The sequence below is a fragment of the Dryas octopetala genome, chromosome 7 (assembly GCF_963921425.1).
Source record: "Dryas octopetala chromosome 7, drDryOcto1.1, whole genome shotgun sequence".
Taxonomy (NCBI): domain Eukaryota; kingdom Viridiplantae; phylum Streptophyta; class Magnoliopsida; order Rosales; family Rosaceae; genus Dryas; species Dryas octopetala.
Genome location: NC_141372.1, coordinates 8,522,818 through 8,587,583, shown reverse-complemented (window position 1 = coordinate 8,587,583; position 64,766 = coordinate 8,522,818). Strand labels below are relative to the sequence as shown.

At 35.7% G+C, this 64,766-nt stretch overlaps 8 protein-coding genes across 11 annotated transcripts; 4 read left to right on the top strand and 4 right to left on the bottom strand.

The window, feature by feature from the left end:
- The first annotated feature begins 3,260 nt into the window (after positions 1-3,260).
- LOC147279342 (flavonol synthase/flavanone 3-hydroxylase-like) lies at positions 3,261-5,024 on the top strand. Its single transcript, XM_086252326.1, has 2 exons — positions 3,261-3,771; positions 4,228-5,024. Exons 1-2 carry the CDS (start codon positions 3,317-3,319, stop codon positions 4,766-4,768), a joined length of 996 nt encoding a protein of 331 aa, XP_086108452.1. The 5' UTR covers positions 3,261-3,316; the 3' UTR covers positions 4,769-5,024.
- Positions 5,025-12,654: 7,630 nt separating this feature from the next.
- Positions 12,655-19,496, bottom strand: LOC147279340 (uncharacterized). Of its 2 annotated transcripts, none has more exons than XM_086252347.1 (5): positions 18,935-19,496; positions 14,716-14,841; positions 13,839-13,990; positions 13,499-13,553; positions 12,655-13,003 (listed from the first exon to the last, which is right to left on the bottom strand). In XM_086252347.1, exons 1-5 carry the CDS (start codon positions 19,454-19,456, stop codon positions 12,848-12,850), a joined length of 1,011 nt encoding a protein of 336 aa, XP_086108473.1. In that variant the 5' UTR covers positions 19,457-19,496; the 3' UTR covers positions 12,655-12,847. The 2 variants fall into 2 exon arrangements, with proteins under 2 accessions (XP_086108473.1, XP_086108471.1); XM_086252345.1 differs by having other exon boundaries at positions 12,658-13,003; positions 13,499-13,641.
- On the bottom strand, positions 15,249-18,679 carry LOC147279341 (S-locus lectin protein kinase family protein). Its single transcript, XM_086252344.1, has one exon. It carries the CDS (start codon positions 18,241-18,243, stop codon positions 15,643-15,645), a length of 2,601 nt encoding a protein of 866 aa, XP_086108470.1. The 5' UTR covers positions 18,244-18,679; the 3' UTR covers positions 15,249-15,642.
- Positions 19,497-30,401: 10,905 nt separating the features above from the next.
- LOC147279339 (small ribosomal subunit protein uS7) lies at positions 30,402-31,714 on the bottom strand. The gene is made up of 4 exons (XM_086250603.1): positions 31,524-31,714; positions 31,113-31,384; positions 30,798-31,001; positions 30,402-30,690 (listed from the first exon to the last, which is right to left on the bottom strand). Exons 1-4 carry the CDS (start codon positions 31,620-31,622, stop codon positions 30,636-30,638), a joined length of 630 nt encoding a protein of 209 aa, XP_086106729.1. The 5' UTR covers positions 31,623-31,714; the 3' UTR covers positions 30,402-30,635.
- Positions 31,715-35,635: 3,921 nt separating this feature from the next.
- On the top strand, positions 35,636-41,635 carry LOC147279338 (Ribonuclease II/R family protein). Of its 2 annotated transcripts, XM_086251933.1 has the most exons (7): positions 35,636-36,180; positions 36,469-36,878; positions 37,007-37,060; positions 37,186-37,254; positions 37,500-39,731; positions 40,367-40,438; positions 40,539-41,635. In XM_086251933.1, the coding sequence occupies exons 1-7, from the start codon at positions 36,066-36,068 to the stop codon at positions 40,962-40,964; spliced, it is 3,378 nt and encodes a 1,125-aa protein (XP_086108059.1). In that variant the 5' UTR covers positions 35,636-36,065; the 3' UTR covers positions 40,965-41,635. The 2 variants fall into 2 exon arrangements, with proteins under 2 accessions (XP_086108059.1, XP_086108060.1); XM_086251934.1 differs by lacking the exons at positions 40,367-40,438; positions 40,539-41,635 and adding an exon at positions 40,133-40,359.
- A 372-nt stretch (positions 41,636-42,007) lies between these two features.
- Positions 42,008-44,184, top strand: LOC147279337 (uncharacterized). Its single transcript, XM_086250187.1, has 6 exons — positions 42,008-42,234; positions 42,332-42,470; positions 42,610-42,711; positions 42,888-43,299; positions 43,396-43,489; positions 43,699-44,184. The coding sequence occupies exons 1-6, from the start codon at positions 42,121-42,123 to the stop codon at positions 44,146-44,148; spliced, it is 1,311 nt and encodes a 436-aa protein (XP_086106313.1). The 5' UTR covers positions 42,008-42,120; the 3' UTR covers positions 44,149-44,184.
- A 1-nt stretch (position 44,185) lies between these two features.
- LOC147279336 (uncharacterized) lies at positions 44,186-46,393 on the bottom strand. 2 transcript variants are annotated; one of them, XM_086252412.1, is made up of 3 exons: positions 46,256-46,300; positions 45,884-45,993; positions 44,186-44,778 (listed from the first exon to the last, which is right to left on the bottom strand). In XM_086252412.1, exons 2-3 carry the CDS (start codon positions 45,931-45,933, stop codon positions 44,514-44,516), a joined length of 315 nt encoding a protein of 104 aa, XP_086108538.1. In that variant the 5' UTR covers positions 45,934-45,993; positions 46,256-46,300; the 3' UTR covers positions 44,186-44,513. The 2 variants fall into 2 exon arrangements, with proteins under 2 accessions (XP_086108538.1, XP_086108537.1); XM_086252411.1 differs by having other exon boundaries at positions 44,187-44,778; positions 45,884-45,983; positions 46,256-46,393.
- Positions 46,394-46,439: 46 nt separating this feature from the next.
- LOC147279335 (histone-lysine N-methyltransferase) lies at positions 46,440-48,557 on the top strand. The gene is made up of 3 exons (XM_086250188.1): positions 46,440-46,624; positions 47,074-47,142; positions 48,036-48,557. Exons 1-3 carry the CDS (start codon positions 46,466-46,468, stop codon positions 48,228-48,230), a joined length of 423 nt encoding a protein of 140 aa, XP_086106314.1. The 5' UTR covers positions 46,440-46,465; the 3' UTR covers positions 48,231-48,557.
- The last annotated feature ends 16,209 nt before the right edge of the window (positions 48,558-64,766 follow it).

Sequence of the window (64,766 nt, the reverse complement as noted above, 5' to 3'; positions counted from 1 at the left end):
TTTGTTAAAAGTGATTGAGAAATATTGTTTTTGTGCTTATTTGGGCCTAAAAAAAACAAGCCCACAACAAAGCAAATTATTTCAGGCTTAGCCGCATCCAACATCACTTGCCCACTAGCCCGAACTCGACTAAACCCGAATTTTGTGCAGCCTGTATGGGTTGGGCTTTTCCCACTCCGACATGTGCAGCTCGGCTAGCGGGTTTAGGGTTTAGGGTTTAGGGTGGGGTGGGCCCAACCCGACCCACCCCAACCGATGCCCAGCCCTAATTGTGACCCAGCTATGTGGGACCTACACAGGTAGGATGTCCTACTTTTATGAAAAGGTACACAAAACGATTAGTTAAAATATTCCAAATCACAATACTTTAGAGTTTTGACAAAAAAAAGAAAAACTATTGGGAATGAGAATCATTCTCATTCTCATTCCTGTATTTATTTAACCATTGGGAATGAGAATGAGATCTCATTCTTTTGTTTACCAAACTTGGAGGGGAAATGGAATGCATGTGGGACCCACCAAAATAAGGAATCTCATTCCTGATTTTGGGTGAATGAGATTCCTTAGGGGGGTCTGGAATGAAGGAGGGGAATCATAATGAAATTTTCATGTCCAAAATGCCCCCACATTTTTTATGAAAAACAAAAAATACCCTTTATTTTATCATTTAAATCAATATTTAAATGAATATTAAATAGTTGATAGAAATAAATTGTAAAAAATATTAAAATTGTAAATATAAATAGTTAGTAAATGGATTAATAAATAAAAATATTAAATTGTGAATATTAATAAATAAAAATATTAAAATTGTAAAAAATATAATGGATTAATAAATAGTACTAAAATGAATGTTTATCATTTCAAAAATTGTGATTAATAAATAGCATCTAAGAAATATAATGGATGTTGTATAAGAGCATTTTAATAATCAAACTCATTTTGATTCTGATTCCTACTAGTTAGTAAACACGTTTATGGAAATCAACTTTATTTCCATTTTCATTCATGACAGTTAGTAAACACATTAATGAGAATAAATGATTCTGATTCCTTCTCATTTTGATTCATGTTCATTCTGATTCCTGCTTATTCTGATTTTTACTCATTTCGATTCCAGTTTAGTAAACATGCCCTAAAATTATACATTGGTAATAGTGCTAAAGAGACCTCATTCTAGTGGATTTAGATTCTATGCTAATCCCTTATGTTTTAATTTTATACTAATCAATCAAAACTACATATATTATTTTATTGTGTAAGTTCATAATTAGAACCATTCATTTTTTAGATTACCCGTCAAATATCATCTCTATAAAAAATCAACCAAATTAAAAATTATTTAATCACGTAACTGTTTCAAATAAATATACTGGTAACAGTTAGAACTGTCTGTTTATTCAAAAAAAAAAAAATTTGATTCGGTGGCTCCTCTCTGTTCTATTAGTCCCCCACCCCTCCGCCTCCTCTTTGGTGGTTCTCTTCTTCCCACCATCCGGAAAACCCATAATCCTTTCAGAACCTCCTTTATCTAATCTCATTCATATTCCATTATTCCTTCATTATTCAAAAGTAATAAAGAGAAGATTTTTGAACAATATTACAGATCTACTCCTCTGCAATATTACAGATCTAATGTAAGCTTGTTAAGGTGTCTTTTTCTTTTTAACAATTTTTTTTTCTTGAATGATTTCTAAGAAAGATGACCCTTCAGATTCTACCAATTGCTCTATAGTCATCACAGATTAACAAACAGATCTATACTCTTTTTCTGAACTCCAAGAATTTTTTCGAGCTTTATATTTTCTCTTTCTACGACTTTCTTCATGTTCTCTTTTTGTAGCAGTAATGGAGTATTTACAGGACTTTTCTCTAAATTGCTCAAGTTTCTTAATCTGTATTGAAATCGGATTCTATCTCAAAAACTAAAAAATTATCAACCGTATAATCCCTGTGCTCAACGTTTTAGCTAATTCCCCGGAAAATATATAGTGCTTAGAACCATCAGATTTTGGTGGTCAGGTCACTAAAGCAGGGAAGATGAATGGAGGCGATTGCAGAGGAGGAGGGATGGAGAAAGAAGGTGAGGGACAAAATCAAACAAAAAATTCACTTTTTCTGAGCTTATGAGAGTTAACGGTGTTAGTGTGCTCTGTTAGTTGTGGACAGGTGTCATAAAAATAGATAGGAAGGGACAGGAAAAACGGGGACAACAGATCTGAACTCGGAGCGCAACTCCCTAGCCTCCTTCAAGGCCCAGTCCATCCCAGCTTTTTTAATTCATTTGGATCATGCTATACATGTCACATCACCCTATGCCTGCACATATACGCATGTATTGTTAATTTGTCACACCGACACACCATTTTCTTGATAGAGGTTATAATCAAGCTAGGTTAATTAGTCTTACTTATGATTAGTTGTCTGTTAACCTAGTCAATTAGATGAGCTATCTGGTTGTTAGCTTAGTTAGCTTAGTTATAACAGTAAGACTATCTTAATTTGTAATTGTGTTAGTGCATATAAGTTCTGCACATGACTTAATTTGTACGAACATAGTGTACGTTTATAGTCAACATTATCTTCCACCTCACAACTTTGTTATCATTCTTTTCGTGGTTGGGGATGAACAAGTAACACAAACACGTGGCCAAAAAAAAAAAAAACAAGTAACACAAACACACAAGATCGACAAAGTTCTAGAGTCCACCTACCTCCCTTCAGTTGGTTTTCCAACCCCTCAATAATGCGTGAGAGAATCCCAATACCTTTTGTCGATCTTTCAACCTTGCAACGAAAAGAAACTTGCAGCTACCTCCAAAAAGTAAGATCTTTGAAATGTTTTTTTATTTGGAGGGAATTGAATGATATACTTAGCCTAATTCTAATTTTGTCATTGAATTCTACAAATACTTAATTTGGTCCGTCAAATGAAATTATTAAATGATGGGTGTACCTTTTATATCCAAAAAGTAACACTTGCTAGAACTTTTGTAATTTTGTTGCCTAATTAGGTTATGTTTAAATACTTGCATGAGTATTAGAAGCTAAATTAATGATGTAACAGTTCTCACATGTAGTTACCCCTGTCCACAATTTAGAATGATGCACGTGATCACCCCATCTCTTGTGGAATGTTAGATGGGTACAAAAGCAGTAAAGCATAGGTGCACGTTTTTTATGGGTAAACATACCTGCTCTTCCGAATGTTGGTGACAACTATTTAAGCCTTATATATACACCCAATATTAGGCATATGATGAAGGTACCCACATCAAGCCTTGAACAATACTCCAAAAAAGGAATAAAAAACAAAATGGAGGTGGAGAGAGTTCAGGCCTTGGCGTTTGGTGGGCTGGACGAGCTCCCAGCTAAGTTCGTCCGTCCAGCCCACGAGCAGCCCGAGAACAGCAAGGCCTTGGAGGGAGTTGCGGTGCCCGTGATCTCCCTGTCTCAGCCTCACGACGTGGTTGTGAGGGAAGTAGCGGAGGCAGCCACTGAGTGGGGCTTCTTTCTCATCACTGACCATGGTATCCCAGAGGCTTTGATTCAGCAGCTACAGAAGGTGGGCAAGGAGTTCTTTGAGCTCCCACAGGAGGAGAAAGAGGCCTATGCAAATGACCCAGCTAGTGGGAGGTTTGATGGGTATGGTACTAAGATGACCAAGAACCATGATGAGAAGGTTGAGTGGATTGACTATTTTTTTCATCTCACTGCCCCTCCATCTAAGGTCAACTATGATATCTGGCCAAAGAATCCTCCATCTTACAGGTACCTAGCTAATAATAACAATATTCCACATGCATATGTACATTTATGATAGAGCTAGAGGTGCATGGTATATATATATTGTGTTTGATGAAGTTTTCTCTGTTTGATTGCTTCATTCTGATATATGCCATATTTGCAGCCTGCAATGTCTGCATTTTCTTGGTGTTAATTAAGGTAGGACTGTGTGGGAGGCTTAAGAAAGTCAAAAGTATTTGGCACTTGGGATATTTTGAATGCCCTTAATTCGTTGGGATGTTGGGTTATGTTCTTAATTGTTCACGCAGAATATTCATTCATCCAAGTTTATTTCGTCAACAGTTTCACATGGTTTAGTATCAGAGTGAACAATTTATGTATTTCTCCACATTTCATTCTAAGATTTGGTTTGAACGTACTGCTGCACCATGCATCCCTTTAATTTGAAGAGTCTCAAAGATTTGTGTGACATGCACGCAGGGAAGTGAACGAGAAATACAACGAGGAAATGTTAAGAGTAACAGACAAGCTGTTGGAGTTGCTCTCAGAAGGTCTAGGCCTGGAAAGGAAGGTACTGAAATCCCATGTGGGAGGTGAGGAAGTAGAATTGGAAATGAAAATAAACATGTATCCACCATGCCCTCAGCCCCAACTGGCCCTTGGAGTTGAACCTCACACTGACATGTCCGCCATCACTTTACTAGTCTCCAACGATGTTCCGGGCCTTCAGCTGTGGAAAGATGGCAACTGGGTCGCCGTCAATTACCTCCCAAACGCACTCTTTGTTCACATTGGTGACCAAATGGAGGTCTTGAGCAATGGCAAGTACAAGAGTGTTCTCCACAGAAGCTTGGTGAACAAGGAACGCACACGCATGTCGTGGGCTGTGTTCATCGCGCCTCCACATGAGGCAGTGATTGGGCCTCTGCCGGAGCTCCTGGACCAGAAAAACCCCGCCAAGTATTCGACCAAGACATATGCTGAGTACCGCTACCGGAAATTCAATAAGCTCCCACAGTAGGAGTTTCTTTCATTTTTGTTGGGTATTAATTATTTATTATCCTTCAAATTAAGTAATTTCTTCAAAGAATATTCATGGCGCATTCTTTGAATCTCTGAACGTGGTACTTGCATCTGAAGAGGGTCTCCACAAATTAAGTCATATGTATTCTTAGTGTATTAATGTTCCATGGATGATCACATTTGAATTGTTACAAAATTTGATTACCATCACACTTGCAGAAGATGTTTAATTAACATGAGCCGCAATTCAACAACTTTGCAAAAGGAAAGAATCGAGTCCAAGCAATTTTATAATAACCACATAGAAAACAAAAATTTGCAGAAGAATTAACATGCCCATGTATACTAGCTAAAAAAATGACAGAAAAAGAGAGGATAACCGATAACCCACATGGGTGGCCCAGTGCTAGGGTGAGCCGTAAACTCAGATGTCCAAAGTTTGAATACTTAAAACGTGTAGTTTGTAGGTGATGGTCACCGAGAAGGGGAATTGGCTGTAAGTGATTGTAATTATCACTCACGAGTCACAATTAGTCCTTAGGCCATCCACAGTGGTGAGAGTGAGAGTGAGAGTAAGACATAGCCTGAAAAGTGATTTTTTGGCCTGAAAAGTGATTTTTTGTCCTGAGAGTGAGAGTGATATGTGCTGAAGCTACAGTGGTGCTGAGAGTAAGAGCTGAGAGTAATGTAATTGTATATAATTAAATTAAGCCTAAGTTAGATTAAGTTATAGTTAAGTTATAATTTATAGTTTAAATATTTATAAAAATTATACCATTAGTTTTATTTTAAAGAGATCTTTAATATAAGGTCAATATTGACTATATTTGAAATTATAATTTTATTACCTAAAATATAAATTCTATATTTTGTCTCCACCAATACCTTTATTTCATTTCACCAACATAAAACAAGAAAATTTAAGACAAACATAAATAAACATAAACAAATAAAACAAAAAACAATCACAAACAAACACAAACAAACACAAAACGACAGCCACAAACACAAACACAAACACAAACACAAACACAAACACAAACAAACACACAATGGTATTGGAGACATCTTCAACATTTCGGCGTTCATCGCCGGCGTCGGCCTCGTGCTTGGCCACGACTTCCTTCTCGCGTCCAAAGGTGCTGGACCAAATCATTCTTCAGTTGCCGGTGGAGTGTTGTTGACCGTATCAACCTAACCCGAGAAAGCCGTTGCTCTAAAAGAATTGGCTGATAACTTTGGCCTCCATCATATGGTTCAGTGTCATACCGTGCCACAGCCCGGGAGATTCTTTCCTGAACGTGGTCAATGTCATCGTCCGATTCATCGTCCTCGTTCTCTGGACGCTCGTCCTCAATGATCATGTTGTGCAAAATTATGCATGTCTTCATAATATAGCCCAGATCATTGACATTCCATCCTCTGGCGGGCTTTTTTAGAATCTCCCATCTAGCCCTCAGAATCCCGAACGCCCTCTCGACATCTTTCCGGTAGGACTCTTGATATCTTGCAAATAGCTGACTTGCCTCTCCTACCGGATTCGTTATTGTTTGTATAAGCGTGGCCCATTTGGGATAGATCCGATCCACTAGATAATACCCCATTGTGTACTCATTGCCATTAACCTTATACTTGATCTGATGGTTTCGCATCTGCTCCTCATCATCAAAAAGGTGTGAGCCATCCAATACGTTGATGTCATTGTTGCTCCCTGGAAAACCAAAATTGGCATGCCAAATCCACGTGTCGTACCCGGCAACGGCCTCTAATATCACAGTTGGGGTGTGATAATGGCCTTGATATGCCCCTTGTTGTCCTACTGGGCAATTTTTCCATTCCCAATGCATGCAATCCAGACTCCCTAGCATACCTGGGAATCCTCTTTTTTTAGCCTTACGCAATAGGCGTTGGAGATCAGCCACTGTTGGTGTGCGGAGGTATTCCGCTCCGTACACCTCCGGAATAACTCTTATGAACTTCTTGAATGACTCCAGCACTGTGGTTTGGGCAATTTGGAAGCCCTCGTCTGGGGCATCAGCCGAGTACCCAGCGGAGAGCATTCTCATGACCGAAGTCAGCTTTTGCTCTGGCGTACAGCCCCATCTTCCAGTAGCGTCTTGTCTTTGTTGGAAGTAGACATCTTTGTTGCACACATCTTGCATCATCTTTAAGAATAGTGATTTCTTCATCCGATAGCGTCGTCGGAACATCTCTTCAGTATATCTTGCTCCAGGGTCGAAATAGTTGCTCATAATAAGACCATGGCCTAGTTGTCGGTCTCGAGGGATATATCGTCGTGGTTGGGATGTGCCTCCATGTATTGGCCTTCTTTCACTTCGTTGTGTATGTCGTCGGTAAGCAGCCATGGCACACGCCGTGATATTTGCGAGCTGGTCATCGTACATGTCTAGTTGTGCCTGAAACATCTCTTCATCTGAATCATAATTGTGGGGGGTAGACATCCTGAAGCAAAGTGTAAACGAATTTTCTGCAATTACTAAGCAGGGTGAATTGGTGAAGGCACGACATGGTGAAATTTATAGACTAGGTGTGATAATGTAAACGAATCAAAATCTTATCATCTTGGAAAATTAAACGAATCAGAATCTTATCATCTTGGAAAGTTAAACGAATCAAAATCTTATCATCAGTCATAACAGGCTATCTTATCATCTTGGAAAGTTAAACGAATCAGAATCTTATCATCTTGGAAAGTTAAACGAATCAAAATCTTATCATCAGTCATAACAGGCTATCTTATCATCTTGGAAAAGTAAAGGAATCCGTGACATATTTAATAATAGGGTATTTTATTTTAATTCATAATAAAATGCATACATAAAGTACACGACAGAAATAGTTGGAAAAACAATGACACGTCAGTCATATTGTGAAAAGTCAGTGTTGGGGAAGTACCCTCCCGAGCTTGACGTGCCCTGATTGGCCTCGTTAGCAGCACTTGCCCTCCACCTCGCCAAAACCTCACGCTGTTGTGCCTCCCAAAACGCTCGTTGTTCTCCGTGCATGTTGGTGAGGTCCTTGCCCATGACCTCATAATCTTGCTGCTTTTGTTTGAAATCGGTGTGCTCTTTGATCAATCGGTCGCGTGAAGCAGCTATGTCCTTCTGCCCGTGGCAAAGAAACCTGATACTATCGGCAAGGTCATCATCATTAGTATCAACTTGTTTGGCCCTCTTGGAGTTGTTTCTACCAGGTGGCCTCGGGCGACTACCGCTAAGTGGTTGAAAGGCCGGGGCATCCTCATCCGCGCTCAATTGAACCGCTTCAGCTTCGGTATCGGCATCAGTGGGGGTGTCGGTTTGTGCATGTTGCCACTTCACAAAGTGTTGCATCTTAGCAAAACAATGGTGCCAAGCAAAAGGACGGTTTTTCGGGTTTGTTGCTTGGTATCGTGCGTTGGCAAAGGTCACCTAGTAATATGAAAACAAATTAATGAATTATAAATGGTACTCAAATATTTGAATTTAATTATCACAAATATTTGAGTTTAACTAGCAAAAATAAAGTATACACAATCTCAAATATAGTACACACATATTGATCAAACATAAATATGTTAATTTAATTAACAAAAATATTTGAGTTTAACTAGCACAAATAAAGTATACACAATCTCAAATATAGTACACACATATTGATCAAACATAAATATGTGAATTTAATTAACAAAAATATTTGAGTTTAACTAGCACAAATAAAGTATACACAATTTAAAATAAAGTACACACATATTAATCAAACATAAATATGTGAATTTAATTAACAAAAATATTTGAGTTTAACTAGCACAAATAAAGTATACACAATCTCAAATATAGTACACACATATTGATCAAACATAAATATGTGAATTTAATTAACAAAAATATTTGAGTTTAACTAGCACAAATAAAGTATACACAATTTAAAATAAAGTACACACATATTAATCAAACATAAATATGTGAATTTAATTAACAAAAATATTTGAGTTTAACTAGCACAAATAAAGTATACACAATCTCAAATATAGTACACACATATTGATCAAACATAAATATGTGAATTTAATTAACAAAAATATTTGAGTTTAACTAGCACAAATAAAGTATACACAATTTAAAATAAAGTACACACATATTAATCAAACATAAATATGTGAATTTAATTAACAAAAATATTTGAGTTTAACTAGCACAAATAAAGTATACACAATCTCAAATATAGTACACACATATTGATCAAACATAAATATGTGAATTTAATTAACAAAAATATTTGAGTTTAACTAGCACAAATAAAGTATACACAATTTAAAATAAAGTACACACATATTAATCAAACATAAATATGTGAATTTAATTAATAAAAATATTTGAGTTTAACTAGCAAAAATAAAGTATACACAATTTAAAATAGAGTACACACATATTAATCAAACATAAATATGTGAATTTAATTAACAAAAATATTTGAGTTTAATTAGCAAAACTCACCGTATCAATTTGATTTTGCCCGCTAGTGCGTGATCGTTCGGCCGCCAAGATACATTTATGATATTTCGAGGTGGCTTGCCCTATTTTCTTGAAGTGAGCCATGACCGCCCCAATTTGTCGCCCATTCCTCACGGCGAGAGGACATTTCCGAATAAATTGATCGTACACTTTATTCCAAAATTCCATGTTTCTTTGATTGGATCCGATTTCACAATCTTCCGAATTTTCCATCCAAGCTTCAACAAGCGCTACCTCTTCTTCAATGGACCAATTCTTTTTCCTTGAATTTTCCATGATTGGAAAAAAAGAATTTTCTAGGAAGAGTGAGGTGATTTGAATAGATTGATAAAATGAATGAATTGGATAGATAGATGTGTGAAAAAATGAAGTGTGAATGCTCAATTTATAGGAAAAATGATGAAATAGCCGTTATAAATTTTTCAGAATTTTTAAATATTTTTTCGAATTTTTTTGGTATTTTTTTGGTATTTTTAATTGCATTATAACGGTCAATTAATTCTAGCCGTTGATCTCCAACGGATACACTCATCTGAGCCTCCAGACGCTGCCACGTGTTGCAGCCTTCTTTATTTTTTTTTTTTTTTAATTGAAACCGGGCTTAAAAAGAGGACCGTTGATCTGCAACGGGCAAGTGATCTGGGCCAACGGTGTGAAGCAAGCGCGCGTGTGGGCGAGTGGGAGGCAGCACCTGCGATGAACAGTGGCGTGTCGGCCACTTGAATCCCTCCCTCAGAAGTACTAATATGCCCCTGTCAATAATTAAAATTCCGGACCGTGCCTCAGCTTTTTGAATTTGTCAAAAGTCCTTTTTCGTCTTTTCCATTCCGGTGCTTTATTGGGTGAACAGTGCTTGTCGGCCACTGTTTTCTCTCCCTCCGCAAGTACAAAAATACCCCTGCCAATAACGAAAATTCCGGACTGTGCTGAAGGGTTTTAATTCTTCTCTCTGCCCTTTTTCGTCTTTTCGATTTCGGTGGGACCCACTGTGATAAAAAACTCACACACTCTCACTCTCAACCAGATCCTCTCCTCACCCTCAACTCTAACCCTCACTCACCCTCACTCTCATTATTCCGGCCCATTGTAGCAAAATTAGACCTTCCAATCACCCTCACTCTCACTCTCAATATCATTGCTGTGGAAGGCCTTAGGCCACAGTGGTGAGGGCCAGACTCATTTAAGGGCTATGTTTGGCTATCACAGGCCTTCTACAGTGGTGAGGGCCAGACTCATTTAAGAGCTATGTTTGGCTATCACATGGCTCCTCAGGCTATCATAATGATGAGAGTGAATGATGAGCGTGTAAGTATAAGATTGGTCTGAAATGCTGAATAGTGGACAGAAAAAATTGAGAGCGAGAGCAATTAAATTGAGAGTGTTCGAGATTCCGGTTAAGAGTGGGAGCAAAAATCTAGTGGGGCTCACCCACTTGTGTGTGAATTGGAGTGTTGTTGAGATAGCGAGTTGGATTTGGCGAAATGATCGGATGGTCCTCTTGCTTTAAATCTGGGTGGGTATATTTGTGTTGGAATTAGATTAATTGGTTGGGGTTATTAAAGGAAAGTTGGGAAGAATTTAAAAACTAGCTGAAAGGGTGGGGCCATATTCATTCCGGACAATCAGACATCATTGTCAATCAATTTTCTTGTGAAGTGCATTGCTCCCCTTTGATTTGTTTTTTTTTTTTTTATTCATAGATCCACATCCACTCAATGCGGCTATGGAATTGTTTTTTTTTTTTGTTTTTTTTTTATATATTTACAAACAAGTATTATAAAAAAAATTTTATTAATAAGTCATAACATATAATTTTTTTTATTCATAAATTCAAATTTCTAATCTATTTATTTTTAAGTCACAAAAACTCTTTTTAAGCCACAATTAAAAAAAATCAAGTATAGAGCATTCAAGACAATTCTAAGTAAAGCATACCCAAGTTTTAGTTTTAGTTTTTTTTTTTTAATTTTTTTGAGAGTTTAGAGTTTATAGTATAGTCTTTAAAATTTAAGGCTAAAGCCCTAAAACCCTAAATATGAACTCAAAAATTCTAAACTCTAAATGCTTAAATCTTAAAACAATATTACATCATTTAATAAAGTGTAATTTTTATTGTTGTTAATTTTATGTACTCGTTCTAGTCTTTAGTTGATAGTGTGGTTTCAATTCTTTTATATTTTTGTCGTCGTTCATATTATGAAATACAATGAATTGTGTTGTTTTACCATTTTTATGCATTTTAAATATTAAAAAATATCAAACAACTTGAAAGACTGTTGGTGGAGAAAAAATATAGAATTTATAATTTGGGTCATAAAATTATAAACCCAAATTTATTCAATATTGACCTTATATTAAAGATATCTTTAAAGTTAAACTAATGGTATAATTTTTATAAATATTTAAGTTATAAATTATCACTTAATCTAAATTAAGCTTAATTTAATTAGATACAATTGTATTACTCTCAGCACCACTACAGTTTCAGCACATATGACTATCACTCTCATATTACAAAATCATTTTTTAGATCATAAAATCACTTTTCAAGCCATGTATTACTTTCACTCTCACCCTCACCACTGTGGACAGACTCATCCTTTTGTAGTGAGCCGAAAAATTGAGAGTGATCCCATTTGATAGCAAAAGGTGAGACCCATGCATGGGTTTGAGTGAGAGCAATAAAAGCTTAGTGCAATAGGGGTGGGGACCACCCACGTGGGAAAAAAAGTCAGCTTTGTTTCTAGCGTGAGTGGACGACAAGCCTGGGCTCGCGTGACAGGAGGAAGACAAGACACGCCTGGGCATCCACGTGGCCTTGACACACAGTCCGGATCTGTTGATCGTTGCGGATCAACAGTCCAGATCAATGGACCGTTGCAATTTTTTGAATTTTTTTGAATTTCAAATAGCTGCTCTCTGCTGGGTGATGTGGCGTGATCTGGACCAGAGAAATAATGTGTTCGTTGTTCATCTAACGGCTCACAAAATTTATCCGTTAAAATATAATATAAAGTCCATAAAAAATCTGAAAAATTTGGAAAAAATCACAAAAAATTTCTACCCTATATTTTCACTCACCAAGCTATCTTTTGCATACTAACTTGTTGTAGAAAATTTTCTTTTCAATCATGGTAAATCCAAGAAGGAAGAGTTGGTCTAATGAGATAGAGGTAGCTCTAATTGTAGCTTGGACGCAATACTCTGAAAATTATGAAATCGACTTTATTTTTTTGTATTTTAAACATTAAAAAATAGCAAACAACTTGAAAGACAATTTGGTGGGAGAAAATATAAAGATAATAATTTGGGTAATCAAATAAAATATTCAAATATATTAAATATTGACCTTATATTAAAGTTCTCTTTAAATAGAATCAATGGTATAATTTTTATAAATATTTAAGTTATAAATTATATATAACTTAACCATTACTTAATCTCAATTAGGCTTAATTTAATTAGGTACACAGATATGACTCTACTTTCAGTACCACAGCAGCAGCAACTTCAGCACATATATAACTATCACTCTCAAATCACAAAATCACTTTTCAGACCAGTTAAGACCCATGTATGGCTATCACACTCACTGGAGGGCTTTGCTTAAGTTCTGTGCCAAACCATGGTGGCCCATCTTTCCATATCCTCGCTTGCTTCCCATACTCTGCTTTCTGTTTCCCAGTCCCATATGTTCTTGAATTTGGAGTCTCTACCTCCTGAATTAAATTTATTGCACATGTAAGCCACCAAACAAATCAAACACAATTTTGGAAAGATGGTTTTAATTTTGGCCATGAATTTCTAAAAAGTTTAGGACTCTAAAAGTACCGAAATGATAAACTTATTATTCAGGATAACAATGGAAAAAGAAATATATTCCACTCGCATTTGTTCCCAACACACCAAAAAACCTAAAAATTGTTATGAACTCATCACTATTTTGCCCATACATATTTCTCAAGACACAAACTCCCAGCACGCTAGACAACTCCTGCCTTTGTAGCGCAATACTGACAAATCTTGCTTCTAGCGAATCCCAGAATACTAGGGAAATATCTCGTGCAAAAAGATATAAATTATCATACGATTATCCCAGGTGAAAAAGTTTGTCATATCAAAATTCAAAAACAATTTAAAGTATAGAATCTTGGATATTGTATGGGGAAATGAGTTAAGGAAATTCACTACTGAGATAATTACAGATGGCATACCTCCATGGAGAAAGACAATAGGTGCTTCTGACTCATTAACTTGCAGAGGAAGAGACTGTTTCATGACCAAAAGTGCTGTTTCAATATCAAGAAAGCCTACTTCCACCATCCTCTTCAAAACTCTGGCTTGGAAAGTTTTTCCTCTATGACATAGTAACAGTTTGCTTTGAAAAGTATTTATTTAATTTGGAAATAAGCCCGAAAATAAATACTGGATGGAGGACAAATCACAAAGCGCAAAAATATGCTAAACTAAGTATACAATTCTGGAATCACCAGAGGTGGTAGCACAGCTAAAAATGAAAAAGGAACTAATTCGACAATAGTAGCACTCACAAACCTGGAAGGATCCCTGAGTGGCGATCGAAGTTCTGGGGCAGGTATGAGCCCAGCAAGCATTGCAGACTCCCCCAAACTTAGAAGAGATGAATGCTTCCCAAAATAGAATGTTGATGCGGATTCAACACCATAAATTCCATGTCCCCAGTATATCTGTCATACACCCTACCTCTGTTAGACACTTGTATATTGATTCTGGACAAAATTAAAGAGGAGGCTACTGATATTGGCATAACTTTTTAGATTCTTATGCTCCACAATACATATCTATACTATACATCGAAATATTACATACACACATATATGTCTAATGAGGTCTCTTGCACATCCGCAACTAGTAATCCCTGAAAGGTGCAGATCATTTTAATGCACATGCCACTCATCAGGATAAATCCCTGGGGTGGCCATTGGTGACCAAAAGGTTGAAGTGAGATTCAAAGTAGACACACAACACTTTCTATCATGCCAAACCCTTTCTGTCATGCTCCACAACTCGAGTTTATTAAAATCCATGAATACATAGAAATTGAGTTCAATAAGTAGCAACACGGGCACCAAGAAATTAATTTTTAGAAGTTTTAAGGAGAAACAAATAATGGTACAGCTAATGTAAAGAAACCACCTTAGTTTAACAGTTATACATGATTAAAATACAATCAGAAAAATTAATCATCCAGACTGAATATACCATTTCTACTTAAAACTCTTTGATTCTCATATGAGGAGGGGAGGGATTGATTCTACATGCGTGAGTTTGAACACAATTAATGAGAAATGCCATCCTGGAAGGATAACTAATCTTGTATATTGTATAATTGCGGATAAAGATATTAAACACAAATAAGTTCACTGATCTGATAACCAGAAGTATACTTGACCTTGCTCATATAGCAGCTCAATATTTCCCCTTTTAACATTGTCCTCTCCAATGCTAGTGACAACACCATCTCAACCATTTTTCTTGAGAGTGTGCGTTCATTTTTAAGGAAAGTATTTTTCACCAGCTGTCATGTGGGATTAAAACAGTAAGAATAAACAGAATCATAATCGAGAAGGTGATAGAAACAGTTACATAGATATTCATAATTAAACTGAATACTAAACAGCAAATGAATTCTTACTAGTTAAAGAAGGTATTCAATCAGAACCAACAAAGAGAAAAGAAATCCTTTTATGATATCAAATGTAAAACAAATTAAGAGTCACTTTATACTCTTCATAGAATGTATCACAAAGGGGAGCAGAGGAAAGATGAACTTTGCTAATAGAAAATATAGTAGCATGCATAAACTAGCAGGAATAATATCTCAGGCACAATATTGCTTAGAAACAAAAGGTAAAACTGCAAGCACACAGGTGGGGAAAAGACAACTGACGCAAAGGAAATTGTCAAATCATGCCCTTATATGATAACTTTGCTAAAGTTTAAAACGACAATGAACATCTCATCACAGGGAGCCTCCAGATACATGCATTCCGTGGCCACCCACAACAAACACCTTAACCACATCAGTGGAAACCTCTCACCCGCTAATACAATAGACCTACAAATGAGAAGCTAAATAATACCATATACGGAAAAGTAATATGAAAGCTACACTTAATTTCCATACAATTAAGTCTTGTCACTTACTCAAAATAACTCTTCAAATTACAGCCAATCAATACACCTTGAGCCTTGTGCAAAGATGTAAAAATTATACAGTTGATTCCAATACAGAATGAAAACGATTTAAAATCCAAAATCCCATACATTTAATTCCAACTCACGATTAACTATACACAAGCTGTTCAACTACTCAGCACTATCTTGGACCTGAAATCTGCTGTGAAGAGATGTAGGAAAAGCAAGTACGCGAGTCAATTGTTGTCCCTGTAGGAGAAGCATTTGCTTCTGGATACAACACTCCATTTTGCTCAGTTTCCTCTTCTATCATGGAAGCCTCAGTAAATCGACGTCCAATAAAGCGCAAGAAATTCAATGATTCCAAATTTGGCTTACCCAAAGGAATCCCACCTTCCAGCATGCCAACAATAGTATTCATATTTGGCCTAAGTGCTGGTTCCTCGTGAACACAACACAACGCGACACGCACAAATTTCTCCACCTCTTCGCTTGTCACTCGTCGCTCCAGTCTCAGGTCAACAAGCTCCAAGTACCTCCCTTGCTCATGCATCTCTAGTGCAAAAAGTGGAAAATAAACAAGTACTGACCCAGATGATGATGATGAGTGACCATCACTGCTGCTACTGTCATTCATGTTGTGGCTTTGCAGTCGTAATGTATTTTTCCTTCCACTCACAAGTTCAAGCAATACCATTCCATAACTATAGACATCAGTTTTTTCTGAGATTGCAGAGTTAGTTAGCCATTCTGGTGCAAGATAGCCACGTGTGCCTCTCATAGTTGTAAAAAGACCGGACTGTTCAGGACCTAGAAGCTTTGAAAGGCCAAAATCTGAGATCTTTGTCTGAAAGTGATCATGCAAGAGAATGTTCTCTGGCTTGACGTCGCAATGGATTATCTTCTGTTCACACCCACTGTGCAAGTATGCAAGCCCACGTGCTGTCCCTAGTGCTATATCAAGCCTCTCTTGCCATTCTAAGACTGGTCCACTACCAAAAAGAGTCCGGTCAAGTGAGCCACGATTCATATACTCATAAACCAAAAGGCGTTGCCTTCCTTGGGCACAAAACCCTTTTAGTTTGACCAAATTGGCATGGTGAATATTACCAATTATTGCAATCTCAGTGCAGAATTCTTTTCTCCCTTGAACACCTAAATTTGCTATCTTCTTTACAGCCACAACAGTTTTATCACATAGAGTACCCTTATATACAGAACCAAACCCACCTGACCCAATCAGGGTCTTAAAATTATCTGTCGCCACTTCAAGTTCTTCATGATCAAACCTCTTAGGTAAACCCGGGATGTAGAAGGCATCCATATCTCCTGAAGAATGTGAGCCTAAATGCCCTAATTTTATCTCTCTTTTCTTTGACAGCCTCCGTCTTCCCCACAAGAGGAAACCTAGAGCTACCAACAGAAAGAACCCAGTGAATGGCAAAAGCACCAGAGCAGCTACAGGAAAGTTTCTTCTTTGATTACTGGGATTGTTACTATTGTTGACGTTTGTTGGGGTAGATCCAACAAGAGCTTTGATGTAGCCCAACAGGTCATTGTCAACTGTATTACTCGATATAATGGAACCCAACTCATCTTCAAGCACATAGCAAAAACCAGTTGAATTTTGAAAGAAAATCCCCAAGCAAGAGCAGTCACTTGAGCAGAAATCTTGACAGATTGACAAATTAACACCATATTTTACAGGCTTAGAGAAAACATTGGCAAAATAATCCATACCATAGCCAAGCCTCATATAGGAAATGGCTGATGAATTCAACTGACTACCATTATTGGTTGAGTTACAAGGAGATGGCAAAGAATAAGGACTACTTGGCAAACAACCACCAGTATCTTGGGAACCTGCATGGAAGCTGGATGGACATGAACAAATAGGGGGAGTGGATGCACTGTGGCCAGGACACAAACCAATTTGGCCGCAAACAAATGGAATTCGACAACTATCAACTGGACCCACAAATTCCTGCTTCCAGTCAGTACCAGTCAAACTTCTGACAAAAAACTGGCCAGAGGAATCCAACTGGGCAATTCGAAAGTTGGAAGGTGACAAGAGAACCTGAATTACGACCACTGTTCCATTATGACCAAGCAGATGAAGACCTGTTCTGTTAATAGCCATATATTCCACCATAGAATTTGAGATTGTATAAGCGTTTGTAGCCATTGACAATTTCCAATACGTCTGTCCATGCCATTGCAGTATCGCATCAGAATCACTTATTACAAGCCTGTAATCACCAGTTGAAAAATTTGATAGAGTATTGGACAGAAATGACCAGACCGGTAAGTGTTGTCCAATCACAATTGTGTCTGTTGGGTAGTGAAAACTTTCCCAAAGAGAACCATTGAATTGATCAAGAAGGATAAGATTCCCCATTTCAGTAAGCAATAATGCATACACCGATGACTCCAATGGTGGAGTTGACCATACGAGATTACCATCATCATCTGAAATGCTAATTCCTTTAACCGTAAGATTCATCTTACCAGAACTTGAGATGGAAGCATTACGATTAGCAGACCAGATGATGGTGTTGGATACCACATGGATGACACACAAGTAGAAGTTGGGTTGTCCAGCGCCAGGATTGACAATAGCAGCTTTAAATGTATCATTTCGAGAGGACAAGAAGGCACCAGCATTGTCAATGAAATGAAGGTTTGTAGCAGAAAAATTCGGGTATATGAACTCTGAGAAAGAAACACCAGAGACGAGAACAGACAGTAAGAAGAAAATAGTTAGGATGAACAAGGACCCCATGCACGGGTTTGATGGAATGAACAACAAAAACAAGTGAAGGGTTTGACAATGGGGTGTATTGGTGAGGCTGGAATTGGTCTGCTTTGGTTATCTCCATTTCTTTTCTCCAATTCTGCTTCTGGGTTTAAGTTGGCGTTGACTCTCTCTCTCTCTCTCTCCCCCCACCAACTTGTGCCTAATTGGTGGACAAAGTAGATGTAAATCGTTTATTCGGTGCTAACATCAGCTGGGGTGGCAATATATTAAAATCTCACTGCCGGTCAAACCTGAGCAAGTCCTTATCTAAGAGAAGAAGATTGGTGTGTCGTGCATTAACACCATTTTATATCCTTTGCCATCTATTTCTCTAAATACTAAACCACACAATTATCATTCCAACTCTATATTATATACCATTCTTTAACAAAATTACGCATGCCATTCTAAGCTGTAAAGATTTCAGTGCCAGTGAGACACCAGAAAGCCACTTTTTTTTTTTTTAATTCTAACATAATTGTCCTCCATAGAACTACAGCACTTTTTTACATTAAGTTCTTCACTTTCACATATTTTATTCTCAATCATTCATCATACTCTATTTAAATATACCTTCACTCCATACTAAAGAACCATTTTTCTAAACAAGTAAAATCAAACAAAAAAGATACTCGTTTGAGCAAAACATCAAACAAATGGTGCGCGTGAAATGTACCTGCTGGGTGATGGTGCTGCCACCCCCAAGAGACGAAAACGACACCACAGCACGAGCAATCCCAACTGGGTCAATCCCAAAATGCCTAAAAAATCTTCTATCCTCGTAAGTAACAATGGCTTGCCACACGTGCGAGGGATAGGCACTGGTTCTGGCTTCAGCTTCCGAAGCAAAAGCCACAAGACCGTGCCACCGGCGAGGAAAATCGGGCAATAGGACGCCGGAGAAGATTCTGAGGCAAAGAAGGACCAAAGAGAATGCGAAGAGAACGAAGATTTCGAGGACGAATTGGGTCTCGGAGGGGGTTGGAGTTGGAGAGGAGCTGTGTGAGCGTGGGAGGAATGAGTGGACTCGTCCGTAGAATGAGTTAAAGCGAGTTGGAGGTTGAAGAGTGAAGTAGAGGAGATGTGGATTGGGGAATGGAATTGGGTTTGTGTTGGATTGCTTTTTTCGGTGATTGGAGTTCAGAAATTGGAATGGTTTGGTTGAGAGGTGAAGACGATGAGTGAAGTTCAAGGTCATGTTCGGGTCAATTGGGTGCTCTGGTTCATCGGTTCGGTTATACAGTTAAAAACAACAGTCCCTAAATTATATTTCTTAGTTCTTTTTAAGGGAGAATTTCTTTGGAGTCTTACTTTTACATTTTACCGGCTAAAGTTTTATGAATTTTAGAATTTTAACTAAACTCGAATAATATTATAACTATTTTACGTCACATAATATTTATCCATTAGTTTTTATTTTTTTTAACGCATACCAGGCACCGAGTGCTTAGCGATCATTATCGAGTGTTCATCAATGCATTTTTGCTTCTTCTTCGAGCCCTCGACACTAGTTTATCAACTTTATATTAGGTTTTGACTATGCGCCTAAAATCTCATAGTTAAAACATAACATACAGTCTCCACAAATCTCATTCTAAGGAGAGTATGCGGTGAATTCGTATCATATACCCTAAAAAATGAGTGGAGGAAGCAGTGATGAGAAACAGTTTAAAAAACATAAAAAAAATGATGACGTATTTCTTATTGTCGGACATGGTAGTGGTCAATGACTTCATTTAGAAAAAACAAGTTCATAAAGTTTCAGTCCAAATAAGAAGAGGGCTGATATTTGCACACCTTTTTTTTTTTTTTGCACACTTTTTTTCTTTTTTTTTTTCCTACACACCCCACACACTTATCTCAAATTCAAAACCTCTCAACACACACTCAACCATTACCAAAATACCCTCATTTCATTACACACCTCATCCTTCTCTGTCAACACATACCCCTATCATCTTTCACAAGCTCTCCCTTTCTCTGTCAACACACATGCACCACCACCCTGCACTAGGCAGCATCACCCCGCACCTCTCTCTCTCTCTCTCTCTCTCTCTCTCTCTCTCTCTCTCTCTCTCTCCTCTTGCCTAAGCGGACAGCAAAAAAGGTTTTGTTCGGCAGTTACCTGCCGAACGAAACCGACGGGTTCGACACTAGTCTGCCGAACCACCTACAACCCTTTTTTTTTTTTGCTGTCTACTTAGGCAAGAGGAGAGAGGAAAAGAGAGAGAGAGAGAGAGAGAGAGAGAGGAAAGAAGAATGTGGTAGTGGTGGTGACTGTTTTGGCTTAGGTAGGGGGAAGAAGAAGGTGGTGGTGGTGGCTATTTTGGTGGTGCTATGGTGGTTGCTGTTTTGGTGGTGCTGTGGTGGTGGTGCATGCGGAGAGAGAGAAGGAAGAAAATGGTCAATGGTGGCTCGAGTATGGGGAAAAAGAAGAAGAAACAAAAAAAAAAAATAGAGGAAGAGGGTGTGAACGAGAGAAAAAAGAGAGGGAAAGAGAGGAAGGGTTGTATGGTCTTTTTCTTTTTAATAGGGGTGTGCAAAAAAAAAAAAAAAGTGTGCAAATAGTAGCTCTCAATAAGAAACGTAATAAGAACTAAACTTTAATTTTATATCTTTTTATGGAAAAAAAGATTTTGCTCTTTGGTCAATATGGTTTCAAATTTCACATTTGGTTTGTGTTTTATATTGTTTGCAATGTTAGAACATTTTACACCCAACATGAAAAAAAATTTCAAATCGAAATTTAATGACTTGTTTAAACTCACGAGTTTTTCTCAAAAGTGACCAAAAATTGTGTATGTAACCTTAAATTTGATTTTTAAATCAAAAAAAAAAAAAACTCAAACCTAAAGTTCAAACTCTAAAAAATTGTGAGCCTCAATTTCCTTAGCAAATAAATACAAGAGTGAAAATTAAAATTAGTTTTGAAAACCCATAAGATGGTTTTTCAATCCCCCAACAAAATTTTTCTTGAAAACAAATGAATAACTTATCCCCAAATTGAAAATTTGATTTTGTTAAAATTGTTTTAAAATTACAAACAATATAAAACACATGAACCAAATGCGGTATTTTGCAACTACCGGGACTAAATTTGAATCTCTCGGCAGAACTACCGAGCACTCAGTGGCACGTTCGCAAGTTTGCTCGTCCACACCTGATTGAATGTGTTATTATATATGTCTTTTTTAAAATAAAATTGGAAGGAATCATAGTTTCAACTTGTTTTAATCTAGAGGAAATTATAGATTTAGTCAACTTATTTTATGCCTAGTTCAACTTTGGTCTACAATTTTTTTTAAGTTCTGTTTTGGTCTACTAATTGTTTCACTTGTTCAATAAAGGTCCAGATTTGTGACTTTAAATCCTTTGGGTTGTGTTTTCTTCAATTATAATTGAAGTATAAGTTATATTTCATCATTTTTTAGTCATAGGAACCAATTTGAGGTATTAGAATCTAAAAGAATTGAAATTTGGTGAAATTTAAAAAATTGGCAGTTTCGGGTACCCTACTTTGAGGTCAATTATCTTGAGTTTTAGAACTCCAATTTGAATGATCTTTATATGGTTGTAAAGAAGAGATGCATAGCTTTTAAACAAGTATATGTTTACTGAATTTATGTGAGATTTGATAGGGTAAAAGGTAGGCTAAATTTGAGAAAACAAATCTGAATTTTTATTGAACAAGTGGAACAATTAGTCGACCAAAACATAACTTAAAAAAAATTGTGGACAAAAATTGAACTAAGTATAAAATAAGTGGACTAAATCTGTAATTTTCTCTTTTAACCTATTATCCTAGTCATCTTTATTATTTGAGCTAATCTCAAAGGTTTTTGTTTATTTTTTTCTCTTTGATCTTGAGGAATGGAAAAATCGAATTAAAGACCTCTCCTGACTTTAAGAAGATAAATAATACCACTAGAATAACAACTAGTTAGTCTCAAAGCTTTATACATGTCTTTGGCTTTGGCTTTGTGATAGACATTTGAATAACTTTAATTTGCGATCAAAAGCTCAATCTTGCAAAACCAAACTTTCGACCAACCCAACAATAATTTGACATCAGCCAATATAATTTTTCTTTTTGCATGTGATCAAAACATATACTACAGTCTATACACTAGTTAAAATAATGACATTTTTCTTTTATTTTTTATGTTTAAGAATAACAGCATTTTAAAATAATATATCATGGATTTTTTGTTTTTGTCTTAAGATATCATGGACTAATTGCAAAAGGTACACATGCTAAAGAAAATAAATGTAATTTTTCTTACAATTCTTTTTGTAATCACATGGCCACCAGAATCATCCATCAAATATAAGTATTATTCATATATATGCTCTAGCTAGCCTCTACAGCTCTACTACATATGAATATATAGCTGTAAGTGAGTGTATCCTGGAGATTCATTGTCCTTAATTCAATGATTCTGATCCATGAAATCTGGATATGACAACCAACTCAATGATTCATACCAATTAATTGTTGGCTACCATGCCCTCATGCATTCATTCAAATTATAATTAATCAGTCCTCACTCCTCACTTCCCATTTTTCCTTTTTTATTTTCTTTTTAATTCGATATGTGTCCCTAGGGGTGGGTTCGGTACGGGAACCGTACCGAACCTTTAATACCGCATGCCGGCCAAAGGAGGTCGGAATTCTTGTATTTCGGCTCCGATACCGTACCGCTAGAATGCGGTAACCGCACTTATCGGTGCGGTACGGTGTTTTGCGGCATCGGGCGGTATTGGTAATACCGAACACCTGAATTGTTCTGCAATTTGAAGCCTAAAATGCTGTTCAACCAAAATAAAATATGGATTCAAAATGGCCAGATGGAAGGCAGCAATATGTTCTACAAATGTGTCATCCATAATTCCATACAAATATACAATATACAATATACAATACCAATACCTAAACAAATATTCAAAATCACATATCAATATGTCATCCATAATTCCATATCAATACCTAAACAAATCCAAGTTTCTCACACACATACACTTAACCTGTGAACAATTAACAAATTAGAAGGAGGAAAATGGCATCAGAAATCATACAAATGAAACAGCCATTAGAAATCAACCTTAAGTTACAACCTTGCAAATTACAAATTACAAATTACAAACTTAAGTTTAAAACTTAAATTATACAAATGAAACAACCATCAGAAATCAACCTCTGCAGCTGGAAAATGGCAGATGGAAGGCAGCATACAGAAATAATCAACCTCTGCAGCTGGAAAATGGCATATGGAAGGCAGCAAATGAAACAACCATCAGAAATCAACCTCTGCACCAAACCAAGTAACTTAGTAACAACCTGCAAACAGAAATAATCAAACCAGGCAGCCAGCAAGTACCTCAGATTTAATCATGTAGTAGTAGAAGGAGGAGGCATGGCACTTGCACTGGGTCCACTTGCACTTGCACTTGCACTTGCACTTGCACTTCCTTGAATCAAAGTGGAGGCTGCATGTAAAATAAATTACAAACTTAGACACAGAACAGAACAATCAATATAATTTAAATTGTATTGAAATTTGAAACACCAAAATCTTACTTGCTTCTATTTCTTCAAGATCCCTATAAAATTCAACATCTTCGTCCATTGGTTCCTTGTAGAAGCTAAATTCTTCGGCTCTAAGCCAATCATTAGTACACACTAATGCCTCTACCATTTTTGGAGTCAATGACGCTCTAAAAGGATCAACAATCCTCCCTCCTAGGCTAAAAGCATTCTCACTAGCAACGGTAGAACTTGGAATTGCAAAGATATCCTTGGCAATCTTTGCAAGGATTGGATATCTTGTTGCATTCACTTTTCACCAATTCAAGATGTTGAAATCAGCCGATGTTGCACTCTCAAAAGGATCCAACAAGTATTTATCCACTTCATTGGATACTTCCACAAGTCGTTGCTCAACCCTTTGTTGTATAAGGACTCTCCACATTTCGGCTCCTAGATCTTCTTCTACATCATCATCAGCCATCTCAATCCTTACCCGACCCCCTACATATCGGGCAGCTTCACTCTCATTGGTTCCACTCCCTTTATACTCATCATACAAAGCAAGCAAGCATTGTTTAACCTCACCCACAACTTCTTCAACCCTAGATGGATCGGCTCCAATATTGGAGAAGGATATTTTAATCATTTCAAATTTAAGTCTAGGGTCTAGTGCTTCAGCTACAAATACAAGCTTGTTTATTATCTCAAAACTCCCCCAATACTTGTCAAATTTGGCCATCATCGAAGAAGCCACCCTTTGCAATGTAGGATCTCTTACATCACTCACTTTTTTCAGTATCTCACTTTGTAACCCAACCATTTGTTGCCAAATTATGGGTGAAGTACAAGTCTTGGTGGCACTAAGTTTCAATGTTGTTTGATAAAATCTTTTAAGAAAATGCACATAGGCTTTTGCCTTGTCCCAATCCTCATCTCCCGGGGGCCCCACTCTCTTAACTAGGTTTCTTGATGCATCCTTTTCATACTCATTAAAATAACTCACAAAAGGAGCCGATTCATCCCCCATCCTTTTGAACACCATCCTATACTTGAATGCACTGTCAAGCATCTTATAAGTGGCATTCCACCTTGTAGAAACATCCATAGGCACATTTGCCATCTTGTCCATGCACTCTAAGATGGCAAATTGCCTAAACTTGTCTAACCTAGCTGGGGATGAGTGAATGTACTTCACACAATTCCTTATCCCCTCAATTGAGCTATAAAGCTCCTTCAACCCATCCTTCACACTTAAATTCAAGATGTGACAAGCACACCTCATATGCAAGTACTTGCCATCAAGCATTAAAGTTTTTAATGCCTTGAACCTTTTGGCCATGTACTCAACAGCCCCATCATTTGTCTTAGCATTATCCACTGTAATGCTAAACACCTTTTTTATCCCCCAACTGTTCAAACACCCCTCTAGACACCTCCCTATATCTTCCCCCTTGTGACTTGTGATCTTAGTGAAATTAATGATCCTTTTATGCAAATTCCAGTCACTGTCCAAGAAATGGGCAGTGACTACCATATAATTGATGTTTTGGATCGAGGTCCAAGTATCGGTTGTGATACTTACCCTTTGGTCACCTATCCCACTTAATATCTTAGCCCTTTCCACTAAGAACAAATCCCACACTAGGGCAGCCACCTTCTTCCTATCGGGAATCTTGAACCTAGGTTGAAGATCTTTGATGAAGGCTCTCCACCCTTTTCTCTCAACTGTCCTAAAGGGCTGCTCATCAATAATGATGTATTGCACAAGCATTTGTTCATGTCTTTGTTGGTTAAAGGACCAAGGAACCAAAGGAGCACCAATTGTCTCATTTTTCAATAAAGGTTGAGTAGGATCCCCCTTATCATAAAAAGGACTAAGCTTGCATCTATCTAGGTGACTTCTCAACCCAGTGGTCCCATTCTTCCTAGAATCAGCAGGTACCTCCTTTTGGCAATAGTTGCAAACCCCCATGGTATGCTTTACCCCCTTATCATCTGTTTTTTGGATTTTCTTGCAGTGTTCCCACACAATAGAACTACCCTTTTTCCTCTTTCCTCCCACTTCAGCGACTGTTTGGGGTTGAGATTGTGTTTGTGGTGAAGGTTGTGTTTGGGGTGAAGGTTGTGTTTGTGTTTGGGATTGTGGTACAGACCCTAATGAGGCACCTAGTGTATTTGATTGGCTAGAGGAATCCATCATATCCTAAAACAGAGACACAAATCTTAGGTGGAAAAATGCAACCTTGCAAAATGCAAATCATACAACCTTGTAATCTAATACACTAATACATGTCAATTAGTCAATATGTCATACTAATACTAACATTTCAGCAAGCACAAAGCACAATTAACAATCACATATTCACATTACACAATCCCAAAATCAAAGCACAATTAACAAGCAGCACAAACCCTTAACCCCAAAATCAAAATCACATATTCACATTACACAATCCCATTACTTCAATTTATTCAAAATCAAACCCAATTTATGTCAAATAAGCCAAACTAAGTTACTAAGCCATGAAATATTGAAATCCATATACCTGATCGTTGCCACCAGCCAGCTTCACTCTCAATCTCTTAACAGTAAGCAACTAAGCACTAAGCACTAAGCACTAAGCAACACGAAGCTTCAACCTTGCAAGGAAACCATGAAGATCAATTATATTTCAAGCCATTTATATATGCAAATTACAAACCCTAACCCAAAACCCTTAATTAATCCCTAATTTTAAAACCCTAATTGAGAAATTATCCTAATTCGAAACCCTAAATTGAAACCCTAATGAATTCCTAACAAACAAAATATAAATTGAAACTTTGAAACCCTAAATTTAAACCCCAATAAATTGAAACCCAAAAAACCCCAATTCGAAACCCTAATTGAGAAATTACCTTCTGATTGGCGTGGCGTGGGTGATTGGGCCGTGAGACAGAGAGAGAGAGGCGACGAGTAATGACGGTGGTTAGACAGAGAGAGAGGCGACAATGGTTACTGGTTAGACAGAGAGAGAGGTGGTGATTGGTGAGAGTCGTCAGACAAAGAGAGAAAGGGAGAGAGGGAGGCGACGGTGGGTGAACTGGTGGTTTAAGGTGGTGGTGGGTCGTGTTTGGGGTCTAAGATGGTGGTGGTGGTGGTCGGAGATGCTGTGGTGGTGGTCGGAGATGCTGTAGTGGTGGTCACTGAAGATGGCGAGATGCTGTAGTGGTTGGGAATTTGGGATCGCACAAGGAGACTTCGAGAGTGAGAGAGAGAGAGACTTCGAGAGTGAAACCAAAAAAAAAAAATCTGTATCGGTATAAAAATAATCAAATAAATGTATAAAAATGATTTTTTTAATTTTTTTTTTTAAATTGGGATTCGGTATCGGTATACCGCCGGTATTGTATTCCGTAAGCCGATGCCGTTACCAAAATAGACGGTTCGGAACTAATATCGAAATGGCGGTATCGGTTACCTCAATTTTCGGTAATTGTCGGTGCACTTTGCGGTCGGCTCTCGGTAAATTTCGATAATTCGGCATAAATTCCAGCCCTATGTGTCCCAACTCCCAACTAGGAAACTCTTATTTTAGTGAAAACAGATAGGAGATTTGGATGGTTATACCCCTACCATGTGGCATGTTGAAATAGCTAATCCAGTTAAAATATTTCATTTGTTGCGTACTCTTATATGGTTTACAAGTACACATTTATTTTATGTTTTTTTTTTATATTTTACCCACTTAAATTTTGGGGTTAATTTCACTTTACTATCTAAAAAAATATTGTGCAAATTTACTACCTGAATTAAAAATTTGTTGCAATGTATCACTTCTGACTCATTTTGTCTAAATTTTTGTTAAAAATAAGGGTGTTTTGGTCTTCTTCAAATACCTATTGTTAGAAAAAAATAATTTTTTTACACTTTACTTGCTTTGACACAATAAAAAACTAATTTGAAAATACCAAAACACCCTTATTTTCAACAAAAGTTTAGACAAAATGAGTCAGAGGTAGTACATTGCAACAAATTTTTAATGCAAATGGTAAATAGACACAATTTTTTTCTTTTGAATGGTAAAGTAAAATTAACTTCAAAGTTTAGGTGGGTAAAGTATAATAAAGGTCTTATTTTATATTTGTCTTTTCTGTTACTTATACGTTTTACCTATAAGTCTGTTGGCTTTCAAGGCATATGAAAGACGCAACCGCCATGAGACCTCAAATTTTATATACCTCATATATATTTATATACTATGTTATACTCAAGTAATGTACATAAATTGTCAAGTACTTCATTTTCATAGTTCACTTCGGATCGCTATAATTTAAGGTTGGCCCTATCTATAGGTAGCCATGTGGCCATTTTTTTGTTTATTTTATAAGGAAGAGCCAACTTTGTCAAAGTTGTGCAGCCTAGTGTGGTTGTCTCTACCAGACACGAGACCAAGGCAGAGGTCCCAAAGCATATTATTACTCCTTCATTTGGGTATAACTTATAAGCATAGGAGAAAGTCTAAAATAAAAATGCCCGCATGAAACATGCAGATGTAAGAAGTTGACCAAAATGGCCGATATTGATGACTGGTGAGGCCTTGCATTAATTAAGACAGCCCATTCCTGTTGTTGGGTAGAACTCTTGCAGGGCATGGACATTCAAAGGGAGTACTGCACCAGCCACAGTGCAATCTTTAGGATAAATGCATATTCTGCACTTTTTTCCTGCTGATATTGTGTGCATTTGCTGAAACAACATCGTTTTAGAGGTAAGAATTATGCGTTTCGGCCCGGTTTAACCTTTGATATTTAGAGTTTATATTAGAAAGATCATTATGAAAATCTAACACAACATAATTTTGAATATAAACATCGTATCAAAACTATCAACACAGAAAATATCAACAAAGAATCCAAACTTATGGACCAGTTCCTAGTGTAATTTTTAGTTTAGCTTCCAAAATGGGCCACCTAATAATTAAAGTCGTTGAAGAGGTGCTTAATAGCTAATAGTAGACCAAATCGATCAATTTATCAATAGGGTCCATTAGATTCTAAGGTTGGAAGTCCTCTTTGCCATACAAATATTGCCTTTTAAGGAGGATAATATATATTATGATATGATATCAACACTGGATAACAGCTATCTATGTCATCCTCAGCCTAATATGACAAGTTAGAATGTTGGATTGTCAAACTTGCGGCTGTCAAATACACAATATTATATATTAGAAAAAATTGGACTGTTTGCAAATTAAAGCCTTGCTTTCAATGAACCAAAAAGTAAAACTTTGCCTTCAACCTCGGGAATCCATGATAGAAGTGTAGGGGGTAAGAAAGGAATAAGTCTCCTGATCTCTATTATTGTTGCAAATGACCAATTCTTCAATGTTCAGATTGGCCAAACTGTTGGAGAGATCAAATAGGCCCATTACATAAGCCTTGTTTCAATAACAAATTTTCTAAGCAATTATCAACTCTCTTCCTCAACATGCCAAATTACTCTTTTTTTTTTTTATCTTTTTGTTCAGTAGAAAACAGATGCATTGATGGAAGAAAATTACAAGATTCGAGGCAAAGACAATAGTCAGGAAACTCGGAACCAATCCAAGAACAACCCAAAGAATACAAAGAAACAACCAAAAGGGCCCAGCTTTTTCTGGGCCCTAAACAAAAAACCTAAAAGAAGCCCTACCCCAAGACCCCACCAATCTCACAGACAACCGAATCACACCAACAGAGAGGGGCAGCACAGGGCAACCACCGAAAGAAAACAAAACCAAACCAAACATAGCCTCTACCAAAGACAAGAACTTAGTGAACTAAACCAAGCACCAAACATAGACACGAACTTGGCACGGTGATTAGTAATGACGCAAAGAAGCTAATGACAGCTCTGGCTCAACAAGTGCTACATGCCAGGCAATTTTTCACCAATAGCAACCAAGGTAATGGCTATTATAGCAGGTAGAAAGTAATGGTTATCGTGGCAGGTTGAAGCTACTAGGCCTGGGATTTGAATAGCGCATTCTAGAATCAGAATCCATGTAAGCTGTATCTTTATTCCCGCATGGGGTGCCTGGCTTCGCAAATGAAGCATATCCTATAGAGGAAGCCCATGCTCTCTAGTCTCTACCTAGTTTCTCTAGTCTCCATCTGCAGTATGTATGCCTATAGGTGAAGCATATACATGAACTGGCCCAATTTGCCAGTTCAGTTTCTGGGTGTTCTGTTTTGGTTGAAGAAAGTCAACATTGCCTATTGTCATCCTTAGAGGATGAGTTGGATGTAACTCTTTCTTTGTCCTAATGGAAGTTTATCCTAAGAGAACTCTATGAATAGTTTTACAATTGAGTATGCTAACCTTGATATGAGTTATCAAAAAGGCCTAACATGATTACCTACAGAGGACTCTAACATTAACACCTCCCAACAGCAATACATCAATGCAAGCTTACTTTTTCAAGTGCAAGAGATTACCAAAACACAAATGCAAGACTTTTAGTACAGGAAAGTTTTCAAGGTTACCCTTAGAATGAGAAAATAAACAAGCTAAATTAATTGTAAAAAACAAAAAAACAAAAACAAAAGCAAGAAGGTAAGAGGTATTGCAACCTATAAAGAGACTGAACAATGTCACACCTCAAATGCAGCATAACTGAAACAAAATTCAAGTCATCCAAAACATTCAACCATATAAAATTATAGGATCCAAACTAAATGGATGGCTAATCTAATTCGGAACTTGAAAAAACAGAAAAATCTACCAGGTTCAAGTATAAATCAGGCAATTACCAAATAACTAGAAATTAAACAACACAAACAAAACTCTCCTCGTTGCATCACCATTTGCGTTTTCTGCAGCCTCTTAACGGTTAGCCTTGGCAACTCTTTCAATCTCGTCCTTCTTCTTGATAGCATAGCTGCACAAAAACAGAAGATAAGAGACAATATTAATCACACTGAAAAAACCAAAAATCGAAATAAACTCCGAGAAAAAGAAAAAAAAAGAGCAACCCATGACCAGTACCTGTTAGAGGAACCTTTGGCGGCATTGATCAGCTCATCAGCCAAGCACTCTGCAATGGTTTTGATGTTCCTAAAAGCTGACTCGCGAGCACCGGTGGTAAGGAGATAGATGGCCTGGTTCACACGTCTCAAAGGCGAGATATCGACAGCCTGACGCCTCACAACACCAGCAGACCCAATACGAGTTGCATCTTCACGCGGACCACTGAGTGACATAAAACACACATACATATAAATATATAATCAAACCCAAAATCATACTATCACCATGAAACAAAAAGAGACTTAACAAATTGGGCATCTCAAATACACAAACCTGTTAACAACAGCATCAACAATGACTTGGATTGGGTTCAAGTCAGTGAGCAAGTGGATGATCTCCATTGCATGCCTGACAATCCTGACAGCCATGAGCTTCTTCCCGTTGTTCCTCCCATGCATCATGAGCGAGTTCGTGAGCCTCTCCACAATGGGGCACTGGGCCTTCCTGAATCGCTTCTTTGAGTACCTCCCAGCAGTGTGAGGCACATAGATGGCGTGCTTCGCCGCTACCACTCCAACGTAATCAGCCAAAGAGATGTCACTCACCTGAAAAACCAAAAATTTGAGGCTGAACAGGCATTTCATCAAACAGATTGAGCGCATAAAGGAAAACCCACCAACGAATACATAGATTTTTATCGAAATATATAATAAAATCAAGTGAGCAAAGGGACTTTATCAGAACCTGGACGTCTTCGAAGCTCCAGCGGTTGAAGAGCTTCACGTCGTGGTGAGGTAAAATGGGTTCCACGGCGGCAGCGGGGGCAACGTCGGGGGCAGCCATTGCAAAATGGATCGGAGGAGAAGAGGAGAGTGCGCAGCCGAGGAGGAGTGAGAGAGAGAGAGACACAGACAGAGAGAGGCAGAGCGGCTCAAGGGTTTAGATGCGAAATGAGAATTCACGAACTAGGGTTAGAAATAGAGAAGGTTTGGCTGAATGATGTTTGGCCCAAAGGGTGAGTAATTATGTTGGGCCAACTTTGGCCCAATTTAAACTTTTTTTTATTGGAAGGCCCAATGGAAACTTGGATATTATAATTTGATTTTTGTTTTTTTTACAAATTTGAAGGGCCAATTGGCAACATCATGATCATCATCAGTCCATCCATCAAGTCACTGAGCCACAACTCTCTTTTTGTGTATTAGTTGTTTTTTTGGTTTTTGGATCAATCTTTTTGTGTATTAGTAATTTAGTTATACATACAATATATGTATCAGACTCCATAATGCTATGAGGCTAAATACAACAATCCTATTTTGCTCAAAAATGGCCAATTGGTGTGTTTTTTTTTTTTTTTTTTTCGACTTGATCTAGGAGAGGGGCTCCGAACTTAAGACATCTTCTAATAAAGAGAAGAGATTTAATCGAGTAATATTTAGTTGGTATAAAATATTCCATCATTCGCGTTGGTTTGAAGCAAAGTTGTGAGCCCTTGTTATACGACTTGGGTTTACTTATCCTTTGTTGTTAATGTTAGGTCATCTAAATTTTAATATTTTAGATGCACTTCGGTTTAGGATTCAGGGTTTAAAAAAATACAATAAGTATATATACTCATTACATGAAAATTATACCCTTCAATAATAGAGCTAAATGCCTTTTTTTCCCATGATTAAGCTTTAAGTAGTTGTTTTTGTCTCATCTTTCTTATTTCCTCTTAAGCAATGAAATCAATTAATCTTAATAGGAAGAAAAAAAAAAAGTAAGTGGTAACAGTTTAAATTCCAAATTCAAAAGAGGAATGCTAGTTGTATTCACCTTTGTACTTTGTATAATTTCCTTCCCATTTTGGAAGTGTAGTATTGTGATCAAATTTTCATTTTCTAGGTCCTCTTTAAATATCATATATAGCGTGATTTAGAAAATGAACACTTTTAATTACGAGACTACACTACAAAATAGGAACTAAAAGAAAAAAAACACAAATAGAAGATTCGCACCATAAAGAAATTAGTATTCCTCATTACAAATATAGGTATTTTGATTTGTGAACTCTAAAAGTAATGCAATATCTCTCAAGATTTATGCCATCATGTCAAATTAGAAATCCGTAATAAATACTTTTTTATTTTTTTTTAAAGTTGGAAGAGTGAGAATCAAACTTAGGTGTAAAATGAGTAATTCCACTGCCCTTTCAAATACGCTACCAACAACGGCTAATTCCAACATATATCTATACGTGCGGCATGATGTCATGAATATTCCTCTGAAAAGTGGCACTACAACTCTTTCATGATAAGGAGGAATGAGCTACTTAGGCCTAAATGGAGGACAATACAGTCAAAGCTTGATCATAAATCACGCCACTTTCCAATGTGAATAGCTTTGTTATTAAATTATTAATAAGCTCTATAAAAATATTAAAAAATTATGATTGAATACCAAATATTAGTAATTTTTTATTAAAATAATAAGATATTAATTTTTGCTTATTTAGGTACTAACTTAGAGTAAGACATTTTTTATTATGTCACAAATTTGTACTAAATGTAAATTTTTTGACACTGAGCACTCAACCAAAGTGCTAAGCACTCAACCAAAGTGCTAAGCCCTCAATAGTTTTTCGTTGGTTTTTTTTTTCCCGATTTATTATATAGTTGTAACTGTATAAAATTTATAAAAAATAAAGGTTTATAAGAGTTTAATACTTTTCATTTGGAATTAGAGGATGAAGTCTAAAAATCTAGAGACTAAACATTAAAGTTTTAGCCTTGCAAATATTGAAAAAATAACAAATCAATAAAAAAAAGTTATGACCATTATATAGTCACAAATGAGTTTTTTAAACAAAAAACAAATTTTCCCGAGTACTCGGTAAATAGTACCGAGCGCTCGGTAAAACTACTTTTTAAAAATTGGTACCTAAACTAAAATTTAAATATTTAAAGTGAAATAAAATAGAAGTTTTGGTAGTTAAAATTAAAAAATATTAAAATTTAGTACTTAAAATCAACGGATCTTACAAATATTTTATAATACCAAAAATGGGATATCAAGATAAAAACGCTCTTAAAATACTTTTTATCTCGATTATTTCAAATAAAGTGAGACACGTGATAATATAGATTCGTATAAGCCTCACATTATTTTGGAGAGTTGAGAAAGAAAGTCAAGACTATAGAATATGTTATTAAATTTTATTTTCCTTTTATGCTGTGTAATTATCTAAAATATAAGTTGAGAAAGAATTAAGTTGTTGGAAAGAATTTTTCACCAACCATGAGAAAGTCTACTTAAGAAATACAAGGCCCACAAGGCCACAATGTTACCTCATGTCAAAAGCTGGGGGCCTATATGATGGGCCTTCTTTTTTAATTAAGAGCTAAAAAATAATTTAATTTGATTTATTGATGCAAACAATGAATGATTTGCATTGGATAAATCAATAATTTTATTGTGAATTTTAACTTAGTGACAGAAAGTCTAAAGCTTCTAACATTGTGAGATGTGAAAAAACACTTGAACGCCTCTTACAAAGTTCAAAGTCCCACACTCGGAGGCAGGCCTTCTATTCGTTCTGTTACGGAATAATAGAAAAATATGAATTTAATTGTCAGCTGTTTATTTCGAAAATAGGATTGACTATGAATTCGAACTATAGCACACGATTTTAGAAAATCGTAAGATTTTTTCAATTTAAATAAAGTAAGTTTTACATAAAGAAGATTTAGCTCGGTATGTTCTATTCGATACAGGTAGGAGAAGAGCCTGACTCAATAGTCTTAAAAAAAAAAAAAATCAAAAAGTCATGGAGGTAAGGTGAGAGGGTGCGATAGCTTCGAGTAGGTTGGTGTGGATCTACAAGTGGCCTTGAAGAAGTTGAACACTCAATGTTTGGGGTGGAGATCTCATGTCCCCAATCCTCTTTATTCTTTCTTGTCCCCTCTCTAAGATGTTAAAAAAAAAATAAAAATTTTAAGTAAAACAAGAATTAAGAAAGAATTCTCAAAATTTGAGAGAGAGGATTGGGGATAGGAGATCTCAACCCCAATGTTTGGCATCCTCCGAATACGTTGTGTTCAGTTACGCTTTCACCATCATATGTATTAGAGGTAGGTTGGGAAAGGTAAGTTGAAGTGGGTGGACAATTTCACCTAAGGCCACGTGTGTAGCATGTGACCAAAATAGATAAAAAACATTAGGCTCAATTACAAATGCAATCACCAACTATGAGAGGTATTTCAAATTGGTCTACAAAAAAAAAATATTTTAAATTAGTACACTAATTAATAAAAAGTTAGAAAATAGCACATTTGTTATGAATTCCATCAAGAAAGACAGTTAAATGCCACTTTAGACAATGATAACATGAATTTTTTTAATAATGTGGACACCAAATTTGCTATACATAGATTTATAATGTCGTATTGATAAAAAAAAAAAAACTACAAAAACTTTTAAACTTGTTATCATTAATCCATGTGGTGTAAATTTAGTGTCAACATTATTCAAAAAATTCATAGTAGCACTGTCTACAGTGCATTTAACGTCTTTATTGACGGAATTTGTAACATATGTGTTATTTTGTAACTTTTTATTAGTTAGTGTACTAATTTGAAATATTTTTTATTTATGAACTAATCTGAAATACCCCTCATAGTTAGTGGGTGTATTTTATAATTGAGCCAAAACATAACGGAGTTGATTCGTGACCGTTTTGGTACAAAATTTAATTCAAGGACCAAAATGAAATTCGAAGAAAAATTTATGGAGCATTACTGCAACTCTTAAAATTATTTTTCCAGAAAACAAACAAAAAGCAAAGAAAAGGTAGCGAGAAAGAGAAGAAAAGAAAAGCAAAAGCGGGAAGAAGAGAGAGAAAGAAAGGGGAAACCGGGAAAGACAAAAGAATCGAAAGTCGGCGCTCCTGTCTTCGCCGACTAATCATCACGTCCTTTTCCTCTCCCCACCTCCCTCCCTCCTGTCCTCCACCACCAAACTCTCTCTCTCAACCCCCCACTTTCTTATAAAACCCTAACTCCCTCTCTCCCTCTATTTTGCTTCTTCTTCTTCTTCCTTCTTCTCTGGTTTGCATTTTTCTGTGATTTTTTTCGTTCATTCATTTGTTTTAACTTGTTTAGTTTCTCGCGCGCGCTTCCCTTTCGGTTTCTTCCGTATATTTTTTACCAATCGGAAGATCCCCCAATTCTAATTCAGATCTTCGTTTTTGCTTTCGGTTTTTTGGTTCATCTTTTGCGTGACTGGATTCGTTTTTCTCTTGAGCTTATGAAAGCCGCGGTTGTACAAGCTGTGGTCGACAGGGCTGAAGATGCCGATAAGGAGAAGAAGAAGAAGCGCCGATCCAATCGGCGATCTAAACAAAACAACTCCTCCACATCAGGTACCTTACTTAATTTCCCATTTTTAACTGCGGGTTTTATACTGGGTTTTGACTTCATTTAACTGAAAGGTGATTTCTGGGTATTGGTTACTTCTTCTTTGTCTTTTTTCTGTTTATGCTTTTGTCAGTAACCTATTGGGTGCTGTTTGGCTGCTGGGTAATCTAATCCTAGTATATGACTGGGATTATCCTGCACGTGATAAGCTAATCACTACCTGATTGGATAAGCATGGACTTTGATGGGTTTATATATTGCTGCTGATATTTGTTTCCTCCCCTGTTGAATAGCATTGTCTGGTTCAGCAAATGAGATACGCGGTGAAGCTTCTGAGTGCTTAGGAAATGGAAGAACGCCTAATGATGTAACAACATCCTTGAAGCAACCTCCGTTAGACATGCGTCCTCCGGACGAGTATGGATTGACCAAAGCATCTAATTTTGCCTTCAGTTCGTTGCCAACGATGCACATCAATGGATATGCTAACCCCCGGGATGTGCAAAGTTCGGAAAATCAACATTTTCCCCCATCTGATTCTGGTGGAAGAATATTTGCAACTTGTCCTGAATCAATTGCTTATGGAGGATCGTCTGGAATATTGGCAAACAAGGATTTCCCTCCTCATAGCAATGAGGGTTATGTTCAAAGCAAATATTTTTCTCCACACTGGTCCATGGAGACTGTTAATGACGCGCTAGAGGTATATATATTGGGTTTTAATGTATCTTATGTGCTGTTTACTCATTGTACATGAACCTGTTTGAAGTTGTATGAATCTGCTGCTGAAGAAAGTAATTACTGTGACTCATTTGCTATCTTATTTTTCAGAACGGTGTTGTTTTCAAAGCTTTGTTTCGTGTCAATGCGCACAACAGACTTGAGGTTTGTGATATTTTTGTTTAAATGTTTATACATGGATATGTAGCGTGGGGCCTAAGATTTTTTAGTTGCTCCTCATTCATAACTTCCTGGGTTGATATTATGCATACTGTGTTCTGTGCTGTTAGGCCTATTGTAAAATTGATGGAGTACCGACAGATATTCTCATTGGTGGACTTGCTCATCAGAATAGAGCTGTAAGTCTGGAATTACTTTCACAATTTACAGTAAATATTTGTGATAGTTGTCCTCTCTTTACATTCTGCAGTTTTACTTGGAGACCTTTTTGCTCATTTGCTTTTCAGTCTGACATACTCGCAAGTAGTTGATTTATAATGCTGTTGTACTATGTAGCTATTATGATTGTACTATATTGTTTTATTGTAACATTCTTTTTTGTTGGGAGTACAGTTATTAATTGCCCTTATTCACTTACATGTAGGTGGAAGGAGACATTGTAGTGATTAAGGTTGATCCCTTGCCATTATGGACCAGGATGAAAGGGTCAGCTGGGGCTTGCAACAATTCTGCACCGGTGGAGAATTGTAACTCACAACTAGAAGATAATGAAATTGCTGGTTATAACTGCAAAGGTAAAGCTAAGGTAGATGACGATCATGGGTATGCTAATCATAGAAGTTGTCTGCTTCCTGAGGGGGGATCATGGCCTCAGGAAAGTACTTCTCTAGGTGAATCCATTCATTCAGAGCCAATTGGACAATCAATTTATGATCATGTTGCTGGAAGGTACCCGTTGGCTCCAGATTCTGTCCAAGACGGTTCTAGTGAGCAGAATGGAGTTAGAATTGCAGTAGAGAGGATGTGTGCCATGATTAGTTCATTCCCTTCAAAACGACCAACTGGCAGAGTTGTTGCTATCATTGAGGGGTCTCCTCGTCGAGAATCCATTGTTGGTTTTCTTAATGTTAAGCAGTGGATTTCTTACAGGGAGTTTTGCAGAACAGACATGAAAAAGAACAAAAATTCGTCATTGTCTAACTATGAGTACATCCAGATGACCCCAACTGACCCAAGATATCCAAAAATGGTGGTCCTTGTGAGAAACCTTCCTGATCCAATCAAGAAAAGATTGGAGAATAGTGATGCAACAGTCGGAATGGAGTTGTTTGCTGCACGAATTGATGAATGGGCTGAAGAAAGTACTCTTCCACAAGCTTTCATCTTGCATGCTTTTGGGCGGGGAGGTGAAGTACAGCCACAAATTGAAGCAATTTTATTCGAAAATGCGATTAATTCTTCCAAATTTTCTCCTGAATCACTCTCCTGCCTTCCTCATCTCCCATGGGAGGTGCCTCAGGTGGAGTTACGAAGTAGAAAGGATCTGTGTAATTTGTGCATATTTACCATTGATCCGTCCTCTGCCACTGATCTGGATGATGCACTCTCAGTTGCGAAATTATCCAATGACCTTTTTAGAGTCGGTATCCACATTGCCGATGCGTCATATTTTGTTTTACCTGGCACACCATTAGATGAAGAAGCTCAATCTAGATCGACAAGTGTGTATATGTCATGGCGGAAATTACCAATGTTACCCCCTGTGCTTTCAGAGAATATTGGTTCACTTAACCCAGGAGTAGAGAGACTTGCATTTTCAATTTTCTTTGACATTAATCAAGTAGGGGATGTTGTTGACCGGTGGATTGGCCGCACTGTGATAAAATCATGTTGCAAACTTTCTTATGAACAAGCTCAAGACATTATTGATGAGAAATTCAATTTGGAAAGTTATAGCATTTTAGGAAATGGTTGCCCTCAGTTGCATGGCCATTTTGAATGGTTTGATGTAATTAGATCAGTTAAGACCCTTCATGAAATTTCCAAAACTTTGAGGGAAAAGAGGTTTAGTGATGGGGCTCTTCATCTTGAGAGCTCCAAAGTTGTTATTTTGTTTGATGAATATGGTGCTCCCTATGATAGTGCATTTTCTGATCGGAAGGAATCAAATTTTCTTGTTGAGGAGTTTATGCTTTTAGCAAATAGGACAGCGGCTGAAGTCATTTCTAGAGCTTTTCCTGATAGTGCATTACTGCGGAGACACCCGGAACCTAATATGCGCAAACTTAGGGAATTTGAAGCATTTTGTTCCAAGCATGGTTTAGAATTTGATACGTCTTCTGGTCAGTTCCATCACTCATTGGAGAGAATCAGGGATAAGCTCAAGGATGATTCTATTCTGTTCAATATTCTCATGAATTATGCTTCAAGACCGATGCAACTGGCTACTTATTTTTGTAGTGGGGAATTGAAGGGTAAAGAAAATGATTGGGGTCACTATGGACTGGCTGTTCCTCTGTACACTCATTTCACTTCACCTCTACGTCGATATCCTGATATTGTAGTACAGCGCACACTAGCTGCCGCTGTAGAGGCCGAGGAGTTATATTTGAAACATCAGAGAACATTGAATAATTTTAACAGGGGAGATGAATTTAAAATGAGATGCTTCACTGGTATTTATTTTGATAAAGATGCTGCTGAATCTAGGGAAAGTAGGGAAGCATTATCAGCTGCAGCAATAAAGCATAGAGTCCCCTGCTCTGAATTGCTTGCTGATGTTGCTGCTTATTGCAATGAGAGAAAGCTGGCTAATAGACATGTCAAGGATGCTTGTGATAAGCTCTACATGTGGGCCCTGCTTAAGAAAAAGGAGGTATGATGTTTTATTTCAAGTCTCCTATTTGACCCTCGTAATTGGTGTCTTTCTTTATGGTTTGTTAATGATATTGTTGTGCATTCTGTGACTGATCATGATGCCAGCGTTGCAACCTCTCTCTGTCTCTCTCGCTTTTTATGGGGGGTATTTCGCTTGACGGATCATGCTTGTTTTTCGTTATATTTACCTAGTATTATATTAAAATGTTTGATCTATCATCTTTGTTGTAAAAAAAAATCATTTTTGTTGTCATTGTTACTGTTCAGCTGGCCGGCAGTGTGTCAACAGTTTTATCTCTCATTTTCATCACTTGTAACCTGATATTGAATGATGGTTCTATAATTTGGTGTGCCAAAATAAATTAATGAGAACCTGTCTTGTACTCTTTTGTGTTGTAGCTAGTGACCATAGCATCATTGGATTCCATAGCAGCTAGTGTTGAAGAGACTCATTGCTTCATCATTTCCCTTAGCAATCTTTACTTGAACTCATCTGTCTGATTGATCTAGATGGTTTGAAACGGAGTTGGTCCTATAATAGTTTTGGTCGTGCTCTCATTTTGCACTTGTTCTCTGGATGTTACGGTATTTGGTCTGTGCTTAATGTTTGGGTTGTCTTTTTTCTGGTTGCAGATTTTATTATCAGAAGCAAGAGTTTTGGGTCTGGGACCTAGATTCATGTCCATTTATGTTCACCAGCTAGCTGTAAGTAGCTTTTCAACTGTTGTGCCTTTTGATATTGACTGTAGTATGGACCCCCCCCCCCCCCCTTTTTCAATTAACTGTTGTACCTACATGATTTCAGGCTGAACGTCGAATATATTATGATGAAGTTGAGGGCTTGTTGGTAGAATGGCTTGAAGCTACATCCACATTGGTGCTTTCTTTACGTGCAAACAGACGCTCATTCAGGAGAGGTAGTTCTGGTAATTGGAGGGCGCTTGAAGATGTTGCATTGGTCGTGAGTCCGTCTGACCTCAAAGCTGAACTGGGTGCGGATGGAAATAGTTGTGATGAGTGTGCTACAACACTAGGAGATGTTGGTGTAGCCACCCATAGTTCAGAGCCCACTTCCAATTGTTGCCCTTTGGATAGTGAAATTGAGCCTGTCTTTTTCCCACTCACGGTACGTCTTCTTTCAACAATTCCTGTAGTGCTTCATGCAGTTGGTGGTGATGATGGACCCCTTGATATTGGGGCAAGGCTGTACATGAGCTCATATCTCTGCTAGATTGGGGTTTCGGACTGGTTGACCTACTTGCTGCTGATGAATTATAACAGAGATTGAATTGGTTTGACCTACATATTGCAGACGAATGGAACTTATGCAGAAGAATTGATAACAGAGCTTTCTATGGAAATGGGCAGGTTCTGTTGTAGATACCAAAATAGTGTATAGTCAGTCCCAATAGAGTTTTAGTAGAAGAAAATTATAGTTTCCGGTTTAGATCTGCTGATGCTTTATGGATTTGTTTTATGCTGAAATGTTTGGTGGGAGGTGTAGATAAGGGTTGGGGTTTGTTGCTGTGGCATTGGCTTATAGCGGCTGTTTTTAACAGAGCCGCTAATGGAATTGGCCCCTGTTTTTGTTGGCCAGTTCCATCCAGTGTAACTTGGTTAATATGTTGTGCCATATTAACCATGTCTGGCGCTTCAACACCGAGTTTCTTAGCCAAATTTGTGCTTTACTTTTCGTTTGTGTTATTTCTGTATTGCAGCCCAATAAAGTTTTTGACTTTGGGTGGCCAGGTTTAGTGGTTATGATTTTGGTATGTTATTCAGATATTAGCTATATGTTGGTCTGCCATAAACGAGCGACTGGCAGTAGCCAGTTGAATTACATGTTATCTTTCTCTTTTGTGGTTAAATGAAAGCAGAACCCTTTTATGAATTACTTGGTTACTTTTATGTTCGTACAATGAATGATTTTATCAACATTTGTTTAGGGATTTGAAAATGGAATCAATGGTGGTCAAGACATCATAACTGTCATATATGGCCCTTCAGTATGTGTTATATATGACCCATCACTCAAAATATATACTGAAACGTATTAACATGGAGCATTCACTCAAAGTCAAATATATAGGCAAATGTACCAATGTACAATATATGGAAGAATTCTCTAATGCGGGATTTGAGAGAGCTTCCGAAATTCTAATGCGGGATTTGAGAGAGCGTTATGAGCATCCCAAACCCAAACGTACTGAAATCTATAATATTACATACCTTACAAGTTTCTTTCAATAAAAAAATTTAAATAAGGTTGAAATAATAACAAACATAAACAAATACAAATTATGGTTTCACATTTATTTTGGTCCTTGGAGAATTAATCAAATCCAAAATAGCTTTACGCGGAAAGAGCCTAAAAGTGAGAGGAGAGGATGACGTCAGTGGTAGGATGGTACGGACCGCTCATCGATCTGTCGAAAGCGGCGCTTCACATCGGCGATTACGTTCAGCTCGTCGTCTTCGTCCACCGAGCCACTCCTCTTCAGGTACCTACCTCTCTGACTCTGTCTGTCTGGTACTTCTTTTTTACTTGTTTTCATTTTTTGATTTCAATTTTGAAATAAAACTTTTCATCTTTCAAAGTACAAATTATCGAAAGGCGGAGAGGTGATCCGGACAGACATCCAAGTGGGAGATGAGACGAGGCCGTTCTTCTCCGTATCCATATGGAAAAAGCAAATGGGATCCATGGCCATTGCCGGCGACGTCGTTTTGTTACAAAGTGAGCAAGCAAGCTGCAATCTTTGTTTTACTATATCCACTATAAATTTTATACATTTGATTTAGCTTTAGCTTATATGTATAATGTATTTTAGCTTTGTCAATTGGCACTCAATCTGTTTTTGGTTTAATTCATTCAGATGTGATGATAACAAAATATGGTGATGTTGTTGAGGCTACAACCCGCCAATACTCATCCTTACAATGTCTTCTCCACCCTTATAAATCAATCGTTACTAATGGTATGTATATAATATATATATATATATATATACTATTTTCACGATCATTTCTATTGAGTCTAATGTTTGATATGTTTGTCAATTTAATGATTTGTTGATTCCCAATAAACATTATTGTTATAGGGTCATCATTGTTTTAAGGCCAAGTCTAAGACACTGTGTTCTTTAATGTTCAGGTGTCAATGACTTGATAGAGGAGTGTCAGGTTGGGGAAGCGACAAAGGAAAAGCTTTGCAAGGTAGTAGAATGGGTGAAGAGGCGCAACACTCATGAGTTCCGCGAATGTCAATTGCAGGAGAGGCAACTCCTGAGAAACTGGAAGCTTCCGGAGGAGAGGGAACTACCCAAGGACTGTTTTTCACTTTCACAATTATCGCGTCTACCTTACTCTTGCAAGGCAGTCTTCTATGCATCTGTTGCTGAAATTTTTCTGCCCTTTAGCTTGACACCTTCTGCTGAATGTGAGCCATGTGACAAGGAAGACATGTTTGTGAGTAGGAGATTGTATAAAACAGGAGATAATGGTTTAGCAGAGCATCTCATTTGCACAGGCTGCCAGATATGTGGTTCCTCTTTGGAGCTGGACAGGTATGGATCAGAGCATCAGACTTGTTACCATGGCAATTATGGTTATGATTACTGAATTAATGTGAATGGTGAATGCTTTGGTGCCTTTCATTGCAGGGAGAACATGTTTGAGCAGAATGCCGTTCCACTCTATTGTTCAGAAAGCTCAAATCGCCTTCATGTAATAAACTTCATATACAGGCCCTTCATGGTATGGTGTCTTCCACTGATTTGACCTTTTACCCATTTTATAATTGAACAAACTTTTTGTGTTATTAGAATCCAGTTGATGCCACATACATAGTAACAGATGATAAACCTTCCCCAAATCTCCATTATTTGTCACAACCTGGTTGATTTTATAAGTTATTGTTTCTGATATGCATGTTAAGCATGGCTGATCTCTTGATCCAACTGCAGTTATATGTATGGGATGAATCAGGTTACGCGCCACTCCTAGTCAGAAACAAGGCCGCAGAACTCTTGTTTGGGAACATCAAGGCTGAAAGAGTGTATTTGTGCTATAAGAGGAAAAAGCATGATGGAGAACTTGTTTTGAAAGACGATCACACACATACTTATCTAAATGCAAAAGCTGCTGAGGAAGGAGTTATGGTTTCATGTTCATCAGATGTAGACAAGAAGAGCTCGGAAGGGAAGGGAAAACACTGTTTTCCGGGAAATATGGACTTCTATAAGATTTGGTTAATTCTTCTGAAAATAATGCTGCAGCAAGGAAAGAACAGCCCTTTGAAATTCGAAGTCAATGTAAATGCAGGTTTGGATAAGGAAAATGGGAGGTTTGAAATGGTTTCTATGCAGATGCTATCCTCCAGAACTATTTTTAATGATACTTCAGACAATATCTAATATTAATAAAGATTAAGGCTTTTTTTTTTTGTTGGCTAATAATCCATGATACAAGTTATAAATTGGCTGCAAAACAACTTAAAAGCAATTTTATTCAGATATTACAACGAAATTTGAAAAAAAAGGAACTAGACAAAGCTATTTTGCTGTGGAAGAGCCCGATGATGAACTCATAGAAGTTGCAGAAGTTGCATCCGAGGGAGATCAAACATGAAGTTATATCATTAACAAGTTTTGTGATTATTAACCCATGAAAAAGTGAACCCAGAATCCAAACAAGGGTCATTCAGCTTTTACATTTAAGCAATCTGAAGAGAAAACTAACAGCAGCCATACATTTAGCATGTTGCTTCGTATGCTTAAGACTAAGACTCGGCTCCAGTCTCAGAAAAAGAAGCATCAGTTGCAGAACTTTGGGCTAAAGAAGCATCAGTTGCAGAATTTTGGGCTTCAAGTAGCTTCATTTGGCGTTCTGCATGTTCTCTTTCACACTGAGTGATCCCCATAATAATATCAAGCATGGTACCAGTTGTGCCAAAGAACACAAGTGGAGCTAAAGACTTCCTTTTTATCCCCACCGGAATTGCTAGCAAAGCCCCTGCTACTGAGAATACCCAAGTGCCCAATGCGCTGCAGAGATTCATGTCCAATAACACTCAGCTAATATTTAAGGTAACAAATAAATCAGAAAGCTCAACAACTATTAACATATTGTATTGAAGTTGAGTGATGTGTTAATGGTTAAGCCAAATAATCTTCCGAATGCAATAATAGTCCAGAAATCTTATTTATAACTGTTTATAGATATCAAAATTTGTGAGGCTTAAAGGAATTAATGCTGCATCATTTTTCTCTTTCATGAAAAAGCATGGATTAATGAGACAAGTAAAACAACCAAAATGAGAAGCATCAATCTCTACAGGATTACAAACCATAAAATGTGGAACATAACAACACAGTAATGGATGAAGGAGTCCAATGACTAACATTGATGGACAATTGTGAAAACATGTTCAGTAGATAGGTCTAAATCTTCCCAGCTAGATAAACATGCTGTGCATAATGTACAAGTACCCTGGTTTATAACAACATTTGCAGTTCAATTGAGAATTGGTAATCTCCTTGGTCTACAGAAATTTGTCAACTTATTTTTCAACATCAATTATATGATATTCTTTTTGACAAGTGAACACCAATGTATATAGTATTATAATGATTAAACTGTTCCAAGATATGCTAAGCTTAACAATATCTGAATAACAAGGAAAAAACTAAACATAATCCAAACTCTGGGGGTGATAATGTAACAAACAAAAAACTTCACAACACTAATTTGATCAAACAGGTAGATGAATCTCCTCTTTTAAATCTTAGCTTATCAATTATCATACAAAAGCACATCCAACAAAATGTCATTACTACCTTAATGTCCTCATGAGGAGCACCTGAAATCCTTGATCCATTACTAGAATCTCCAAATAATGATCCATTTTATCACACTCCTCTCATTCATTCTAAGAACCAGAAGAAATCATAAACTAAGAATATCAATACAATTAATTTGCAGTCAGTGCTGTTCTAAAATGTCCAAAATTAAAACTCAAAAAAAGAAAAAAGTTGAAAAGCATCAGCAACACTTCACTAACATAGAAAAAGTAAAATTCAAGCACAAAGTAGAAATAGAAAAAAGAAAAAAAGAAAAAAAGATCCATAAAGTAAGAAAGATTAAACTGACTTGGAAACTGAGCAATCCTCAAGGTGCTTAACAGTCTCTTGGCTTCCCATTCTTCTGTTTTAGCTGTACTTGTGCATATGAGTAGCAATCCACTTCAACCCTGTTTCACTCTTTTGTCAGTTCAAAACAGTAGCTTCGCATAAGAATCGTTATGAAAACATGAAGCTCTGTGGCCTGTGGGAGAGTTTGATTATGAAAATGTTTCAAAAATATCAAATTAATCCATTAGATATAGGTAATCAACAAAACCTAAGAAACTGTGGAAGCCCAGAGCACAAAAAAAAAAAAAAAAGAAAAAAGAAAAGAAAAAAAGAGCAATTGATTCTTGAAAAACATTGATACCCATTAAATTGTACGGCAAATGAAGCTCACCTGATCAGACACGGAGCCGAGAAGACGAAGCTTTTAGAGTGCTCAAGAGCAAATGTGATTTTTTTCTGTGCTCTGAGCCTGACTCGGAAGGACTTCAGTTTCATGGGCCAGGTCGGGTCTTTCTTTGGTGCAAAAGCCCAAGGCCCGGCCCACATGATATAAATTGGTTGCAGAGGAAGAATCAGAGTGGAATCAAAGGGGCAGTGAGAGATGATGAGAGGTGTAGGAGGACCGCTTCTATGCATAGGCGATCTGCTGAGCGATGTGGGGGAATCCGATGCTTCACCCCCACCACAACAGCATGAACCCTCTCTCCCTTCTCCTATTTCCGGCTCCACTCAAAGCTTGGACCTCCCCAAGTTCTTCCAGGTTTCCTTATTTCACAATCTCATTCTGTTTGATCTTTTGTGAATTCGTTCATGTCACACAAAACCCTCTTAAAAATTTGGTGGGTTTTTCACATTTTTGCTTGGAAAATTGAAAACCCATTAAGAAAAAAAAGTTAAACTAATTTGGAATTGAGGACCCTTTTGGCATGCATCAAGATTAAGCTGTTCACCCAATTATCTATAGCTGTCAGATTATAGAATATGCGAAATGTGCGTTTTTCACATTAATATATACGTACACTTTTGAGTTCCAGCTAATTTGCGAACTTGGTTCATTTTATACATGTATTATTGATTTATTGTTGTAAGGTTTTGCTAAATGCTGCTCTGAAAGAGAAAAGGTTTATGCACTTTAAAGAATAGCTTTGCATTCTCTTATGCTTATGTACATGTGAGTGTTCCTTACTCCATATACCATCTATGCTTCAGGAGAACTATGGGCAGTTGAATGAGGCGCTTGCTGGTACAGACCACTCATGGGCAGCTCTTACTTTGAAGGTGATGAATGATCTTTTTAGAGGATATGAATGACATATATATATATATATATATATATATATATATATATAGATTCTTAGTGTATTCCACTCTTTCTTACCATGCCTGTTCCATTAGCTGTGTCTAAATGCATACAAGGAAAAGTTGTCTGCTGCAATATGGTTGTAAGATCGACCAAAAGCTATATTATGCATTGATGCTCTAGTACATTTGGTGATTTTTTCTTTTCTGATAACCATTTCATTTTTTGGGTTGAGGGTGACAATTGGAATTCTTCCATGTAAAACATGTAACTGACATGGTGGAACATGCATCTTTGTTTCTAAATGTTGAGGTCCTACATCCTCAATCTGTTTTTGAAAAGTTGTTTACTTGAGCAAAGGTATTTCTATGTACTAGTTGGATCATGGATCAAACATGCATATCTCTTCTATTGAAGTTTCCGAAAGTACTATTGTGTCTTGTTGATTATTCTGCTTGAGCAATTTCTATCGCCTTTTGATAAGATCGTCTGAATATAATTGGTTGCATTTCAATTATCATTCACAATGTTGCATAATTAGGGAGAGAGAAATAAAAATCTCTTAACTTACAATACGAATTAATATGAAAACTCATAAGTGACAGAAAATTATATATCAAAACCAGATTGTAGGTGCATGTACTCTTCATAGGATTTCTATATGCACGGCTACATAATCTATTTGACAATTCCTTCAAAGCCGTGGATTGATGTATGAAGTGGACAACTTTTAAAGAGTTATTAATGGTTTTTATTATTTGTGAAGGGCATTTTAGTAAACTGCACAGTTCTGTTGTTGGTAAGAAATTACCAACACTGAGACTTATAATTTAATATATAAATTCTGATTTTTTTTTTTAAATTGTTCCAGTTATGCACTGCTCTGGACACTGCAAACAAGTTAGTTCAGTCAACGAACTCAAATGTCATGGTGTTGTCAGAGAAGGTTGGAGAGCTTGAGAGAGTTGTCAAGAGGGCAGATTCTGCCATAGCAGCAGCAAGGGTCGTCCATGGCTCACTAAACAAAAAGGAAGGGTCACTCATTGGCAATCAAAATCTAAAATGATCTATGTCTCATCCAGAATAAGGTTAGTTAATTTGATTAAGAGGAAAAAAGTGAAAATACCAACTGTTAAAAATTCTGAGGCTCCCTTCGATGTTAGAATATTGACTTGTCTTTTATTTTCTTAATATAATGTAAAACGTTGTTAAATGAAGATACAAAGTCTCATTGTTGCATGAGTTTTGGATGCTTGTCCTCTTAAAAAATTGGTCCACTGTATTGAGTTATAAAAATACCCTTTCTGATCTAAGGTGCTAAATGCCAAATCAAGAAAAGTAAGCATGATTTTTAGTCCAGTCATTGGTAATAAAGCTTTGGTTGTTATTTTCATTTGCACAGAAAAATGAGATTTTGATTATTGAAAGGAGTAAGAATGCAAACCAGTGTAATGAAAAAGGGAGATGTATTAATCAACCATACTTCTTTTATGGATAAATAACCGAGCCCAGTCATGACTCACTAGCATAGAAAACTGATGCAGTCTGTCTTGTCTAGCTTGTTCGTACATGTATTTACTGAATTATCGAAAGGTGAATTAAGTAGCAATGGCTACTTAATTGAGAATTAACCAAGTTCTGAAGGGGTTTATTAATAATTTTCAAGTTCTATTTCTTTTTCATGGACTAATGCAGTAGCAATAGCTTTGTTAGAAAAGAAATATCCTCTTTGGAAGGCCAAGATTAAGCCCATAGGCTGAAGGCTAACAATAAGGCCTTTTTGGTTCACAGAAACACAAGATTTCTCTCATTTATTTCTATTTACTGGATATTATTATTGAATCAAATAAATAACAAGGTTGAATTATCCATGATATTATCAGTTGAGAATTAGCAAGTCTTAAAAGGTAGGTTGAGTTCTTGTATTTCTATTTGCTATCTCATCACAAAACTTCCCGAAGTATAATACTGTTTGGGGTGTACAAGACAATAATGTTGCATTGATGTTGATGCTAACTGTCCAAGTTTGGGATGATTAGTGTTTGGAAATATGTAAAGATTGTTGTTTGTAGTCCCAGAAATGAAAAATGGGTTTCTTGCAGTTGAAGCTTAGGATTCAAATCATCTATGCGGCCAAGGCATTTCACTTGTTTGAGAGGTGTAGGTACTCTGCTTGTTGACAAGTTTTAGAACACTTTAAAATGCGCTTTTGGAACTTAAAATATCATATAAATAGGTGTTACATTGAAATCTTAAAACAGTAATGTTACAAAAATGAAACTGTGACACCGTGGTTATTGCCACTTCCACCACCACCACCACTCTTACCACCATTACTGTCGTTGTCATTGCCCCCACTAACTACCTATCTTCATTGTCATCGCCACAATTACCATCATATTGTCATTGTAACTATCAGTCTACCACACCACCACAACCATCTTTTATGTGGCTTCATCACCATCTTTGCCATGCCTTTCGTCATCACCATCTTTTTTTTGTGAGGGAAACATCTCCACCTTCTTAAATCTCAGATAGAAGAAGAGGAGGCCCTGTTGCCTTTATTAAAGCCCATATGCTATTATCTTTTGCAGTACGAATGTACAATAGAAAGACTGTATTATTACAAAGTGACCCAAGTACACTTGGAGAGTTTCAAACAGATTTATTTCCCTACCGACTTAAGTTGGTTCAAAGCCAATCTATACAAAATATTGGACCTAGAACGAAACCCAAATACAGTATAGGCTTAACTACCTAAACCTACACTTCCTCTCACATGTGTGCAAAATCAACTTTTATGTGATTAGGCTTACATACATGTTGTGGGATAAAGGTTACATGTGACCGTTACGTACAAAAATTTCTCCACACACAGTGAGAGGGAGGTCACTAGTAACTGTAGATACAAATGGCAGTGACTACAACCGTTTCCACTACTCAGCCAGAGATGGCACCCTAAAAATGGGTTGCTACCCGTTGAGCCAATGCCCCATTGGTGGGGTTGCCAACTAATGCTCAGATTTTTTTTTTTTACTAATTTGAAGTTGTCATTTAATTAAATTTTAAAAATGAATGACATTGTAAATAAGTTTAAAAAAAAAAAATTAAAAGGAAGTGGTATTTATGTTTTGATTGGTGGGACTAGCGCCACTCACTTCCAAAATTAACCATGCATCACAAGACAATGAAAACAACACTATCAACAACCCTCCATTTGGTCTCTAATCGAAATGGAAGCAATTTGCATCTTCTTAAATAATAAAGTCACTGTCCTATGCCCCCTAGTAAACTCCCCAATAGGTGCTTTTGAAGCCCCATGTAGCAACTAATTTAATCATTTGACATAAACAATTGATTCTCGCCAAACAAGACAATTTAGTACCCATCAGCCCATCACTGCCTTATCAGTTTCATTCATGGAGTAATGTAATCTGAAGCAGTGACATCACTGCCTCCTTTAACTTTCATATTCTTTCTTGATCTCTGTTGATAATCAAATTTTGAATTCAAGAAGTGGGCATGACGTGCAACTTTTTGTTTGGAGAGCAAAATCTAGCACTCCACGTCGAAGACAACCAGACACTCTCCCCTTCTCAAAATTTGTGGGTTTATTGCCATCCTCATTCTATATGCATCATATTTTTTAATAGTACATGTACAATTGTACTTGATCTCCCTAGTCTACTTGGTCTGCTTGGTCTACTTAGTCTACTTAGTTTATTCGATCTACTTAGTCTCAGTTATGCAGCTAAAAGGTTACGTTGAGTTTGTTTATCTTCCAGATATACCGTATGATATACAAATATATCAAAAATTGAGAAAATTTATACTTTAGAATAAAAAAAGTAAGCTTTTCAAAATCAGAGGGTTGTCAGACCAAAAAAAAAATCTAAGCGTTAAAAATATGTTTGTATATGTATACGTGTCCGTATGGTTAAATTTTTTATGTTACAAATTAAGTACCTTATAGGACCACTGAGTTCCACTTTCAGATACACATCATGCAGGTGAAATGTCCTGTTCACCTTCATATGCTTGTTGAAACTTGAAAGGCACTAAGGCCAAATTGGTTTTGGCCTTTGGTTGACTACGACTTACATTATAACATGAACATAACCCTACACAATGAAAAATGCCCAAAGGGTATGCACTTACAATAGGCATCATTTGAGTGGGTGAGCCAATTGACTAGTGGGTTTACTTATCATTTTATAAAGGATGAGATTAGAAAAAGAAGATAAGTATGAGCCTAAATTTAAGGCTATCTGCAGCTTGACATAAAAGTTAAGTGGTACAGTAGTAGAGCTATTCCTTTCAAGTTTCAATGCCAATCTATGTTGGCCTCTAAAGGGTTCTTCAGATCTATAGGTTTTGACTTGTTTATATATTCACTGAAAAAAAAAGGTTGACTTGCTATATAAGCAATATATGGAATTGATTAGAGCTAATTAACCATGCATTTTAAAGCTCATGCTTATCGTTAGTACAGACAAAAAAGCAAAGCGTTTACTTCAACTATGAAATTGATCTTATTTATATATTTCTAGCCATTGGACTCAATAAGAGCCATTTTTACTTCATTTTTCAAGTTCATCTAAGTTGTAAACAGCTCAGGCTGAAATATATCTGCAAGTTTGCAGTCTTTTTTTTCTGTTTCTTTTTTGAAGTCAGTGTTTGAGACTCTTTATGTTCATGGTTTAGACATTATGGTTTTAAAATGGAGTTAATCATGAATAGGATATGTCAAGTCTTCAATTCCTTTCAATATAACCAAAAAAATAATTAATATTTTTTTATGGAATAAAAGAATTTAGATTGGATTCTTTGTTTCTTTTATTAGCTGGGTCATTAGCGTATTTTAACAATCTTTTGAGTTTTTTTGGGAAAAGGCCTGTAGGTGATTTACTCATTAAATTTTGGGAAAAATTTACAAACATGACACATATTTTGATGGTTGTTTCATTTCAAGACATTAATTTTGATTCGTGTTAATGAATGACACATACTTTTATTTTGTGTCAATTAAGGATCATATTTTTTTTTTAGCTTTTATCTCAACTTTGACTCGACGTTGGATCCATCAAAACTCCACCAAATTTAGCAAACTTATACTTGGTTTAAAGCTATGCATCTCCTCTTTAAAACTATATAAAGATCACTTACAACTTCAGATAATTTGTCCAAAAGTAGGGTACCCGAAATTGTCCAATCGGATCTCTGAGAAAAAATTTGGAAAATTGGACAGTTTCGGGTATCCTACTTTGGGGCTGATTATCTGGAGTTGTAGAGATCCGATTTGGATGATCTTTGTATGGTTGTAAAGAGGAGATACATATCTTTAAACCCAGTATAATTTTTCTGAATTTGGTGGAGTTTTGATGGGTCTAACGTCGAGCCAAAGTTGAGATAAAAATTGAAAAAAATATGGTCCTTAATTGACACAAAATGAAAGTATGTGTCATTCATTAACATAAAGCAAAATTAATGTCTTGAAATGAAACAACCATCAAAATATGTATCCTGTTTGTAAATTTTTCCCTTAAATTTTTTCCAAGCAATTAAATTATGGTTCAAATAAGATAAAAGCCACATAGGGCTATCCTCTACTCGCATCAAAGCATGATCAAGATCGATACTAAACTTAGCCAACTGGTGGACTACATAATTACATATTTGTGGTTGTGGGCGTTAGAGCATTGAAAGGAGCTTTCCCTAGTACGAGAGGACCGGGAAGGACGCAGTGATAACCCAAAGAGATAGCATCAAACCCCAAAAGCAACTCCTTAATTTCTCCTAACAATTCACTCTCTGAACTCAAGTACAAACTATCCTGGTGAACCACATGAACTGCTTCAAGAGCATCACCCTCAACTACTAAGCGAGTAAAACCTGCATCTTTGGCCATACGAAGACCATGATTCCACTATGAATAATAGATAATAGTTCATATTCTATACTATAGGATGTAGATAATAAGGTTAACGGCATACTGTCATGGTGTCTTGTTAAATCACTAACAATTACATAATGCCTTATAATATTTTTGTGTATAATAAGTATGAGAAAGTTTCGAGTGAAAATGATGTCCTTATTTTTGTACCAAAAAAAAAAAGTCCTTATTTAAGAAAATTGAGGTCATCCTACTTTGGGCCTACAGGCACCAACCAACCAACCAACGCGTCATCCGCAAGCTCACATTTTAACTCGTGTAAGTCCAAGATCATACAAGAACTAAAATCATAAATCGCGATTTAACCTTAGATCACTTAATAGGAAGGAGTTAGCGATTGGGAGAAATTATTTTGTATAATCGATATATTGGTACGTGATATAACCAGTCTATGTGTTATAATATGAGTGGTTGTTATTAATACTATACTTTAATAATATAAACACATCGTCTAATAATACTTTTACACATTGAATTGGTTATATCATATGACGGTATATCAGTTATACCATATAATTTTTCCTCGAGTGGACAGACAGACAAAGTTAAATACTATCTTATATATTAATTATATTTTTTTTTGCCAATATATTAATTAAAATTTTTAATCAATAAAAACCCAGCTAAGTTTGATAATTTTTAATATTTTTTTAAAATTAGTTTTTAGTTAAATTTATGATAAGTCTCAAATAATTTATAAAATTGGATTATTTTCGAATGTTTGCTACCATTTGTATTGCATGAAATTTATTGTTTGACATTCTTTAATCTCATTATTAAAATTGTTCTTATCTCTTTTTTTTTTGTCGAAATTGTTAATTTAATACATTTATTTGTGAATTATGGGGAGAAAGAACCCATCTATTAACACTTTTTATGTCTTTAATTGTTCCCCAAGAAAAAAAAATTAAAATTTGTAGCCTACCCACTTGAATTTCATTTCATAGCAAAGACAATGAAAAAAAACAAAGAGTGGGAGTTGCCGAGCTCCTAATTGTCATCTTTCAGTATTTCCAACAACAGAATTTTGCTCTGATTTGCCAGTTGTTCCATAAACTGTGCCATTATTGAGTCATTCCCTTAATTTATATATTAATGTAGCAACAGTCACAGATCAGTTCCAGAAATAAAAGAAAAGTCACATATCTGTCATCAATTTATATAATTAATTAGCTTAAAATAGTCTAACAAGTTTAATAAATTCCAAGGAGAATATAGAGACCCAAAACAAACAGAAACACCCTTCAAAAAAAAGAGAAAAAAAAAAGAGAAAGAAATCAGTACTCTGCAAACTTAACCCAACAAAATATTACTAAACCAGAGCAAAGGGATAAGAAAGAGGTAAGAACAACCTTATTTTGTTGAATTTTGAGATTTAAGAATTATTGGGAAAACTTTGGGTACGTCTAGTATCCTTTCAGAAAACTGTTTTTGATTTCATCTTTGATATTTATAGATGAAATAAGAAATAAAATTTTAAAAGATTTATTTTGAATAGAATACTAAATTTTTGAGAATCATATGAAGTTTGAAGTTTTTATATTGTTATGCAACTTATGCCAGATATTGGATTTTGGAAGAATACCTTATGAAATAGAGTAAGGTATGCCTCATATACAGTACTGAAAGTTCATAAATAATAAAGGTAGGGTGTTAGTGTTTTCCATTTTGATTACTTGTTTTGAATAAATAATTTGATTGTGCTATATATTATTGGGTTCACTTAAAAAAAAAAAAAAAAGGATTGCTACACGTATCATATAATTATTATATGTAAAGTATATAATTAATCGAGTAGCAGCAAACAGAAACTAAATAGGGCCTCACGATTGGCTTGTTGTCAACTTTTGACCTAAAACAAATGGAGCTATATTTTAGAGAGAGAAATAATCCCATCTCGTACTTGCATGATATATACTAATGGGATGCCTAATCATCTAACACTTTAATGGCAGTTGACATTAATCCTTTATTATGTTAAAAAAACACAAATGGGCTATCATAAATATATATTTTGCTTAGTATATTTGTTTTTCTGAAAATGGGCCAATAGAATTCCTTGACTTGGATTATAAATGTTTACTCCTGAGCATGCTTATCACCTTAAATCCAATATCATTCGAACAGATGGCAGATGCTGATCCTCATTAGCAACTAAAAACCCAAAAAATGAACATGGTACTAAATTTTGCATTGATTAATATATCCCATGGACTATGGACTAAAAGAATGTTGCATATGTACTATGTAGTTTCCAATAAGATGTGAGAAATTTGGGTGTATGAGTGTACCCAAGTCAAGCTAGCCAGGAAAGAGACAGGACTATATAATCACCCCCACATGGGGACAAGTAGATCGACTCTCTGCTGGGTCTTCTTGAAACTATGAAAATGGGTGGGATTTATTCCAACTTCTTGAAAAGTCCTGCTAATTATATATCTAACGAATTAATTTGATCATTTGATCATGATAATGTAGTAATTAAATGTACGTATTGATCTCTATCAACTTCAGTACTAATACTCTAAGTCACATTAGTGGTTCTGGGTTTTTTTTTATTAGAATCTGATGAAGTAATTAAGTGGATTGTATTGATAGTAACTAATTGATGTCTTATGACTAGCCTGGCATAGGGTGATTAAGGCATAGTCATTTTGGGTCTCCCTCATCTATTTTTTCCTCTCGATCAGAAAGAAAAATAATCAATTTACGTATTACCAACCTCCCACTTCCTACTTCCCAGGGAGGCATCGTCTGTGGCATAGCCGATAGAAAATTAAATATGAGAAGGAAAAACTTTAATTATTTTGTTCTGAAATGATTTCAATTTAAGGCCCAAAAGATCGATATGTAGAACAGCATGTTATTAGGTCAAGTTCATTCTTGTAATTATGTCCATATTTTCCATGAATAAGTCCAAAATGCAAGGGAACCCCACATCATATAATTACAATTTAAACTAATACAGATCAAGCAGAAAAAACACTTTTCTTTATCAGTTTAACTTATTAATTAAACACATAAACTAACTCAATTTTTCATTGGATGAATTAATTAATTAATGAAGGTAAGTAATTTAATACCACTTTGAATGCACAGCGAAGCTCAAACACGTACAGACAGAGTAAAACAACAAGTTCAAGTTCCCATATGTCACCTTCTCATATTTAATCTCAACAATTGCTGTGGCCTATGAGAGTGTTGCGCAGAAATGATCGAACTGCTGGTTGTTTGGGAAACAGTACCCCACTTATGACTTGTTAATTCAATCATTCAAAACAATATCAGAGCCCGTGATTAAGCTAATCAGTCCACCCTAACAAGTTGGTCACATAGCTAATTAATAGCTCAATTAACTAATACTTTCTCTTAATCAGAATTGCTTTTGAGCTGGCTGGCTATGACCAATTTGGTTTATATACAGCAGTACTACCATGTATCTGCGTATGATCTACAAAAGTGTTAATATAAACCCATTTGTAGTCATAATGATTAAAAAACCAATATATGAGCATATGAAAAAGGTGGAAACAGATTTATATTTCCAAGAACTCAAAGGTTGGCCTAAAAGAAAGTGAAGCTTAACATATTTAGGTCTCCTATAGTACTCAAAAGTTGACCTAGGAAATGGCGGTCGTTTCTTAATTAACCTCGCTAGTGACATTCTCCTTCGATTCTCTCTTTTATTATGCATGTTTCTGCATTGTATTTTAGCTTAATTCGAATAATAGTCCTTCAATTTTTTTTCAATTCTCACTTTAGTCCTCCAACTTGTTTTTTAAATTGAGAGGTCATTAAATTTTTCCAATTTTCTCACTTTAGTCCATTTCGTCTATATTTCGTTCACATTTCTGTTAAAATTGGTCATGTGCTTCTCACGTGGCCACTTTTTTAAGGGCAAAAACGTCCATGTACACTATTAACCTAGCCATCCTCTAACCCTGTTATTTCACCAAATGTCTCTCCATTCCCGCCCTACATATATTGTGCCAAAAATCCATACCCAGCATTCCCGCCCTCCATTTGTGCCAAAAATTCACATCCAGTCTTAAATACATATGTGGATGGACTTTTTGCCGTTAAAAAAGTGATCACGTGAGATAATGTGACTAATTTTAATATAAATGTAAACGTAATAGACAAAATGGACTAAAGTGGGAAAACTTGAATAGTTTAAGGACCTCTCGATTTAAAAAACGAGTTAAAGGACAAAAGTGAGAATCGAGAAAAAGTTGAAGGACTATTGCTTCAATTAACCCTTGTATTTTTATAATCATAACTATTTATTTTTTAAATCCACTTTTAAAGATCATTTCTGCAAAAATAAATAATTCCAATTATAAGACTACATTAGAATGAGAATTATAAGAGAAAAGGTCGAAAGAGAAGGTAGTTCGGGTCCTTATTTTTTTGTACTGATATTGTGTGTGCTCATAATGTTTAAGGAGACTTAGAGTCCAGTCCATTTTATAAGTCTTTTTTAGACTAAGACCGGTAGTGATTTATGATTTTTAATCAAGTCCTTTTATTTTTCTTCTTTGACGGCTTTATATTAGGTTTTAACATGTAGCCTCCACAAAGCCCACTCTACACCCTAGGAGGGAAATACTCTTCAAATCGGGGGAGAACATTATTATGAATTAAAATGATTTTCTTATGAATTAAAAGAATTTTCTTATAAATTAAAATCAAGGAGTTAAATTTTGAAATTTTCGGTGAAATTTCACCGAAAATTTCGTTTTTTAGGGGTATGGAAATTTTAGCACTAGTTGATCAATTTTTCGATCATATTTCGCAGAAATTCGATAATTTCGCGAAATTTCGCTCAGCCCAGCCATTTTTGTCGATCTGTCTTCTCCTTGTTGGATCTGTCTTCTCCTTGCTGGCAGCCATAGCCATTTCTGTCGATCTGTCTTTTCCTTGCTGGTGGCCATCTATGTCGATCTGACTTCTTGCTAGCTGTTACAAACCCAACCGGGGAGGGAAGATAGAGAAGGGAGGGAAGAAAGAAAAGAGAGAGAAGATGGAAAATATCAGATTGGTGAGGGAGATAGAGATTGGCGCAGGACCTGCAGGAGAGGGAGGAGAGATAAGAGAAATATCTCATATGTCTATGCGACATAGTGGCTGGGAGAAAGTCACGGGAAGAAGAGGAAGGAAAGAAAAGAAGAAGGAAAGAAAAGAAAAGAAAAAGGAAAGAAAAGGAAAGAAAAGAAAAAGAAAAGAAAAAGAAAAGAAAAGAAAAGAAAAAGGAAAGAAAGAAAAGAAAAGGAAAAAAAAAAAAAAAAAGAGGAAGGAAATAAAAGAAAAGAAAAAAAAAAAAAAGGGTTTAGGATTGATTGGAGTTTGGGGTCTTTGGACAATTGGAAAGAAAAAAAAAAGTTTGGGGTATTGTTTGGTTCTTTTGGGGTTTTGTTTAATTATTTTTAAAACCTAAACCATAATACATTTCTATATATAAAATAATTAAAAATACTCTAAAGAGCCAAAATCCTAATATCTTATACCATATTTGAAAAAATATAGAGTATATAGGGTTTAGTATATAGACTATAGAGTACAAAGAGTATCAGAGTATATAGAGTATATAAAGTTTAGTATTAGGTTTTAGTGTATAGATTATAAAGTATAAAGAATATACAAATTTTATTTATTCATTATACTAATTTTATTTAACAGTATTTGCCTCCAGCGCGCATTATATTCATTTTATATCACATGAAACCTACTATATAATTTGGTTTTTTCAATATTTTTATCAATGTAGGAGATAATATGTTAAATAAACATATGGTAAAGTTTCATTCAAAATTTCCGTATTTTGATAACAATTTTCGTCGTTTCTGTTTAATTTTTGTCGAAATTTAAAAATCTTCGAAATTTCCGTTGAAATTTCCATCGAAATTTCCTCGAAACCCAAAATTTTATTCCTTGATTAAAAGGACTTTAATTATAATGAATTAAAAAAAATTTCTTATAAATTTTAAAACATTTTCTGTTTCCATCTAAAAACTGTTTTTCTAAAGACTCAAGCTTAATTATCTCTAATATTTAAAACTTTGTTGTTTTAAAATTTTTTTTTTTTCCATGCGTCTTAGAATTTCATTTAATACTGTTGCCAATATAAATTTGGACAATATTTGCTTCAGTCCCTAATTGAAGACATTTTATATTGAAAAGAAATCTCATGGTCATTGGAACCGACGAAGAATCTGCATATATATCTCTAATTACTAAGTATATACGAGTGCACATTTGTATCGCATGAATTTTTTATTATGGGGTTGACAATAATTAAGTTCGTAAACCAATAGATTATGCCGTATACGTCCATATAAATTGGAAAGTGGCCAATAATAGAGTGCTTTGACTTGGATATATAAATTGCTTAATTAATTACCCTCTTGCTTAGGTCACCAATCCCGTTCTGCATTGATGGAAGCTGCTTAATTTAAACATATATCCAAAACTAAAACCGAATTGCGATTGTAAGTCAATATTGGAGCATATACATAAACTTGTCTTGGCAATCCTTCAATTTTTAGTTGAGTCGTTAATTTGTTAGAGGTCTAAGAGTTATAATATACATTTTTGAGCTTTGACTATTAAACTCTAAATTAATAAGATGGGAAAATTAGACAATTACTATTGAATTTCAAAAGTTTATGTTGTTAGAGGTTATATATACACATCAAGCTAGCTAATTAACAATCTCCCTTACGTGGAGCCCTTGGAGAGTTAGGTTGGTGTAAACAATATAGGAGGGACCTCATCTTGCTAATTAACATGATTATTGATAGATGGGGGATGAGGTTGAAAGTTTCGAAACCAGTATCAAGTTTCATGAAATTGGCGCTCTTATACCATATTAATTAGATAATTACTAGATTCTAAAATTTTATATATTAGCTATTAAAAAATAGATCAATAATGTATATCAAACCACCTAATAATTAAGGAGAACCATTAGACATTATATTTCTTATAGAAAATTTAATTAGATTCGAAATCTTGAGTTGTCAAAAAAGGAAAGATTCAAATTCGTTAAAGCAATGGTACTAAGGTACATGAGATGAATGGATTTCAAATATGACTCACTGTTAACCAAGGATTGGCTGCAAATAAATAGCAAGATTTTATAGCAAAATAATAATGATAATGCTAATTAACAAGGACAACAACAAAATTATATATATTCAAAGGAGAACACCCATGCCCCAACCAAAAGATCATACATCCCATTGGTGTATACAGAAATTTTATTAATACCATGGACAACTTTTATATTTTCTTTTTGAAAGATAGGGTTTGGGGTTGGGGGGTTAATTGGTACAAGAAAGTGGGCAATTGTCCCCTCGACATCTTAAGAAGTGGCTGCCCTCCCCCTTCCCCCTCCTCCAATTATTTTATGTTCCCTAATTAAACAAAGAAATTAGAGTAGACTTTATGGTCTCAAACAATGAAAGCATTACTTTGGTCTACAATTTCTTTCCACCTTTCCTTCTGGTCACCTGGTTATAGGCCATTGTCTTCCCACTAAATTGTGGGCCTGGCAGGTCAGAGCTTTGGATTTAATTAAGTACATGATAGAGATAGAACTTTAGAGGATGTGATTACTACAAATACTAAACTTTCTTCAACAAGTACCAAACAAGATGTAGACATTTGCAAAGGAACACAAGAGCCAAAAAAAATGATAATGTAACATAGCCAACAATGCATGCAAGTATATTTGCTAATATTAATACTGTCAACGTACGTTTTCTTTATCTTGATTGTTGGTGGCCGGTTTACTTAGTCTGGCTCCCATAAAGACCGGTTTTGTGGGCTGTTCAGTGAAGCAACCGTCTCAGACACACACAATTTATGACCTAAAAAAATACTTCTAATCAACTACCAACTCTATATTATTTATATACAAAGCAAGTTAAGTTTTTGATTAGCAAGTTAGGTTTATTTAATTTCAAATAAAATACTCCAACCCTAATTTAATGGATTCAAATTTCTGAACTTAACTCATCATGCAAATATTAATCTTATATGGCAAAAGTGTCCAATTTATAATACAAATAATTAAAAGTAAATTCCTTCAAAATCACAAACAATCTTTCCATTATAGAGGGACTTATTGTTAAAAATTCAGTACTCAAACTTGAGCGCTAAGGTTTGGCCTGGCTTTCACATTACATGTGCAACTTAATTATTTTGTAACATTCAGTTGTGGAATTTGAACTAGACAAAAAAAAAAAAAATAATGCTATTTAAGAAAATATTTCACTCAAAACTTTTGTGCGATTTACTTTTGTTAGTTTCCACACGCATTCGTCATTGCATATGAAATCGATAAAGTACATGCATAAACAACTTACAATCACTCGCACACTTAGATAATTGTCATATCATTGAATTAATATTGAATGATCATTTGTTATTCAATGTGAAAGGTTATTTTCTATCTTGGAAATTTGGAATTGCTTGTAATTGAAAAGAAAAATAAACAAACAAAAATTATAAAAACTGATCTTTTAACCGTCTCTTTGACCCATCCCTGCCGTCCCCATAGGAGTACTAGCTATAGCGTCCCCCGGCAATGCGCGTGCTTCTGTTCAAGAAACATGCCGGCCGTTTGATTATAATTCTATTATAATTGGGTCACACTCACTCACTCGATCTTAACTATAATTTCATTTCATAACTTTAGATTTAACCCTAATTTAATCCCTAATTTGTTGTCTTATTTCTTGTTTGATCCCTAAATCCTTAACATATTTGACATTTGCTTTCCTCTTCCCGTAGCGTCGTTATATCATCTTCTCTTCTCTTTTTGGAATGTCACTAGCTGTCCTTGTCACCAAGGATTATTGCCAAGCTGACTTTAATTTGCTATTATTGTTGACTTTTGATTCATGTGCAATAATCCTGGCCATTGAGCTAGTTGACTTGTATCGATCATGAGGGTTTGTGGATTAATTCGTAAGATTGTCAATAACCTGCAAACCCATGGCTTTTCATGTTTGTGTGACTTATAGCTAGAAAATGAATTATTTTTTTGGGAGACTTGGAGTCCAATTCATTTTATAAGTCTTTCTTAGACAAAGATCTGTAGTGATTTAAAATTTTTAATCAAGTTCTTTTATTTTTCTTCTTTCACGGTTTTATGTTAGATTTTAATTCCGGGACAACATCCTGGAATTAAAACCTAACATGCAGCCTCTACAAAACCCACTCTACACCTTATGAGGGGAAATACCATTCAAATCGAAGGAAATACCTTTCAAATTGGGGGAGAACTTTATTATGAATTAAAAAGATTTTTTTATAAATTTTAAAACGCCTCCGGTCTCCATCTAAAAACTGTTTTTCTAAAATACCTAAGCCTAATTATTATTTGTTTGTACAAGCTAGAGAATGAATCTTTGGTTAGCGTAAAATGATAAAATATATAGCTAGTAATTATTTACATAATAAAAAATAAAAATGTATAAAATATGTACGTATATTATTTGATTATATTTTAAAATATGATTAAAAATTTAAAATTCGGTCATATTACAATATATTTAACTTTTTTTTTTGTTTGGGTTGTTTAGATTTTTACTTTATAGTTTTTTTAATAATACTTTTATTTATTAAAGAGCGTGTATTTTCTCGTATAATGGAGAAGTGTATGATAATTTTGAAATCAGAACACTTTGTAATTCATGTGGAATAGGGGCTGAATGTCAAAGAAATTGAAGGACCATAAACTTCGATTGTTCATAAATATTTGAGAGTAAACGTATAAACTATATATATATAATTGATCATTTGTATGAGGAGTGCTCTAAAACTAACTGGTTAGTAAATTAATACGAAGCTAATCATACTTTTGGGACCACCACATAATTAATCTCATAATCCGAACCGTCAATTATTTAGGTCATACTTCAAAGATCATCATTGCAAAAAATCAACTAAATCGGAAATTATGTAGTCATCTAATTCAGATCAAATAAATAGACGATCAATGTTTTTAATAAAAGCATAGAAATAGTTGTTGTTATAATCAAATGACTAAATGACTATCGATTTTGGAGATTTTTTACAGAGATGATCTTTGAAGTATGGCTTAAAAAGTAGACGGTTCGGATTTTAAGATTATATTATGTAGTGGGTCCAACATGGTAGTTAGTTTTGTATTAACTTACTAATAAGTTAGTTTTAGAGCATTCTTGTCCTTTGTATATATGTTACACATTAAAAACCACCCTATTAATTATCAATTAGCTATTTGTCAAATGATATTTTTGTCCATAAAAAAAGAGAGCTCCCAAGTTCAAATTCACCCTCCCCAAATAAAAATAAAAAAGATACTGACTAAATTAGTATTGCAATCTAATGTGTAAAATAAAGTGTACTAAGAGGGGTGTACTCAATCAAGACTTTTAAAGACTTTTGTTAAATTAAAAAGTCAGGAGGTACTCAATCAAGACTTTTATATACTTTTAAAAAGTCTATGAAAGTCAGGGGGTACTCAATCAAGACTTTTTAAAAGTCTATGAAAGTCATACGGTACTCAAAATGTCAATGACTTTCACAGATTTCTCAAATCCATAGACTTTGAAAGACTTTTGGTATTAAAGTATACATACCAAATCTTCTTATTTCTCTTCCATTTCCCCTCAAGATTTTGAAAGACTTTTGAGAAAAGGCTTCCCCTTTTCTCTCTCCGCCCCCTTTAGCATTGCATGCGCGCGTGTATGTCTCTTCAACATTGATACACCTATTCCTTATATTGTCTCATCACTATGCCATTACAAATAAATAGACCTGTCATATACGGTTCTAACTCCAGACTTCAGTGCTCCAGAAGTTAGTTTTATGGTTACAACATGTCAATTTTAATATATTGTTCCACCCTTTTATTTTTTGTATGTTTACGTTGAGAGTTTCAAGGATGACTTGAGTTAGATTTATCTGTTAGATACAATAATAAAGAGATTAGTTCAACATTTTTTAAATTTTTGACTTATATGTTAAGTAGTAAATAGTAATACAACATTATTTCTTTCAAATTTTAAAACTTATATGCATTTCTCATTATGTATTATTTTATTTTTTAATTTAATTGTCTTCACACTTGGAAGCTCGTTTTCGTCAACGTTACCTGAATTTAACATTATCCATGTAACATTAAATAGTAAGTTTTGACAAATATTGAAGACCAGTTTTAGATCATTCAATATATTAGTAGGTTTCTTAACAATCTTGATTTCTTGGAGATTATTCTTTCATCAGCTTGTCAATTTTTGTTTGATTTCACTACTTTTTCATTGCCCTTCTGTTTGATTTCATTCATTTTCATTGCCCTTTGTGATATACGGATGCTATTATCTTACAATATTTCACAATGATATTTGTATCAAAAAGTCATTGAAAATCTATCAATGTCTATGAAAGTTTTTTAATAAAACTTCATGAAAGTTTTTTAATAAAACTTCATGAAAGTCTATAAAAGTCTATAAAACTCTTTGAAAGTCTATCATAATTCTGAAAGTCTATGAAAGTCTGTCACTTAAAAAAAAGTCTTTAAAAATCTGGATTGAGTACACCTTCCTAAATCTCTTCTTTGTGATCGACGACTTCCAAGTAATAAAAAGTATTGTTACA

Excerpts from the sequence above, each read along its gene's own strand:
- LOC147279335 (XM_086250188.1), top strand. The coding sequence starts at position 46,466 with ATGATGAGAGGTGTAGGAGGACCGCTTCTATGCATAGGCGATCTGCTG. Across the intron at positions 46,625-47,073 it reads ACCTCCCCAAGTTCTTCCAG|GAGAACTATGGGCAGTTGAA; the intron begins GTTTCCTTATTT and ends TCTATGCTTCAG. Across the intron at positions 47,143-48,035 it reads GGGCAGCTCTTACTTTGAAG|TTATGCACTGCTCTGGACAC; the intron begins GTGATGAATGAT and ends AAATTGTTCCAG.
- LOC147279339 (XM_086250603.1), bottom strand. The coding sequence starts at position 31,622 with ATGGCTGCCCCCGACGTTGCCCCCGCTGCCGCCGTGGAACCCATTTTA. Across the intron at positions 31,385-31,523 it reads GGAGCTTCGAAGACGTCCAG|GTGAGTGACATCTCTTTGGC; the intron begins GTTCTGATAAAG and ends TTGGTTTTTCAG. Across the intron at positions 31,002-31,112 it reads GTTGATGCTGTTGTTAACAG|TGGTCCGCGTGAAGATGCAA; the intron begins GTTTGTGTATTT and ends TATGTCACTCAG.
- LOC147279337 (XM_086250187.1), top strand. The coding sequence starts at position 42,121 with ATGACGTCAGTGGTAGGATGGTACGGACCGCTCATCGATCTGTCGAAA. Across the intron at positions 42,235-42,331 it reads ACCGAGCCACTCCTCTTCAG|TACAAATTATCGAAAGGCGG; the intron begins GTACCTACCTCT and ends CATCTTTCAAAG. Across the intron at positions 42,471-42,609 it reads CGACGTCGTTTTGTTACAAA|ATGTGATGATAACAAAATAT; the intron begins GTGAGCAAGCAA and ends TAATTCATTCAG.
- LOC147279341 (XM_086252344.1), bottom strand. The coding sequence starts at position 18,243 with ATGGGGTCCTTGTTCATCCTAACTATTTTCTTCTTACTGTCTGTTCTC.
- LOC147279342 (XM_086252326.1), top strand. The coding sequence starts at position 3,317 with ATGGAGGTGGAGAGAGTTCAGGCCTTGGCGTTTGGTGGGCTGGACGAG. Across the intron at positions 3,772-4,227 it reads AAGAATCCTCCATCTTACAG|GGAAGTGAACGAGAAATACA; the intron begins GTACCTAGCTAA and ends ACATGCACGCAG.
- LOC147279338 (XM_086251933.1), top strand. The coding sequence starts at position 36,066 with ATGAAAGCCGCGGTTGTACAAGCTGTGGTCGACAGGGCTGAAGATGCC. Across the intron at positions 37,255-37,499 it reads TTGCTCATCAGAATAGAGCT|GTGGAAGGAGACATTGTAGT; the intron begins GTAAGTCTGGAA and ends ACTTACATGTAG. Across the intron at positions 39,732-40,366 it reads CCCTGCTTAAGAAAAAGGAG|ATTTTATTATCAGAAGCAAG; the intron begins GTATGATGTTTT and ends TTCTGGTTGCAG.
- LOC147279340 (XM_086252345.1), bottom strand. The coding sequence starts at position 19,456 with ATGACCTTGAACTTCACTCATCGTCTTCACCTCTCAACCAAACCATTC. Across the intron at positions 14,842-18,934 it reads GCAGCACCATCACCCAGCAG|CTGGTGAAAAATACTTTCCT; the intron begins GTACATTTCACG and ends CCCACATGACAG. Across the intron at positions 13,004-13,498 it reads TATTGTCTTTCTCCATGGAG|GAGGTAGAGACTCCAAATTC; the intron begins GTATGCCATCTG and ends AATTTAATTCAG.
- LOC147279336 (XM_086252411.1), bottom strand. The coding sequence starts at position 45,933 with ATGGGAAGCCAAGAGACTGTTAAGCACCTTGAGGATTGCTCAGTTTCC. Across the intron at positions 44,779-45,883 it reads GAGGATTGCTCAGTTTCCAA|CGCATTGGGCACTTGGGTAT; the intron begins GTCAGTTTAATC and ends GAATCTCTGCAG.